At 32.9% G+C, this 72,089-nt stretch overlaps 2 protein-coding genes, 1 long non-coding RNA gene and 1 other non-coding gene across 7 annotated transcripts in view; 3 read left to right on the top strand and 1 right to left on the bottom strand.

Moving 5' to 3' along the window:
- Nucleotides 1-2,097: 2,097 nt before the first annotated feature.
- LOC121216030 (uncharacterized) lies at nt 2,098-7,921 on the bottom strand. The gene is made up of 3 exons (XR_005912013.1): nt 7,705-7,921; nt 4,671-6,704; nt 2,098-4,478 (listed from the first exon to the last, which is right to left on the bottom strand). It is a non-coding gene; the product is annotated as an uncharacterized lncRNA (long non-coding RNA).
- On the top strand, nt 6,055-6,161 carry LOC121216503 (small nucleolar RNA R71). Its single transcript, XR_005912684.1, has one exon. It is a non-coding gene; the product is annotated as a small nucleolar RNA R71 (small nucleolar RNA).
- A 26,670-nt stretch (nt 7,922-34,591) lies between the features above and the next one.
- LOC107899474 (TSL-kinase interacting protein 1) lies at nt 34,592-41,016 on the top strand. 4 transcript variants are annotated; one of them, XM_041091180.1, is made up of 14 exons: nt 34,618-34,801; nt 35,843-35,976; nt 36,080-36,272; nt 36,393-36,475; nt 36,551-36,598; nt 36,702-36,811; nt 37,223-37,307; nt 37,408-37,687; nt 38,026-38,157; nt 38,247-38,398; nt 38,493-38,731; nt 38,816-39,188; nt 39,717-40,271; nt 40,397-41,016. In XM_041091180.1, exons 3-14 carry the CDS (start codon nt 36,146-36,148, stop codon nt 40,619-40,621), a joined length of 2,409 nt encoding a protein of 802 aa, XP_040947114.1. In that variant the 5' UTR covers nt 34,618-34,801; nt 35,843-35,976; nt 36,080-36,145; the 3' UTR covers nt 40,622-41,016. The 4 variants fall into 4 exon arrangements, with proteins under 4 accessions (XP_016680682.2, XP_016680684.1, XP_040947114.1 ...); XM_041091181.1 differs by having other exon boundaries at nt 38,026-38,133; XM_016825193.2 differs by lacking the exon at nt 35,843-35,976 and having other exon boundaries at nt 34,592-34,801.
- Nucleotides 41,017-68,673: 27,657 nt separating this feature from the next.
- The window catches only part of LOC107899473 (cell division cycle protein 48 homolog), a 4,643-nt gene continuing 1,227 nt past the window's right edge, over nt 68,674-72,089 (top strand). Inside the window, exons 1-7 of the mRNA XM_016825192.2 lie at nt 68,674-68,856; nt 68,941-69,106; nt 69,639-69,867; nt 70,535-71,301; nt 71,386-71,607; nt 71,711-71,782; nt 71,880-72,089. The exon at nt 71,880-72,089 is cut by the window's right edge and continues 72 nt beyond it. Coding sequence (XP_016680681.1) covers nt 68,828-68,856; nt 68,941-69,106; nt 69,639-69,867; nt 70,535-71,301; nt 71,386-71,607; nt 71,711-71,782; nt 71,880-72,089 — 1,695 coding nt within the window. The 5' untranslated portion in view covers nt 68,674-68,827. The remainder of the gene's footprint in view (nt 68,857-68,940; nt 69,107-69,638; nt 69,868-70,534; nt 71,302-71,385; nt 71,608-71,710; nt 71,783-71,879) is intronic.

Below are 72,089 nucleotides of genomic sequence, written 5' to 3' on the forward strand. Positions count from 1 at the left end.
ACCTTAAACTTGGATTACCTTGGCCTTTAAAAATTGTAACTGCCCACGAAATAACCAACTCTTTTCAGCGCATGTGCCCAATGGTACTTTCTTTTACTCAGAGTACCTTTCAGAGCACGTCTTTATATGTAACTCATCTTTGAGTGCTTTATAATAGACACCCAATATTTCTCTTAGACTCCTCAAAACTTAAACTTCGAACACTTCCAAAGTAAGCAAGGCTAAGATTCAGTGGTTTAAGAGGTCAAAGAAATAATTATTTGGGAAGAGCTACTTATTTATTGGTTATCCCTAAAAAAATATAGGCCAAACAACTCAAATGTGGTTTTCAAGGGATTCAATTAATAGGGTAGGCTTGAAAGGCTTAATCTATCCAAAGAAAATATGCCTATATCATTTTTAAACCCGCTATGCTACCTAGGATTTAGCCTCAAGAAAAGTACCAAACCAATTCTAGAGACTAAATCCTCATGCATGCTTAATTTCTAAGGAATATAAAATAGTTATGGTGAATCTACACATACTCAATAAACTTAACATTCGTCTCATAATTTACTTAACATAAAAGTACTTGAAATAAATAAAAGATCATACTTGAATTTGGACTAACATACAATACAAAATTAATATTGAGCATCTTTTCTGCTTATTTGCCTCCCTACACAAATTCATCTTCCACAAAAACTAAGGCAAAAAATCAAAAAGAAATTGAGGCACGATCCCCCCAAACTTAAGAGGAACAATGTCCTCATTGTTCAAAACATTCATCAGAGAAGAAATAAGAAAAACACTTGAAAAATTATTCTTAAGTGCAGCTATAATTTATTTTAAAAAATTATATTAAATTAAAATAAAAGGTAATGTCTTAAAAAGAAAAAAAACCAACTAAAAATAAATTTCTTTAAATAAAGAAAAACCCCATCATTTATTTATTAACCCATCACTGCTGGTGTCTATTAGACCTGTCCATGGGCCGGGCGGCCCGGCCCGACGGCTCGCCCGAAATATGGGAGGGTTCGGGTAAAAATATAGGCCCGAAATATGGGCTTGGGCAAAAAATCAAGTGTTTAAAAAATGGGCCAGGCCTCGGGCACCACTTTTTTGACCCGGGCCCGGCCCATGGACAGGTCTAGTGTCTACCTCCCCCTCCATGTTATTAATATCTTGCCTACGTGTGACGGAATCCTCAAGATCGGTTGCGTGAGTTGGGTTCCATGGCTTGAATATAGAATCTGAAAACTCAGGAAGAACATCAAAATATTTAAATAAGCTCTAAAAAGTAGTTAGATTCGATTATTCTTGAATTTTGGCATACTTCTAGTATACTTGTTGGTGCTTATTCATATGTTGTAGTAAATCCATAATATTTGCCCATGTTATCAAATTGCCAGAAGGCTGAGTAGACATGAAAGTAGGTGCGGGATCATCAGGTGGGTTGGTACTACTTGAATCAGCTTTTGGTTATACCATCTTATCCTCATTAATCTGAATTATCTGTCTTTTTCTAGTGATGTCAGCTACTTCCCTAGAGATGTCATAGGCAGTAATAGTACCTATGTTGTAAGAGATGTTCAATGTCTTGCATCGATATATTTGTTTGGCGACACATCAGAGTGATGAGTGATGGAAATGGCAATAACCTGTTTTTTCTAGTGCACACTCTCGAATTTCATTAAGTATTATTCTCTTCGCATTAATTGACTTTCCTATCAATATATAATATAGGAGAATCATTTGGGTTATCGAAACAGTGCAAAAGATGCTGGTATAATAATTGTTCGAATGAAATAGAACCATGTCTTTGCCTCTTATGTGAAATATTCTTTTCGGCAGTAATGAGTACCTTGTATCTAAATGTCCATTTGGCTCCTTGAGTCATGGCAATTCTCAGAATGTCTTAAATCATCTCTTTACTGGCAATCACTACCATGACAAAAATAGTCATCATTATCAATATCAGACAAACTGAATAAGGCATTGATCATTGTTGATGATAAAGATAATTATTTTCTTCACACTTGGAGTGTTGTCAAAGTTGATGAATTCAAGTGAACATAAAACTCTCTAACAATGTCTTCATCAGGAGAAGATCAGATATCACACAAAAACTTCCATCCTCGTTTCTCAATAATTTCCCGTATGACTGTTGGTATAACATACTTACTATCAAGTTGAAAACCCTTTTCTCGAAACATGGGTTTTTTCTTGAAAATTCTATGTATCTTGCTTTTATTCCAGGGGTTCGAAACCAAGGCTGAAACTCATCATCTTCAATCTCTGAATTCTTCTTTTTCCAATTCATTCTTAGTCTTTAAAAACAATCGAGAAAAAAAGAACTTTAGTAGAAAAATAAATTCCAACTGCCGAAGGACGCTACTGGTGCTATCGGCTAGTGGCGCACAAGGCTCGATAGGATCGATGATGGCCGCAAGCAACCGATGTTCACCGATTGTATTTGATAAGATTCGATGGCTACCACAAGCACTCGACAGGGGTCCATGGTGTGCGGCATTGGAGCGCATGGGGGCTTACTGCTGTGTGGTCAAAGGACGCACGCTAGGGTATAGAGTGGCTGATCGCGCAAGGCCTTGCTGCACGTGGGGGTGAATAGTGCTGCTGGGCTACGGATTACACAAGGCTGACTACCATGCGACCGCAAGGCCGGGTAATTGGAGCACAGCGTGGTGGGGTGCGATGGCCGATGAAGGAATGGACAGCCACGACAATTAGGAAGGCGGTAACTGAAAAGAAATAAACAAGAAGGAAAAATAAAATAGGAAAAATAATAGTAATAAATTAAGCCGAATTTTATTTAGGTTAAGAATTTAACCTAATTTATAATTAAGAGTTTTATTAGTATTATTATACCTAGTTACCTTTTATTTATTTACAAAACTTACTTATTTTGTTGACAACTAATTAAAAATAAAATTAAATTAAAATTAAGATTAAGATTAAATAAATGAAAATAAGATGAAAATAAAAATAAAAATAAACATAAACATAAACATAAAACTTATTTATTTACAAAGAAAATAATAATCTTCCTACATAAACAAAATTTCATGGCTCGGTTAAAATGAGTGAGGTGTTTTTCCACTCAACTTCACCGGTCAAGTAATGTTTCAGTCATTGACCATTAACCTTAAACATACCTCCTTTATTGTCTCGGAGTTCAACTACTCCGTATGGAAAAACCTGGTTAATCGTAAAGGGTCATGACCATCAGGATTTAACTTTACTTGAAAAGAACTTCAATCAAGAATGGAATATAAGGACATGTTAATCAACTTCGAACACACAGGGACGAATGTGCTTCTCATACCATCTTTTTTATTGTTCTTTGAAAATTTTGGTGTTCTCATTAGAGAACAATCTCATCTCTTCCAACTCATTGAGTTGTAACATCTATTTGTATCTGACAGATTTCGAGTCTAGATTGAGTTGCTTAAGAGCCTAATGGGCCTTATGTTGAAGTTCCAATGGTAAATGACAAGCTTTTTCATACACTAAACTGTAAGGATACATCCTTAAAGGAGTCTTAAATGTCGTTCGGTAGGCCCATAAAGCATTATCAAGTCTCGAGACCAATCTTTTCGAGTTGGACGTACTACTTTCTCAAGTATGTCGTTTATTTCTTTATTTGCAAACTCAGCTTGGCCATTCATTTGGGGATGGTAAGTTGTAGCTACTTTATGCTTTACATTGTATTTATCTAACAACCACATTAGCCATTTATTCACAAAATGGGATCCTTCATCGCTGATTATAGCTCTAAGAGTCTCGAATCTCTTAAATATATGTTTTCGAAGAAACCACATCACTACCTTGGCATCATTAGTCAGATATGCCTTGACTTTCACCCATTTGGATGCATAATCAATGGCTACCAAGATGTACCTATTACCATAAGAAGAAGGAAAATGATGTAGAAAGCCAATACCCCAAACATCAACTAACTTTACCTCGAGATTGTTGGTTACTGTCATCTCATTCCTTCTAGCCACGTTTCTGACTCTTCAGCATTGATCACAATCTTTCCCATAAGTATATGCATCTTTAAAAAGGGTCAGCCAAAAAAATTGGCTTGTAATACTTTAGCTATAGTTCGTGACCCTCTAAAATGTCCCCCACTCGGGGATGGATGGCAATGGTACAAAATATCTACTACTTCTCTCTCAGCTACACACCTTCTAATCATCTAGTATGTACGTTGCTTAAACAAATATGGTTCCTCCTAAAAATAATATCTAACATCATGAAGGAATTTCCTCCTTTGTTGATATGTCAATTTGGGCGGCATTAAACCATTAGCTAAAAAATTAGTATAATTAGCAAACCAATGAGTATTATGGAAGTGACTTGCCTCAAAGATATGTTCGTCTGGAAAGTACTCATTAATAGGAACTAAGTAGCGGGTATCGTCTTTTTGCTCTACTTTGGGTAGATGGTTTTCCACTTGATTCTCTACTTCTTCCCTATCATGTATCACCAAATCAAATTCTTGGACTAATAAAACCCAACGAATCAATCGTGGTTTTGAATCTTTCTTTGAAAATAAATATTTAATGGATGTGTGATTAGTATAAACTGTCACCTTTGTACCTACAAGATATGAACAAAAATTTATCAAAGGCAAAAACAACAGTTAGTAGTTCTTTTTTTCTTACCGTATAATTTAATTTTGCTCCCGTCAAGGTTCAACTAGAAAAGTAAATAGGATGGAAAATCTTATTCCTCCATTGTCCCAACAAAACTCCTACTGCATAGTTGTTCGTGTCGCAAATCAGTTCAAATGGTGAACTCCAATCTGGGGTAATAATGATGGGAACTAAAATTAATCGTTTCTTCAACTCCTTGGTCAAAGCTACTGTTTCAAATTCTCCCAACCATCTCTTCTTAGAGAGGATATCTTTCATGAATTTTACATAATTTTACATTTGTTCCAGAGCCTCAACCAACAAAATGTTGATATGTAACTGCTTAAGTACATCTAAGAATTTCTTAAATTGTACCTCTTGTTATTACTTCTGGAATCTCTATGGGTAAGGAGGTGGTGGATTTTTTACCTTAACTGGATAAATTTTCAGAGGTAGTGTTGGTTATGCATTCACCATGGGTATTAATTTTTCAAGACTACTCTACTGTGGTTGTGCCTTAATGGGGGTCACATGAGCAGGATTTTGCACTGTAAGAGATTCAATTTCTGGTTGAACTTCCTTTTGATTTTGGACAACAACAGGCTCACCTTTGGATTCAATAATTGTTGGTTCCAACACCTTTCCACTCCTCAAAATAATAGTTATACACTGTTCTTTGCCTATGCTTCTGAGATTCTCCGTATCACTTGTCAAAGCACCTTGAGGTTTGTTTCTTAACTCATTAGCTAACTATTCCATCTGGTTCTCCAGATTCCCTAGAGTCGCATCATTTTTAGTATATATGCTTTCAATAGGTTCTCCAAACTATTTGAATACTTGGCTGGCTAAGGTTTTTGCATCTGTTCAAAAAAACCTGGCAAATTATTTGAACGAGAAGGCATATAGGAATTACTTGGACTAGTCCATTGATCATTCTAAGAGAAATTAGGATGATTTCGCATGAAGGGTTATAGTGGTTTGATTGTGGACCTCGGCTATTCCTATTTTGATGTTGGTTTCCCATTTAGTGATAGATTCAAGGTTTGATGGGTATTCTTCAAATGTGTGACCATCACCACAATAAACACATACGATGTTCTCGACCTGACTTGGTTGATGGCCTGTCATGTTAGTGTTGCAACCATTAAAAGAAATATTTTTAACCATGGAAGTCATAGTAGATACCTGAGCTGCTAAAGACTTAAAAGCATCAACTTCGTGAACTCTCGCTACTCTTCTTCTTGTGGCTACTCGATGGGTAGGCCATTGGCAGTTATTACTTGAAATTCTTTCAAGAATCTTATACGCTTCATTGTATAAGTTTGAAAGAATAGTTCCATTAGCTGAAACGTCTACCACTATTTTCATATAGGCGTTGACACCATTATAGGTCTCTAGTTGAATGCAATGAGGAATACCATGATGAAGGCATTTTCTTAATAACTCTTTAAATTGTTCTCATGCCTCATACAAGGACTCATCATCCGACTGTTGAAATGTGGTAATTTCATTTCTGAGCTTAGCATTCTAGCTTAGTGCAAAATACTTCATTAGAAAAAGTTCTGCCAATTATTGCCATGTGAAAATAGAACTGAGTGGTAAGGAATTCAACTATGCTCATGCATGATCTGGACACAAATATGAGAAAATCTTCATTCTTAAGGCATCTTCAGATATCTAGTAACTTGAAAGAGTCACTTCCATAAATAAGCGGAGGTGCAAATGCGGATATTCAACAAGCATCCCACTAAACTATCCCATTATTTACAACATCTAGGACATCACTGGTTTTTAAATCAAAATGAGGGGCCCCAATCTCGAGTCTTACAATCCTTAGATTGAGTTCGTTGAATAAGGGCACATCATACTGACTAATCACTCGATCTTTGTCATCAGGAACAAAAATCAGATTTTGACTATTACAGGCTGCGTCTTCTCTTGGATTTTGATTCATTTTTTCGACTTCTCTTTGGGCTAATTGTTCCCTTCTTATTTTCCTAAAAGTACTTTCAATTTCTAGATCAATTGGCAATAGATCGATAATTTGGTTTATTTTCATAAACCCTGAAAAATCAAAAAAATAATAAAGTTAAAATTAATAATAGAAAAAATAAAAAATAAAAATAATCCAAACTAAAAAATAATTATCTTCACAAATAACAACATAATAAGATCTCTGGCAACTGCACCAAAAACTTGTGCCGTGTGATTATGTGCAAGTGTACACGATTGTACAAGTAATAAGTAGTAAGTGAAGAGTATCATCTCCACAGGGACTGTTCTGTGAATTATTTGCAATGTCAATTTTAATCAATTTGGAAGAAAACAAATAAAAGAGAATAGTGTTGATGAGAATCGTAATTTAAGTTAATAAGGAAGAAATAAGAATTCAACGACCCACAAAATAAACAACATACCTTGCATAAGATAATCACAACAGGAAATAAACACAAGATTTAATATAATACAACATGAATAGACTAAAATAAATATTTCACTTAACAAGAATTTATTGGTATTTATAGAAAGAATATCAGGAAGGATCGTGACAATATGAAAATTCATTAAACCCATTTTATTTAAGGAATAGGCTTCTCTTGAAGTGCTATTATGTTCCCAAGCTAATTAGCATATGCCTATGTCAAAACCAACCTGGAAATCACCCTTTCGGGCATTTACACAGTTTATGCATACAAAAATTATCTTTCGATATCGACATGATATGCACCATTTAGGTCTTTTGTCAATTAACCATTACCTCTTTTCAGATTAAACAATTCATTAATTAACCTAAAAATGTTGGTCATACATTTACAAGTATAATCATGAATTAAACCTAAATGAATGAAATATCATTTGCACAAAATATTCAGAAAACAAAAACCAATTTACTCAAATCAAGATTCATTAAGTCATGTCATATCAAACTGAAAACTTAAATCTGAGATGCAATATTATCTCTCGACAGAGAAAACAATAATTAACAGTAAAGAGAAGGGAAGGAAAGATTGGCCGAGGGGGATTATCCACAACCATTTCACAATAAGAAGAGGAAATAATTAACTGCAGGGGGTTATCTATGATTGCTCATTACGGCTTCCCATGGTGGCTCTCCTCCTCATTTTTATGCTAAATTATCTAGACATTTTCAAGTCATCCTCATAACTGCTCTTATTTCGGCAAGTTTTTTACTTATTTTGTGGAAATAAAGTGTTTAACAAGCCATGAGTATGTCAAGAACACTTTAGAAAAGAAATGATGTATCCTCAATGGTGTGTGGCGTGTATCTATCTCTAGTGTGGTGTGTTGATGAATGAAAATGAAGTCCCTTTTTATAACCTCTAGCCCTCAACTTTTCTTGCTAATAATAGCAAAGTGAATCCTTGATTCTCTCCTCTACTTGTGTCGTCCCTTGTATGGTGGAGGAGTGGTTGCTTCCATGCTAATTTTAGCAAGAAAGTTAGCTTGATTTACTCTTCCCTTGATATCATTCCTTTCATGGTGGAGGATTGGTTTTTGACTTGCTAAATTTAGCAAGGTAGTTAGCTTATTTTCCTCCAGGTGTGGCCGGTCAATGAGTGGTCAACGGTGGTAGTTTGTGATGGTTGAAGCTTATTTCAAGGGGAATATCATGCTAATTTTTATTTGGTGAATATTGGGGTCAAATTTATTATATTTAGGAATTGAATGGTCGGTTAGGGACTGCTAATTTTAGCAGTGGATGTTGCCATTTTATTTCATGGTCAAGTGGGTAAGTGGAATGGTTTTGGGCCTCTAATTTACACAATACTGGTGCTCAGTAAAATTAATTCTGGATCAACACCATTTTAAAGCCTATGTGACTGCATTGTGAATCTTTCAACCTGTACATGTTGAAGACCCAAATACGACCAAAATTTTTCCATCCTTTTTCTTAACCCAATTATTACCAAAAATTAGCAAAATAACATGTATTTAACATAAAATTCACAAAATTAACACATTCTTATGGAAATAATAAAATATCATGAAATTAAGTGAAAAACACAAAAATTGGTATTTAGTTACTCGGAATCTGCATAAATTGTACATAAAAGAGTGATGAAATATCTATATATTTTAAATTTTACACCTATATATATTGTCATCCATAATAAATCCAGTTCCCATTGAACTGAATATTTAGACATGTTATATTTTTTAGAATAACTCTATTCGGTTGTTAAGGCTCCATTCATCCAACTGGATGCTTCGTTACTATTTCCATCCAATGATTTTGGACAATCTAGTTCAAGATGGTTAGCAGCAACACATGATTCTTCATAATCCAAGTTGGGAACATCATGCACGACCTTATCTAATGGGGTTTGTTGCAGATCCATCATGAGCAATCTTTGGTTTTTCTTGATCTCTCATTCTTCGTAAAATCCTTCCTCGTACACTTTTTCGTCATACAATGTAGACATTTCGTGTTCCTCATCCTAACTGTTATTATCATCAAACTCGTAATCAACCTGATCCATGATTAAATTAATCCGTCAACAAGGTAGCTAAATATAAAATAAAATAAAAATAACTAAAAAATGAAAAATAAAAATTAGCACACTATGTAAGTTGTTCGTCTTTCGATTAATATTATTTTACAAAACAATTAACTCAATAATAATTTTCATCATCGCAATCCCCGGTAACAATGCCAACAACTTGACCGCCTCCAAACGTGTGAACATTTAGAGTTAAAATCGTTCAAATAAATATATGGAAATTAGGTGCGGTATCTGCAAGCAAACATGTCAAATTGTAATACGGATTTTCGTTAAAATGGAACACTAGTAAGTATGTCAAGGATCGTACCCAATGGATTACGGATTAGAGAAATTTATTATTAAATTAATTACCAAAAATAATTACTAATCTAACCGATTTACAAGTTAGTAGTGCAAATTCAAATTAAAATATTAATTAAACTAATTAAATTAATTATCCCAAAATATCCTAATAAAATTAATTAATCTAAAATAACTTAATGGAAGTTCCTATTCTTAGTGTTGATGATGCAAGTTCTCGGCCTATTATCGATTAAATCACTAATTATCAATTAAGTCGCTAATTACCCTCAATTGAGTTATTTACCACCCTTAACTAAGAATACCCTCTCAGTCTCATCCTCACTAAGGATTACCACCTAAGTCACCCTTTCGATCTCTTCCTAGGCATACGGATACCCTCTCGGTCTCACCTTTCTCGATATTCTACTAGGGGAGTCACTCCCGATTATACTAAGTACTCTTGAATAAATTCTCAATTTTAGGTAAATAATTTCTTAATTAATAAATCAGATCCATATTCGAAACATGCTAGAGGAGAGAGAATAAAAACAACATAGATCGATAAATATGTTTGAATTCAACCTATTTTTCCAATTTTTTTAGCATATTTACCTAAATTAATCGTAGTTAACCATGTATGTATACTAACTTTTTTATAATATAATATGTACTAAATATAATAATATTTGTATTATAAAATAAATTCATTTTAATTATAATATTCATTTTAATTATATAAACATTAATTAATTTTTTGTTTAAAGTAATTTAACTACTTGAATTAATCAAATAATAAAGAGGATAAACACAAATATAAGGATTCTAATGATCCTATTTTATTGTTTGGTTAGGTTTATGGATGCAAAAATGTAACGACCTACTTTTTAGTGGTGTCAAAAAATACGATTTCAGAACCCCATTTCTATAAACCAAGCCCGTAAATATAAAATAGGAATATTTACAGAGTTAATATAAAAACATTTTGAAGTTCTATTAAGTAATTTAGCCAAAAAAAATGGTTAATTAAGGCTCAAGGACTAAATTGTAAAAGTCTAATTACTATAGAGTTTTAATTAAAAAAGGCTTGGGAACTTAGATAGCAATTATCCAATTGACCAAAATGGTAAATAAACCAAATTTTAGCATGTCTTAGTGGATGATTTTGATGATGGCCACTTAGTTTAGTTAATTAGTAAATTAAAACACGATTGATTTAATTAATTAAGATTAATCATAGTATGAATAGTTTGATAATGGAAAGAAAGATGATTTATCATCTTCTTCCACCCTTCATCCAAAAGAAGAAAACCAAACTCCATTGTTGAAGCTTTAGATATAAAGCCATCTATTCAAGTAAGCCCCTAGGCCATTTTTCTTTAATTGGTTATGGAAATTAAATCATGGGAGCTTGATTTAGTTAGCCTATGTACCATTTGTTCAATTTTTGAAATTTTATAAAGTTTCCATAATTGTGAAATTGATGAATTAGGCTTGAAATTGATAGAAATTAAGCATAGATTATGATAAAGACTAAATTGTAAAGCTCAATAAGCTTGATTTTTAACTTTGTTACATTAGGGACCAAATTGAATAAATTTAAAACCTATCATGAAATTATGTTAGGAATAGAAATTCTAGTGTCCCTAATAAAAGAATGTGAAAGCATATTTTAATCTGATGTTAAATATCGAAAGATATGCTTATCCCGTGTTTAGGGGTTAAATTGAATAGAATGCAAAATATGTTTGCCTTTATATTTGATTTTCAATTTGATAAAAATTGATATTTTTTATTTGTTGAATTATCATTCGTAGCTAAAGACGACGCCGAGCTGTCGAGAGGGAAAGGAAAAGCGAGAGTTGTTGATGACTGACGCGAGATTTCGGTTTGTACCTTAATGATTCGAGATCAATTTAATTATTTTCATATTCCTGTTAATTTCATGATTGAATATTGAGGTGATTATATATTGGTCATATGATTTGATTTGTAGTGATAGATACTAAATATCGAGATAATGGATTGAATTGAATAAAATAGAAAATAGCATGATTATGTTGGGACTTAATCTGTGATATTAAAATGGTTAGAATTGTGACATGTGGTATTGGTTTTATATATGAATTGATAATGATGATATACAAATTGGTTAAATAATGTAATAGGAACATTGATTACCCTATTAGTTGTTCGGACAAGTTCGGATATAATTTATATGCCATAGGGTCAGGTATAATGATTGAAACCATTGTTGTCGGGCTACTTGGGGTGGTAGAATGTATATGTATAGTCATCGTTGTCGGGAAACCAGGGGTGACAGAAAAATCAAATTATGAAAACCATTGTTGTTGGGCAACCCGAGGTGGTAGTATGTACGTGTTTCAGAGTCATCGTTGCCGAGCAACCTGGGGTGATAGAGTATTAGATCCGCGTATCCATTCTAAGTTCGCCTAGTTATTAGGGTTATATAAATATGAATTGGTAAGTGGTAAATGAGATGGATGAGATTGAATTAGTATGATTGAATAAATGTTATATCTAGAAAAATGATAGCATGTGAAAGACCGTGTGAGTCGCATTAAAACAAGCCCTAAGGGGTAAATTGAAATTGAACGAGTCAGTAGACTCAAGTAAAGGAATGAAATCATAAAAAAATGATTAAAAAACATTGGATGAAAATGATATCGAATGTCATATTGATGCATACACGAATATATGAAATGGAAATGGAAATGGAAATGGTTGCATATTTGTCATTAGAAAGCATGATATAAAATGTTTAGTTTGATCATCAATTGAAATGGTGTAAAAGAATTATAACAGCCCGTTTTCCCATAGTATTGGAAACAGTGGTTTTGGGATCACAGTTTTGATGTGTGAGTATGTAAATATTAATTATTTAATACTTACGAGGTCATTACTATCATATTAAAATTTGGTCCAAAAATGCATGGCCATGCTCAAATAAGCTAATATGAGATATCACACTTATTTGTTTATTGTAGTCTACTCAGAATATCAAGAAATATGAGATTGAACTATACAATTGAGACTAAACCATGACTTGTGTCCAATCTAGATTTAAAGGATAAAAGAATATAATACATAAAATGTTTATCACAAAAAAAGGTTATGTCGAATCTCGACTTCTTGTAACTTGGGTAGCAATGATGCATTGCTAGATGTCACTCATTGCTTGTAACATTAGAAATGTTCTAGTATTATTACCAACGTTACAAGAACCTATAGGGTTTACACCTTATGGTTAAAGCAAACAGACTTCACACCAATAGAATGGGAATATACCTTCTTACATACAACTATGGCAGATTCTTATAATTGGTGGATGAGTATCATGTGGTGGACAGTTTTGCCTAGCAGACAGTTTCGCCTAGCGAATAGTATTGCCTAGTGGACAGTATCTCCCATGGGACAGCATCTCCTGGAGAATAGTATCACTTGGGGGACAGTGTTACCTGACGGATACGATTCACAGCTGGTTGATGCGATTCACAACTTCTTACCAGAGTTAATATTTATAGAATTTAGTATTCTTTTGTAAAGAATATAATTTCCATATCTTCGATGATTTTCTCTGAAAAGTAAAAGGGAATTATTTTGTATTTAATATACAAGATATTATTAAAAGGAATAAAATTCTCGTATTATGTAAGTGTGAGTAAAAAAAATAAAACTAGGTCTAGCAGTCAAAAGTTTGGATACTCTTTGAAAAGTTCAAAAGAGTTTTATGTTCGTGATTGACTGGGTGTGTAACACCCCTAACCCATATCCGTCGCTAGAATGGGGTTACGAGGCATTACCGGACAATACACAACTTTCTTACATTTAACTAATCACCTTATAAAATTTGAATATTACATTATAATCATGCATTTATTACCATCTAATATAGCATATATCAAAATAGATTGATTAATAATATAAGCGGCAAAGATTCGTGAAAACATGGTCTATTAAATAGCATTACTCCTTGTATATATTAATACCTCAAAACATAATTACCATTTTCTTTAACCTGCTTTCATAAATAATAATACTAAATAAAAACATTACATGTCATTAAATATTAAAATAAACACATCACCATAATATCATACTATTTGACCGAATATAAGCATGTACTCAAACTACTCATTATCAATAATTAACATATGTTACTATTCATTTGGTAATTTTTTCCAAAGCTTGAGCCAAATGAAAATATATTTAATATTTATGCTTTAACAATGTCTACTATCAATTTAACTAAAACATTTAACAAGTCAAAACATTTCAAAGAACCAAACCCATATATCAAACATAATTTGCCTTTCTCATTAACTCATCACAAATGTACATATATGCATAATACATAACAACCATTTTGATTAACACTTTAACTACCCAAAATCGAATCGATACATGATAATATTACCTATCATGAAATATATAATAAAGGTCATATACAAGACTAATTTAATGATGTCATATTCGACTAATACATAATTAAACATATAACCAAAATTTTTATCAATTCCTTCTATATACCAATACCAAAATCAAGCATAACCACTATTAAATTTTTAAACTCAAATACTATGTTTCAATCAACCTACATTTTTTTTACCAAGATAAAAATGAACCAACTAACAAACCATTTATCAAACTCATAGGTACATATGCCAAATCACAACTAGTTCATAACCATCACACATAAATTATTTATCCAAATCATCCAATACAACACATTTATTTATTACCTTATATTCACTTATGTCATTTAATACTCTTATCAAAATGAACATCAACTAAGTCAACAAAATAAATCCTAAGGATTTCCAAAACATATCATAAATATAGACCATGACCGAATAATTCAAAGTCATTGACAATTACATTAAACACTTCACACATACTTACCAATACTAAACTATCATAACTTAAACATTATAATCCACACATCAAAATAATAAGCCATTTTCGCATGGCATATTATATACACAACATTCAAACATAAATCCAAAAGGTAGTATAGCCTATACATGCCATAGCTTCGAAATTTAATTTTTTAAAGTACGGATAAACAAACGATAATGTGATAAACTTCACTGAAGATCCCCAAGCCCGTAAGTAACCTCCAAAATCTATAAAACAGAGAAAAACATACACACACAAAATAAGCTATTATAGCATAGTAAGTCATAAGCAAATATATAACAACGAATACACAATAACATTATTTTAGTAAGGTCAAATTAATTTAATCTCAATCAAGAACATCTAATCATGTATATAATTCGTATAACATTTCATAAACTTTCACATTTCATAGTCTTAAGACCGAATACTTATATATTCAATCACAGAATTATCATTTACTTCAAAATTACTTTCACATCACAAAATCGAATATATGCACATTTATACGACTAAACACATATATCACACTTTAATTTCATACACATATATCATTTGGCCGAATTTAAACTTGTATTTTAAACACATATAGTTTACTTTATAACATGTATAACATAAAACATCATTTCAACTACCAAAACTTACCTTATTTTCAAATAGGTAATAATTATCACATACCTGATCATTTTAGCTCGTATTACGCATTCGATCACATTTATCACTGCCCATTGAACCATTTGGAATTAAATAGTATACTCGGATAATCACACATATCGTACAATGTCAACGTCCCAAACGTGGTCTTACATGTAATCACGTAACGATGCCGCTATCCCACACAGAGTCTTACTCAAAATCACATCTCGTTGCCTCTATCCCACACAGGGTTTTACATGAGAACACTTACTAAAATTCCTATGATTCGTACGAGACTTTCGGACGTCGTATTTCGATCAAATCAAACTTGTAACATTGTTTCCATAAATATATATACATTCGGCTAACTTATATATATGCATATAAATACAATTCAACATTTTAAGTTTACATGTATTCAAAATTAACAACATTTATATGCTTATAAACTTACCTCAGACAAAGACGGACGAACCAGGACGACTATTCCACAACTTTAGATTCCCCCTAATCCAATTCCGATTTCCTCTTTTCTTGATCTAAATTAGTACAATTTAAACTTATTAAATCACATATTCAATCAAATTCATACAAAAACTCACAAATGGGAAAATTACACTTTTGCCCCTAACATTTTACATTTTTCACAAATTAGTCCCCATTTCACAAAAATACAAAATAAACAAAATTTCATTGGACAATAGCTTGATCGAATATTCACTAAGCTCATATAAATCCATGCATTTCATTTATTTCAGATTTTAGTCCCTCAATTTATTATTTTTACAATTTAGCTCTAATTACTCAAAATCATAAAAAATTCAAATACAACATATGTTTATCCATTTCATATCTTTTATTTTATAGCATCAAAAAAACAAAAATAAAAAGCTTTCAACAATGACAAAACACAAAATCATCATAAAATTCAAAAATTCAAGCATGAGTCGAGTAATATTCGAAGCAACGATCTCAGAAACATAAAAATCATCAAAAACCGAGCAAAATTTATACCTTAATTTGAGCTTCAAAGTGTCGAATCTTTAAAGCTTTCAAATGTTTCTTTTTCTCTTCTTTATTCGACCAAAAGATGAATATAATGGCCATTTTATGTTTTTGTTTTATTTTATCTTTATTAATATGCCATTTTACCTTTTTAACCTTAATGAAATAATATAAAAACTTAAAAATACTTGTCCACTACCGTCCATTCTATCATTTAATGGCCTAGTTTCATTTTAAGGCCTCCAAATTAAAAGAACTTAGTAATATAGCACTTTAACAATTAGCAAGTCACTTTTTCATTTTATGCGATTAAGTCCTTTTTATTAAATCGGACACTCAAACGATAAAATTTCAAAACGAAAATTTAGCACACACAAATTCACACAGTAAAAACACCAAAAATAATTTTAAAATATTTTTATGACTCAGATTCATGGTCCTGAAACCACCGTTCTGAATAGGGTCAAAATCGAGTTGTTACAGGGTGGACTACGTAGAGGCTGAAACACTTTGTTGCGGCTAGAATTGACATCGCGCAAAGGATTTCAACAAACAACGTTATTCACCATTTTCAATTTTAAAAGGTATATCTTCAACATCTGTGGTTGATGATTGCTGGAATAATTTCTCCACTGCGCCACGAGGCATATCGGCAATCCAATAGAGTTTGGCATTAAATTATACCCTGGTAGTTCACCAATGTCTAATACACCTTATTGTATGGCACCAAAAGAGCTTAAAGAATTGAAGATACAACTATGGGAGTTGCTTGACAGTGGTTTTATTTGACCAAGTGTATCACCTTGGGGATCCCTAGTTCTGTTTGTGAAGAAGAAAGATGGTAGCTTGAGGATGTGTATCGACTATAGACAGTTAAAAAAATCGACCATCAAACACAAGTACCCACTACCATAAATTAATGACATGTTTGACCAAATACGAGGTGCCACGGTGTTCTCAAAAATAGACTTGCGATTAGGATATTACCAACTTAAAGTGAAGGAGTCAGACGTTTTGAAGACAACATTTAGAACAAGGTATGGGCATTATGAATTTCTGGTCATGCCTTTTGGCTTAAGTAATACACTTGATGCGTTCATGGACTTGATGAATCGAGTGTTCCATGAGTATTTGGATTAGTTTATAGTAGTCTTCATAGATGACATTCTGGTGTACTCGTGAACCGAAGAAAAGCATGATGCTTACCTAAAAACTGTGCTATAGATTCTACGAGAGAAGCAACTGTTCGTGAAACACATCAAGTGTGAATTTTGGTTAAAGGAGGTGACATTCTTGGGTCATGTGGTTTCAGTGGAGGAAGTTCGCGTAGACTTGAAAAAGACCGAGGCAATTTTAGAGTAGAGATAGTCGAAGAATGTTATTAAAGTGTAAAGCTTTATGTGTTGGGAAATGTGCTCATATTGTAGTAAACATGTAATTGTTTTCTATTTATTTGAATGATGAATAGATAAATAAAGTTAATTTCACTCTTTTGTATTTATGTCTTTTATATTTTGCATATATAGCGAAATTGTCACAAGCAAATATTAGCTCATTGATTGTCTAAAGTTTAAACTGAAGATAAGTGGTATTGTAAAGAACGTTTACATTGCGAGAAAGACAACTTACTTCAGTAGATAATATGAATGAGTTCGTAATCCCGTAAAAGAATCAAAGTGAGCATTTGATTTAAATACTGAGAAGGATTACTATGTCGTCTACAAATCCAATTGGGGAGATGGCTAGTCTTGGCTATCGGAGTAATTGACTCTACAAGTAGAGACATAGATGTATTCATTGGTAGAATGATACATTGGACTGGGCCTAAGATGAATTAATTCTGAATCTGTTTGTGAATTAATTCACTTGTGACATTTATGGTGTAATTTACCTAAATCTCGAGTTAGTCATTGACTATGCGTATGCAACTTATGTGCTTTGATATAAGTGGAAGCTTATGCTCCAAACTTGATCGAGCCCATAGTCAGTATGTTGGGTACATGACTTGTGTTTGGCATGGCTTTATTAGCTCAATGATATCCTCTCATTGGCATTGTATGAATGGATAAATATGGAACGTGGCCACGAGTTGCTTGTTCTCGAATGAGCAATTTATCACAGTCATTTATTGACAGTGATCATATTAATCATTAAGAAGACACAATGGTGACAATGAGATAAAATATGATTGTATTAATTGAACGGATTTAACTCAAAAGAATAAAGGATATCATATGAGGGCAACACACACATGACGAGGTCATTGGACAAAGTAGTTGGATGAATTGCTTTCGCAAATAGTATACAATAAGGACTTTTCAATCATGGTACTTATTGTAGACTAACTCGATGATTAAGTAATTGTGAATTATCAGAACGATGCTTCTTAACATCATTGCAATCACTAAAGCCTAATTTTATTTGTTCGATTGGTCCCTCTACTAGCTCAACAAAAGCTCGATTAGACTACATTTGAATCAGAAGAAAATTCTATGAATTTGGGAATAATTTAATTGAGTTGATTTATTCGATGTGGAATTAAATTAGGTGGTCATAAGAATTGTTCAACTAGAGAATTTGATTAAAGAATTTTCTTGAAAAATTAATTTGGAAAATCCAAGTGATTTTTGGAAAAATTAATTTTTATCAAGTAAAGTTAAATTAATCAAATAAATTAAAATTAATATGATATTTTTAGAAATTAATTTTCAAGTCAGACAATTGGCCCAATTGGTACTTGAACTTGAAAATTGGACATTATATCGTAATTTAGGCCTAGGAGCCCAAAACCGAGACCGAAACCAAAAAAACTAGTTGAACCAGCCCCGGTATGTGAAATCAGATCGATGATCCAACTGGTGGCTAGACCAGACCGGTCAGATCGTCATTGACCCGGACCAAACTGGCAGCAGCCAAATCAGCCGGGGGTACCGTAAGGGTGTCACACCTGTATCACCAAACTGGCTGCAACAGCGGCATCCTGATGGCCGACAGCAATTGGTCTTCGGTAGTTGAGCAGTGGAAAAGTTACACTCCTACTGGAACTCTACCAAAGAATTTGATTTCAGATTAACTATTCCAAAAATAATATTATTTTAATAGTTTAATATTAAATTAAATTTAATATTTATCTTAACAGTATTTTATTAATTTAATATTTAATTTAATTTAATATTTAGCTTGTAGATAAACATTTTCTTATTTTAATAAGATTTAATATTAAATTTAATCTAATATTTATGATAAATATTAGATTAAATTTAATATTAAAGTGATTAAGTTTAATCATAACTGAACTCTCTAAACTTTTCCTATATAAAGAGAGCCTTGGGTCATTATTTACACACACTTGAATTCAAGAGAAAGTTGTAGAGAGAAAATTCTTTGAATAGATTATTCTAGAAAATTTCTAGAGATATTTTTCTAATTTACAAATTGACCCAAAAGTTTAGAGAAATTGCAAAATTACCCCACGGTAATTTTTATAAAAAAATTTCTGATTCGAAGTGAGCCTACATTCAGCAGACGTGAGCTTGAGGATAGCGGAAAACTACTTGGTCGAAGCGCTCATCTTAGACGATCGAAAAGGTACAATTTTGATTAAGTGTTTATCACTTTAGATATCACAACCAAGATCTTGTTTTGGAAAAAAATTTAAAACTCTGGTTTTTCCTTAAATTTATTTTTCGCTGCATTTTCCAAACTTGTTTTTCTAATATTATGGGGTTAGCAGGATATTATCATAGGTTCATTGAAGGGTTCACCACCATAACGACACCGTTAACGAAGTTGCTATAAAAGGATGTGGAGTTCCCATGGACAAATGAAAATAGGAAAGCTTCGAAAAAATTAAGGCAATACTCACTAAAGCACTTATATTAATTCAACCAATTCGAGAAAGACTTTGTAGTGTACAGTGATGCCTCGCACATGGGACTTGTATATGTGCTAATGTGGGAAGACAGGGTGGTGGCTTATGCCTTTAGACAACTGAAGCCTCATAAGCAAAACTACCCAACTCATGATCTAAAATAAGAAGTGATAGTGTTTTCATTCAAAATTTGGCGACACTACTTATTTAGCAAGAGAGGTACCATTTATATAAACCATAAGAGCCTTAAATATCTTCTCACACAAAAAAAAAGCTAAACTTACAAAAAAGAAGGTGGATAGAACTGTTCAAGGACTATGATTGTGTGATAGAATATCACATTGGAAAGGTAAATGTGGTTGTGGATGCCTTAAGTAGAAATTCAATGGGTGAACTATAAGCTCTATTCGCACGACTAAGTGTGATAGGTGATGGGGGACTTCTTGCCAAATTGCGAATAAAATAACCCTCTAAAAAAATAAAGGAGAAGCAAGTCACAGATGAAAACTTGGAAAAGTGGGTTCGCCAAGTAGAGTAGAGGGTTCAGGGAGACTTTGCACTGAATAAGGAAGGGATACTTTGTTTTCATGGGAGACTCTGCGTACCCTATGACTGTAACACCCATAACCCGATTCCGTTATCGGATTTAAGGTTATGGCATATTACCAACTTTACAAAACAACCGAAAAAAGATAGCATCAAGTTGTCAATTTAATTAACATAATTTCATTATAATTGAAATTGGAGTAATACATACATTTACGAACATTAAATCGAACCTACGAGGCCTTAAAATTAATTTAGAAATAATTAGGACCAATTTGAAACAAATCAAAAAGTTTGGGGAAAACTTAAAACTTTTCAAAACAGAGCCGTGTGACACAGCCCAGGCTGTGTGGTGCAAGAACATGGTCATGTGGCTAACTGTGTGACAGACCATGTACCTTTCAAAATAAATCCACATAGTCGTGTCGCAGGTCGTGTGCTAGCCCGTGTAGCATTCGAAATACCCTCACATGGTCGTGTCATGGGTCGTGAGCTAGACTGTGTTTAATTCGATGTTGGGTCACATAGCCGTGTCACAGGTCGTGTGCCAGCTCGTGTGAAAACTGAATCTAACACGTTCAGGGCACACGCCCGTGTGGATTGCCTATGTGTGACACACGGTCGAGTGACAGCCCATGTCCCAAGCCATGTGTACCCAAAAATGACCCAAACATACTTAACTCACATCCAAATACTTAGGTACCTAAACCAATTCTCAACATAATATTATAAGACTTCAAAATGCATTTCAATTGACACTCAAAACATTCCAAAACAAACATCCTAAGGTCTAACCAATGTGTTATCCATGACACCACATTTCAAGTACTTTCATAATTCATTTCCTTAACTAAGGATACAAGCTACAAGCACATTCAAATAACTTATTTTTTATCTCAAAATGTTATACCATAAAATCAAGTATGCACCTCATTTAGCTACTTATACCACATCATCATATGCACATTAACAACAACACCAATTAGTACTTATGAACCATTACAAACATAATCAATTTCTCCTATTACATGTCATATAAGCCAAGATGTATTCAAAAGCTACCAAATGATCCCCGGATAGTGTGATCCTGTGAGCTGAACTGATCTCTCGATCCACAAAACGTATCTACGAGAAATAAGATAAATAAGACAAGTAAGCTTTTATAAAGCTTAGTAAGTTCATTGATTGAACAATAAATCTTACCGAATTTAATCACAACAAATCAAATAACAAGATTAAAGAACAAAGTTCTTGTCACAACATTATTATCAGAATTCCTGTCAATCACAGCTCACAATAGGTGAGTATTGCATAGTACAATAATTCAAATCATATTCCATATTATTACCATTTCAACTTTTTCTGGAAACACTTATACTTGGATAATTCATATCAATGAAAATTCCACATGATAAACGATTATAAGCCAAGTCATTGTTCTAATAATATCTCATTTCAGGTAATCTAAAAGGTATCACTTATTTGAGTTAACTTTAGAATTTTGACCGGCTCACGATGCTGCTTACACAAGCTGTAGAGAATCCACAACACATGTAAGATCTCAAGCCATCGTTACAGTTTGTATCATCGGTACATAGTACCTACTAATTAATCCCCAGCACATGATGATATTCACACAAGCTGCAGAGAATCTGCAACATATATAGGATCTCAAGTCATCGTTATGGTCTGTATCACTAGTGCATAGTACCTACTAATTAATCCCCAGCTCATAATGCTACTTACACAAGCTGCAGAGAATCTGCAACATATATAGGATCTTAAGTCATCGTTATGGTCTGTATCACCGAATCAAGACCTGATAGACAATACTAGCACAAAGCCTGCTAGGCACAAAGCCTGATAAACACACCGCACAAAGCCTGATAAATACACTGGCACAAATTCTGCTTGGCACAAAGCCTGATAAATAACACCAGCACAAAGCCTAATATTCAGGTCCATCACATACTAATAATATTCATTTATTATTCTCAATTATTCAATAGTTAAGTACAACATTGGATCTAATTATAATAAAAATGTAATACGTAAGAATCCTTATAAACATAAAATTATAGTTCGAACTTACAAGACTGATTTGCAGTAACCGTTTAAAGTATCTCAATCAGTGATCAACGTTGTATCAATTCATTATTTCCATATTCATTTACACACATCAATATAATCTAACTTTATGTAATTATGTTCATATAATATCTTTAAAAATGTACTTAAATTAAACTGAACAAATTACCAGACTAAACTACAACAACGACAAAGTACAACGACTATTTTAAAATTTTCTCTTCCTCAATTTTCCATTCGTTCTTGATCTAAAATAATAATTTCATTCAATTCACTAATTCCACAGAAAAATTAACTCATTTTATGCAATTTAGTCCTTTTAGACATTTTTACAAAATTTCCCCCAACATTTTACTTTTATTCCATTTAGTTCTTAAGCTTAAAACTTGCAATTTAACCAATTTTCATTAAAATCAAATTCAGAATGGTATTAGGTCTCATTATAGCCCACAATTTCTATTATTTCACCTCAATTCCTTACATTTTTATCACTTTAACATTTTAGTCCTTTAACATTAAAATTAACAAAAACTACTTTACAAAATAGCCCTATTTAACAACTAAACTTAATAATTCATCATAAAACTTCAAGAATAAACACAACACATCAATGGCATAATCCACAGCGTTTAACAGTTTTACAAATTAGTCATTGCATTAGCTAGATCGAGCTAATACGAGCTCAAAAACATAAAATTTACTAAAAACAAGCAAGGTTTACCTAACAAACAAAGCACCACAATCTTGGTCGAAAGCTTGCTCCTCCATATCCATGGCTATTCGGTTCCCCCAAAATAAAAGAAAGGAAGATGATAACTTATTTAGAAATCTTTTCATTTTAATTAACTTATTTACTTATTTACAAAATTAACCTTTAATTTAAACTTAAAATACCACTAACATACGTCCAAAATTGTCCATAATTTAAATTTATGGTATAATTACCTACTAAGGAAGGTTTAATTACACAAGTGGCCCTTCAAATATATTAAATTTTTAACTAATTAAATTTTATTTTAATTTAATCCTAAACTAATTAGGACTAATGAGCAAATAGCCCAAAAGTTAGTGGATTTAATCATGTCACCACCCCTTGGATTCTGTGACCATGGTTTAATCACCATTTTGGTCACTTTAGTATTTTAAATCTATAGCAATTAACTTTTACCTCTTTTACAATTTAATTAGTTTACCTTAATTAAGCAACCAATCGTCAAAATTATTGGACCAAACTTCAATTCACCTATAATGTGACTTTGTAAATATTTAATAAAAATATTTACGACCTTAAATTACAAAAACGAGGCCCCAAAACCTCATTTTTGACAACCACTTGACTTTTAGACTAAATCACTTATACTAACCACTAATTCAATTAATTTAAATTCATCAAATCAAAATTCAATATAAAATTATTATTAACTCATATAATTTGAAAAATAATTATACGAACTTACTCACCTGATTTGTGGTCTCGAAACCATTACTTTCGACACCACCAAAAAATGGGTTGCTATAGTGACGAAGAGCTTAGACATACAATCCTTATTGAAGCTCACAGCAGTCCTTACGCAATGCACCCAGGATCAATAAGATGTACCGTGACCTCGGTAAACTATATTGGTGGCCTGGGTTGAAGCAAGATGTCACAAACTTTGTGGCGAAGTGCTTAGCCTGTTAGAAGGTGAAAGCAGAGTATCAATTTCCCTCAAGATTGTTATAACCACTCAAAATTCCGGAATGGAAGTGGGAAAGGATCACCATTGACTTTGTTTCCGGCTTGCCCCTAACATCAACAAAGAAAGATGGATATGGGTGATTGTGGATGACTTACAAAGTGTTCGCACTTCTTAGCAGTTCGCACAAATTATACATTGCAAAAACTAACAGAATTGTACATCGCAAAGATAGTGCAACTCCATGGCATCCTAGTCCTTTAGATCGATATCATCGATTCACCTCAAGATTCTGAAAAAGTTTATAAGAAGCTTTGGGTACAATACTTAACTTCAGTACTGCTTATCATCTACAAACAGATGCCCAAACAGAGAGGGTGATAAGTATTGTAAAACATGCTGCAAAGTGGTGTGTTAGAGTTCACAGGTAGTTGGGAATGTTATCTACCTTTAATAGTGTTTGCATACAACAATAGTTGTCAAGCAAGCATTCAAATGACACCATTCGAAGCGTTCTATGAAAGAAAGTGTAGAACCCCCTTGTGTTGGGCGGAACGAGATAAAAGATGGATAGTTGGACTATATTTAGTTTGCAAAATAGAGGAAAAGGTAAATATGATATGCGAATGACTGAAAACTGCTTTAGATAGACAATAATCCTACGGTGATTTAAAACGACGAGGTATTGGATACAAAGTAGAAGAGCGAGTGTTCTTAAAGGTCTCACTATAGAAAAAAGTTTTAAGGTTTGGGCAGAAAGGGAAATTAAGTGTAAGATTCATCTATACATATAAATTGGTTGAAAGGATTGGTCCAATGGCCTATCAACTCAAGTTGTCTCCAAAACTTGAGCAAATCCATGATGTTTTACATGTGTCCATGCTAAGGAAATATCGTACAGGCCCATCACATTTAGTGACAGTAGATGAAATTGAGGTGCGACCTAATTTAACTTATGATAAGGAACCAATTGAAATTATAGCTCACGAGGAAAAAATCTTGCGAAACAATAGAATTCCATTAGTCAAAATGTTGTAGCGAAATAAGAAAATTAGCAAAGCCACTTGAAAGACAGAAGAAGTAATGAGATGTCAGTAACCCCATCTTTTCTAATACAGGTAATTTCGAGGATGAAATCCCTTAAAAGGAGAAGAGTCGTAACATCCCAAAATAGGGCCTAAAAGTTTGAGCCTAACAAGCTAGGGTCGCTAGTAGGTATAGCAAGCTGGGGTTCACCAGTCTAACAAGTTGGGGTCACCAGTCTGACAAGTTGGGGTCACTAGTGGGCCTAGCGACTGTGGACACAAATGGGCCTTGCGAGTTGGGCTTCGCCAACTAGTTTAGGTCAAGAGTTAAAAGTAGGAGTAGCCAAATGGTAATTATACCAAAATTAGGAAGTCAACTTATTTTCCTCTTCAAAACACCATTCATGCACGTAAATCTTTCCTACTTCTATTATGACTAGGGCCTCCTAAGAACATCAAAACACCTAGTACCTATAAATTAAGCTCTTTTAATTGAAAATTCCATATTCTTTTAAACAACAAAACTCCCTCAAATTTTTTCATCGATTATCTTGTTGTCAAGTTTTTATTAAAAAAAAAAGAACCCAGAACTTAGCTTTTAGGATTTAAGGTAAGACTTTATTTCTCTATTGTGTTGATGTTTAGAAGAAAGTTAAAAAAGTTCGCAATAAAGGAAACTAGGTTGCCAAAAGACTAGCATATGTGAACCTAGGCTCGCTTGTGTTTATGTATGATTTTAATGTGCTATTAGTGACTTGTATATGTTTGTGAAATTGCGAACCTGACAGAACTGTCAACAAACAAAGACAAGGGAAAAATGAAGCTTGTTTAAAGCTTTCAGAAAATTGGTGAGTGTTCAGGGGTCGTCATTTGTATGTGCGAACCATAGAGTTAATTAGAAGCTTAGGGATTTAACCTAAGTTCTGAGAGTAAGCCGTCTCTAAAACTCTGTTTTGTGATTATATATGTGTTTTTATGAACAGTGATATGTGAGCTAATTATGAACAGTGTTTTGCGAGCTCCTCATGACCTGCGAGCTCTATGTTTAAGTAAATGTTTTGACACTATAATCTTCTGAAACTGTTAGATATAATGGCATTACATGGGATTGTGAGTACTCACCTTTATGTTTTGTGATTTGGGAAAGAGGCTCTGGGCTATGTTTGGTGAGATAAGAGAATGTCAAGCTAAGCTTAATTCAATGGGATATGTTGGTGTGTTTGAAGAGTGTTTAGCTTTATGTTACACTTATGGGACATGTTAAGACTCTTTGAGTTAAAGTGATGAGTTATAAGGAGATCCGCTTATCCAACAAAAAAGACCAAGTGAATAAGATTGTGTTTTTCGAAATATTATGTTTTACTATTTTAAGCTAACTGACAGTGAGTAACTATGAACCAGACTTCGCGTAAGTATGGCAAACCCAATTCGTAGTTCAATGATCTTGCCAAAGCTTTTGTTTAACTTATGTTTTGTGCATGTTATATGGTTTTTCCTTTCTATGTATTCACTGAGTTCGGAAGAGCTCACACTCTCCTTTTAAACATTGCAGGTAGTTAGATCACATGATGCATAGTGGCGAGGCGAGTGATCCAGGTGAAGCATAAACACTGGAAAGGTAGTGCAAGCAAACTCTGGACATAAAGGCACTGTGGGACTCCATTTGGGCTTAGAGATATTTTCTTTCTATATGTTGACTTCGTCGATTGCTCTAGGGCTTAGGTTTTATGTTTCTCTTTATGTTTATGTTCCTCTTTATGTTTTTTTAATACCTATTGCAAACCAATAAAACTATATATATATTCCTAAATTTTAAGTATATAAATATAGTCCAAGTCAGATTTGATGTTTTCTTAATTTACAAGTTCATACTTAAGCATTTAATTTCTATCAAAGTGTCCGTCATAAGCAAAAGCATGAAATAATCAAAACTAACTTATACAGAGTTCACCAAAGTTGCTACGAAGTGACAGAGTTGTCGAATTGTGCTAAGTGTGAACCCTAACAATTGGCGAACTGCTACCCGTGAACCCTTAATAAATTTAATATACAGAATAGGAGAAACCCTACAAACTATGTCAGCAATATCTAAATATGTAGGGGTTGTTCATAAACTTACCCTGTTTAAAGAAACTTACTCTGCGAAGACTTAGAATGTGCGAGCTACACTAGGTGCAAACCTTGATGTTGATATGTGTATCATATAGCTAATGAGTAACTTAAACTTAGAATACCATCTGAATAAAAGTTAGTTTAACTGTATTGATGAAAGTACTTATATGATTTTCCATTACATATTAGTAATTTAAGCATATTTTATGTTTTAACTTGTGGTGTGTTGGAGGCTACGTTGGTTTTAAATGGAGAGTCGCTTAGGTGGTTAATGTGACATTCCATAGCTCAGGTTGGGTAATCAAACTGAATATGGGGTGTTACAGCACCTCTCCAACTATAATAAAAAAGTGTATGACTCTTCAACACTTTCATTTAAAATCGGTTGAAGCTTTGTGTCAATTGTTAGTTTATCTTTCACTTCTACCTCTACGATTACATTTGCTACTATGTCAATTGGATCAGAGACCACTTCAACTATATTCAACTTATCCCTATGATCTCTAGTTCCAAGCTCTCGTTGAATTTTACCATGAATCTCATCATGGTTGACGATAGTATAGGGGTCCTCATAATCAAATTTTGAAAATCAGGCACAACCTCTTTTCTTGGAGGTAGTGCTTTAGATATTTCTTGAACCATTTTCATCATTTGTGCCATTATGTCTGACATGTTCGATAATACCTCAGAGTTGAACACCTTAGTGGTTTCACATGAAGGCATCTTATACAAATCACAGGGAGGCTTGTCTAAATGTTTAGGCATATCATGACCTTCTTCAATGTCCTCATACAACTTACTAGTGGACTTTTGTGGATGTTCAACTATCTCAGTGCCTTGGTCATTACTCCACTGGTTTGTTAAAGCTTCGTTTCCTCGTTGGCTCAACTCTATCATAAATAATTTTTTATTCTCCATAATCTCTCATTTTTCATATAATCCTTCCAGAGAAAAAGAAAGAAGTTAGTATACTAAATTAATAAAAGAAAAAATACAAATCGTATCTATAATTCAAAAATTTCCTAACTATCCTATTAAGCACAAAAATTAAAATCAAAATTAACTTAGTGGTGTTGCCTCCCCGAAAATGATGCCAACAACTTGATCACCTCTGGACGTACTAACGTCTAGAGTGTGAATACTGCAACCAAAATATAAGTGTTCGGCAGTTTCCATAAGTATACAGGCTAGGTTGTAATATAATTTTACAACGAAGTATAGAAGTACTTTGAGGATCGTACCCAAGGGAGGCAAGATTAAATTAATCCTAATCCCTACGCTAACAGGTCTAATTAGTAATTTAGTTAAACTATATTATGATTAATCCTAAAGTGATGAAAAATAATAGTTTATAGAAAACCCTAAAGAACAGATTTTATCAGATCTAATCAACAGAAGATTAACTCAATTTGGTGTCCATAACTAACTCTTATTTCGAGTTATATCCAATCAACTAGTTATTAACTTAGCAGGGCCTCTCGACCTCCTACTAACCTAATGAGTTAGCAAGAACTACTTATCTCTCGACCTCACAGTCCAAACCAGAAGAAAAGAGTTTAGAAAAATCATGATATATTTATAGCAGTCCAAACAGTAATCTGTCAAATAGTTTGGTGAATCCACAATCTGAATTCCACGAAGAACGAAATAAACTAATTAGAATTACAACTGAAAAGAAACCTAATTTACAAATAGAAAATAAACTAAATAGGAAACGCAAAATAAAACTTAAGTAAAAATTGTCTTTAAATTGAGCATAGTAATCCTATTTATAGGCCTAGGGTTGGTCGTCGGTCCTTCACCTAATTTGGTTGACTATTTCTCATTAAATGATATTGTGTGGACGAAAAAACCTTTGGCACATTAATTGACCTTGTCACGTCGGTGTCACGACACCGAAGGCAGTCAATTCCTTTTGAGTACTCTGTTTGCTATGTTGCGACATTGAAGCTCCGTGTTGCAACATCGCAGGTGGTCTACTATCTCCAGGCCTCCAAATGGTGTCCTACACACTCACTGAATAGGTTAGTCTACCTTTATGCCTCTCTTTGCCTACATGGTCATATAAATAGTCAAAATTGCTTATTTTATTATTTACAAACTAAAAATGAAAACTAAACAAAAACATAACTAAATTAATTTCCTACGAGCTCATTCAGTACGAAAAGTAGTATAATCTGCTACAACGAATTGCGGCATATCAGTCTTTAAAGAATATTTCTTTAAAAATTGATATTCATTCTTGAAATGTCCCAACTTACCACAATGGTAGCATGAGCCCTTCTGTTTCTTTTTGAACTTAGGTGCTCTATTAGTCTATTTAAACTTTCTCTTGGATGGTTTAGTAGTCTGTACTTCCTCCGTAACATGCACTTTGGCATTTTCAGAATCTAGGTTCTTATCTTCCTAACGATATTCTTGTTTAATATGAAGATAATTTGCCAAAGCTTCAAGAGATATTTCCTCTTTCTTAATTTTTAGACTTCTTTTAAAGTCCTTCCAAATGGAGGAAGTTTGTATATAATGGAGGATACATGTAACACCCTCACCCGACCTAATCGTCGGGTCTGAACTATAGGATGCTACATTCATTGCTAGAGAAATTAGGATCAATCAAACAACACACAAGCATTAATACATATGATTAAGTGTTAATTAAGTTCAAAATATGTTAAACAATCATTTCCAGGTCTTAATCGAGCTTACGGAAGTTCAATATCATCCCGAGGTCGAATTAGGACTAAACTAAAAATTTTAAAAATATGAAAAGAGGGTACCACGATATCCAAGGCTTGGTATCGCAATGCCAAAGAAAGTTTCCAAACATCAAAATATGTCAAGTGGGTATTGCGATATCCAGGGCTTGGTATCACGATCTCGAAGATAGTAACCAAACTTCCCAACCTGAGGAACAAATTGCAAAGTTTACAAAATATGACAAGTAGGTATCGCGATACCTAGGATGTGGTATCGCGATATCAAAAATAGTCTACTAAATCCATGTTTTAGGTAAAATTCCATTTGGTACCTATTTCTAAGATTTTCTCAAACTTACACATTCAACTCAACAATTCACTAATTTAAATTGAATCAACCCTACGAAAAACATGCCAAAACAAACCATTGAATCATTTCTAATCAACCAATTCATTATAGCTTCATTTTAGCACAAATCATACCATTTTAAATTGTTCAACTATAAGCATTTATCTAACCAACTAAACATTCAACAATCAACTTCTCATCTTTGCAATTTATGTTCAACCATGCTTATTTAAGTGCCATACATAACTTATTCACATTACCAAAAATATTTCATTTCATGTAGGCTTTATCCTTACCAAAATCAAGCACTATAAAGGTTGCAAGCTAAAACTTATCATTTCAAGTTAACATATACAAACACATATGTACATGCCACAAAATCAAATTTTAAAATGATTGAAAAGCTATAATATCAATAACGGGATAGTGTAAGCTTCTCGACGATCCAATAGACACGTTTTGCAAGTTGACAGTCTACAAGGGAAGAGAAATAATGGGGTAAGCATATACAATGCTTAGTAAGTTTATAGGTATTTAAACAAGAAACTTGTCTTATCTTACAATTAAACATAACAAGCTAATTAGATTGGCAAAGTTTGCCTAACATGGCAAGTCACAACAACAAGGTGAGATAACATATAATCAACCATAATGCCATTTAAACATACACCAATTCAATTCATTTTCGAATCAATATCTCAATATCATGCTTTTATTCAATTTCACATTTATTCATTCAAACATCAATTACGTGTTAATTCATTTCAAATTTTCCTTTTCATTAGATACTTAGCCCGATGAACTCTAATAAATGGATTCGGTTGCACAGGTATCTCCGGTAAAATAATTGCTCGTCTGAGCTGAATACATACTCATGTCAAGTTACTAGTCCAAGCTAAACCTTTAAAACAACATTAGGTTACCAGTCCATACTGAACATGTGTTACATGCACCTTCAAGTCTGCAACAAATGTTGGATCTCTGTAATCATCAGTAATCAATTCGTACAATTGTGTACGAAACCTTTACTATGCTCATTCAAGCATTTTCAACACATATATACATATCATATCTTTTCAATTTAGTCAAATTCTCACGTTTTGTACCAAATCACAAACAATCCAAATTTCCACCAAACATACACATATTCATAATTCAAGTACATAACAATTTAAATACAATTATACCACATGAACTTACCTAGTCAAAATAACAAACTTACCTAGTCAAAACAACAAACTACCAAATCTTAAAGGGCTAATCAACAATTTTAACTTTTCCCCAATTATCCCTGGTTTGGTTTAATTCCCAATCTATACAATTATTGAATTTGATATATCAACATCAAACTCTTTTATATCATCCCATAATATGCATGAACCAATTTGATTTCATTTTTTGAATGTCCCTAAAGTTTTAAATTTTATTCAATTTAGTCCTTAAAATCGAAATTGTTATAACTTTCAATTTTGAGCTTCGGTTTCAAAACTGATTTCAATTACATCCTTCTATGACCCTCTATTATCTAATATCATAAAAATTTCACATCAATTTTAATATGTATATACTTTAGTGCTTATGAACAAAACTAACAATTTACACTTTACAATCTAGTCTGTTTTTCATGCCTAAACTTAAAATCTATCAATTTAACACCAATTTCTTTAAGAACTCATCAATGACAACTTTTAGAAAATTTTACAGTTTTACAAATTGGTATATGGGCTAGCTAAATCAAGCTCCCAAGACCTAAAAAACATAATAAAAAAATTACAAGAAAAGGACTTGAAAATACCTTAAAATTGAGGACCAAATAGTTTTGAGCTTTCAAACATAGCTTTAGGTTTTCTTTTATGTTCATTTGGTGGAGAAGAAATAAATAAAATATGACCACTTTATGTTTTATTATTTATACTTAGATTAAAGCTTTATTTAGTTTAAACCTTAATTAATTAAAGTCTAATTATAAATTAACCAAAGTTAATGGTTTTCATGTCATCCACCACCTTTAAAGATTTAGAATAGTATATTTACCATTTTGATCCCCTAGCTATTTAAGAGTCTATAGTAATAAGACTTTTACAATTTAGTCATTATACCTTAATTAACTATCAATTCAACAAAATTAAAGGACCAAACTTTAATACTAATATTTTAAATATTTAATATTTAATATTTATGGGCTCAGATATCGAAAATGAGATTCCGAAACTGTCATTTTTTATACCACTAAAAATCAGACTATTACAATACAACAATCATTTCATCCATTTTCATATCATATTACTTAATCTAATTCAACATTTTTTCAATATCGCGAAATTGCTCCATAACAGAACGACCACCAATCATTTGATAATTATTGAAACAACTAACAATAAATTTCTTACTTTTAGCATCTTCGGTCATATGTCTTGTCTCCAATTTGTCCCATAGTTCCTTAGTAGTGACCTCGTTTTGGTAGGTGTCGAACAAACCATCGAATAAACCATTCAATATGTGGTCTATACACTTGTAAACAACATTGTCCCATTTTTGCCTCTCTCAAGTTGCAGCAACATATTCGTTTCTACTCTCTTCCGGTCTTGGAGTATCCAAAACATAAGCAATCTTCAAAGTTGATAAGAAGAAGTGCATCTTTTTCTGTCATCGTCGAAAATTGTCACCGTCAAACTGATCAAGCTTGATAAAGTTGGAAGCCAACTCCTTTGGTGTTCCACTTTCATGTATTGTAAATAGCCATCATGAAAATGATTAGAACCTTAAAATTATTAATGCGGAACTTCGGTGAGGAAAATTTCGAGTTAAAGTGTTCCATCATTAGAAACCCTGAGTTAAAAACATGTTTTGGGTTAAATAGTACATTGACATATTCATTATAATGATTTATTTGGTCTTCCATTTAAAAAAAATTAGTTCTCTATTTAATTTTTAATTTTTTTTATTTTTTAAACTTGAGTTATTTATCAAATCACCCCAAAATAGATGAAAAAGTTAATGTCTACTAATTTTTTTATCTGGCATACATGTGAATTGTCATTTGGATATCATGTCAATAATTAATTAATTTTAAAATTTTAAAAATAATTTAAAAAATTATTAAAATTATTAAAAGATATTAAAATTATAATAATTTTAATATTTTTTAATTCTAAAAAATTAATTAATTACTTCTGTGGTATGTACATGAATGTCACATTAGTAAAATTAATAGATTTTGACTTTTCGATTTATTTTAAGTTGATTTGATAAATAATATAACTTCAAAATTAAAAAGAATGAAAAATTAAATAAAAATAAAAATAAAATTATTTTATAAAACTGAAAGGATAAATAAATAATGATGCGTATATAAAAAAACAAAGGAATAATTAAAAGAGAAGTAAAGGACAAATCCAAATAAAAAGGTGTTAAAATTAAGAAAAGTGTTGACTTATTATAAAGATAAAAAAAATTTAACAACGTAAATATCAATCACATATTATATAAGTCGGTCCAATTTTGTGTTGCCACCCCTTAATATCTTTTCATCAATTTTTGACAACTAATTCCAATAACCTTTTCTTAAAAAAATTTAAAAATAAATAAATATTTAATTATTGTTAATCAAGTTTTTATATTCCACTAACAGAGTTGAGAATCGAAAAAATATTTAAAAAAAAACGCATTGTGTACCAAAATATTAAAAAAATTTCATTAAATTCGCTTTAATTGAACAAATGATTATTAGTTTCATATTTAACTAAATAATCCAATTTACTTCTAAGCACGTCATGTGCCCTATTTCTGCAACATCATGAGTACACATGTTAGTTTGACCATTCATATAATATCATTATTTTTATTATATTTAGTAATAATTTATTCTATATAAATTTTTATATATAATCATATATATTTGTATTACCATGTATTATTATTTTTTAATGTTATTAGAACCGTTACTTATTTTTCAATCACGTGTACATGTATTTTCATGTTTAAAATTATTGATTGAAATCTTCAGTAAATACATAAACAAATAAACAAATAAATATATATATATAATAAAAATGAAATATTCCACTTTTACCTTTTTACGTGAACATAATAATAGAAAAAAATTTGGTGAGTCGGTCCAGTTATTTATTTCTTTTTTTGCTGACGTTCAATTTTAATTATAACTCTAAGGTACCAAGTTAAAATCAATTTATTTATTTATTTTTATCATCTTTCAAATTACCAAATAAACTTTTTTTTTTGGGGGGGGGGAGGGGGATCTTTCTTTTTCTTCAAAGTAAAAAGAATAATAAAAAAAATTAAAGGAAAATTCGTTTCCAATTTTTTTCTACCGTAGACGTCTGTCGGAAGTTTCTTCCGGTATCAATGATTTTCTTCTTTGTACAAAATCTTAGCCTCTTCGGTTCCTCCGGATCTCTTTTTTCTGTTTCAGGTATGTTCAAATTAAATTTAGTTTCTTCTTCATTTTCTTATTTTCTTTCTTTTTTTTTGTTATGTTATTAAGCTTTCTCCGATCAATATTTACTGTAGTTCGAAACCCTAGATTTTGTTTGGCTGTCGGGAAATTTAAATTATTCTATGTTCTTATGTTCCCCCGTCCTATTTAGTTTATTTTGATGTGGAAAAATGGAATTAAATCTGGTCCATCAGTTGTACGGTTGACTTTAAATTTTTTGTTCTCTATGGGATCTCATGCGCTTGAAACAAATTAAGCTCGAAGTTTTCGTTTTTTTAGATTTATCGCATTTCATAGCAAGTAGACAGAGGGTTCTTTTCCCCCCTTTTTTAAGGCTGCGTATTTTAAAGCTGTAAAGTTTTCTCGTATTTGTTGAATTCTATTGTCAGCTGACATATCCGGAGGTAGAATTTGTTGGTTTTAGGGTTTATTATTATAAGGAATTTCAAATTTTCTCAAGATAAATAATGAATGGTTAAGAAAGATTGTTTTTTTTTTGGTATGAAATTCTTAGTTTCTTCTAACATTGAGATCCATTGTGTGATGAATTGAAATGGATTATTTAGTTTCATTATTGTTGAATATATACTAATACTGTTCTGCATATTTTGTTTATTGATAATATAAATTTGAAAGAAGAGTTTAATAAACCGGAGAAAAGGATTAATCAATTGCTTATATATTAAACCATTAACACATTGGCTATGGTAGTCACATTGGTGGATAGCAGGGTGCTTAGTGTTCACTTAGTTGCATGTTTGATGTTGGAGTTCATGTTTCTAATTATGACAACAAGCTTCTGATCCAAATTAGAGAAAAGTTTTAAGTCTTCAAAGGGTATTATCGGGTTAAGCCTTTGTGCCACTAGCATATAAAATTTATTTTCTACCATTTACCGAAGAGAAGATGTTTTTAAATGCCTTGATTGATGTGAAGACTTGCAACATAATGGGAGATGACAGGAAGCTGATCTTGTGAAAACCATAAGCTATATTGCTGTTGATATGCTCTGTGCAGTTTGGCCATGAAATTCATGATCCTATCTTTCAATAATAATCTCTGGTATTTGTTGGGGTTCAAAGAGGGTCAACTTCTTTTTTCACTATTTTCCTGAGGAAGGGGACATTTATCCTTAACTGCATTTTCTTGAGGTGCTTCAGCCTGCTTATTATGACCACATAAAGATTTGTGTTCCTTTATTCTTTGTCTTTCTGGGTTTTCTGTATGATCTTAAACTTAATTTCCCTGTGACAGAGCTTCTTGATTTCTATACAAATCTGAAGAGGGAGAAGGTATTAGTTTTCATGTGATGCCGTCAACATGCAGACAGAGTCACTGGTCTCCTTACCCTCTGAGGCACAACATAATCAAGAAAATGTTCCTATTCAAGTTGGAGATCTCGATGTAGCCTCATCCACCTCGAATAATACGGTGCCAGAACAACCTGGTATGTGAATGCAGCTTGATGCTCCTTATTAAGATTTTGATTGTTCTTTCTATGCATCATCTCCTTCTATGGAAAATAGTGATTGTATCTTTAATTTTTGTGTGAATTGATCTAATGCAGCTAAAAAACCAACTCGGCAATGGGCTGCTTGGACACGTCAAGAGGAAGAGAGTTTCTTCACTGCATTACGACAAGTTGGGAAGGTATGTCAAGGTTACTTTTCTTTTGGCTTTTAACTTTTTCCGCAAAATATTTCTTGACACATGCATTACTTGCAGAATTTTGAGAAGATCACATGCCGTGTGCAAAGTAAAAACAAAGATCAGGTGATTTGCCACTAGATGTTGTTCTGGTTGCCTCATTATTGATTTAAGTCTGACGTTCCCTTGTAAATGTTTTGGTTTTTCTTTTTCTTTTTGAAATTTGCAGGTCAGACATTATTACTATCGTCTTGTGAGGCGCATGAACAAGCTTCTGGGTCCACGGTTATGTTTGGATGCCAAAAACTCTAAAGATACTAATGCAGCAATGCTTCGCTGGTAATGCTGGGAACTTTGCCTTCATCTTAAAATTCAGTTAGATAAATTCAATTATATTATGTGGAGGATTCATTATTACATCACTGCTAACTATATTATGCTGGTAATGCATCAGTAATTTCTATTGAGAGCAGATTTGTTGAGCTGGGATGACCCACTCCTATGCAAAAGGTTGCTTATCTGCAAGTGTTAGATACCCTTTGAATATGTTAGGTGTATAACTATGTTGAACCTTCAATTAATATCCATCTTGAGGGCAAATGACAAGCATTTTCTTTGTGGCCCCTTGTTAAGCATGAGGTTTAGAATCTTAATTAAGGATTTTTTATGGTATCATACTATGCCAATGCTACATTAACAGGGGCTCAATGTATTATTATTTTTATTCAAAATGCAAGTCTTCTTTTGCAGGTGGTCTCTGCTGGAAAAGTATAGCTGCAGAGCCTCAAAACTTCATCTTAAACCCCGAAGATTTAAAATTTTTGTTGAAGCTTTGGTTAGTCAAAAGAATCTTTTGTAGTGCTTTTTAACCTCTCTACATGTAACGTGACTTTTTATGCTTGCCCTGGACTGACTGCTCTGTTGTCCCAATGAAGGAGCATCAACTTTTGAAGGACCGGAAGAAGACCGTAAGAAAACGACCCTCCCAAGGGGAGAATAGCTCACCTACATCTCCAAACAGTGTCACAAATCAGAGTAGGGCTTCAGGACAGGATGCTCGTACAGTCAAACTATTTCTTGTAGACAGTCAAAACATTCAGAAATTAGGACCTGGAAAAGGGTCATTTAAGCGTAATAACAATGTAGGTGTCAACCGTAGCAATAGTAAAGGAGAGTCAAATACCATGAAACCTGCAAGGCAACGGCAGAAACCAGGTAATTCAATTCCTCTTCCCCAAAAATAAGTAGATAAGTAAACATCTATTTCTTGTAGCACAATAGCGCAATTGGGTTTACAAATTTGCTTTTAATTTTATATAGTTATATCACGATGTTATAGATGTTCTGAATTATAATAAGAATTGTTGTTGATGTCAAGTTTCAAGACCGGTGTTTATTAGTAATAGTGACCTTCATTTTACATTTTTCCCATTGTTCTTGTTTGGTATTAATATTTAGAGCTTTCAAGGTGTAGTACGGGCATTCTCTCTGTTCAATGTTCTTTTTCCCATTCAAATTTAGGTAAACTTGTATTGCTATACAATGCTTGGCAGGTGCCTCATCATCTGCATATAAAAAATGGGAAAAGGCTGCAATTGCTGGGGTTTCTTTGGTTGCTGATGCTGCTGAGCATTTGGAGAAAACGATTAATGATAATGGAGGTGAGCATGAGCAAGATACCAGAGGTGCATTGAACTTTATCAATTTACCAATTATTTCCTTAAAAGGAATTGAAATTACCATTCCTCAACTCCTATTTTTTTCTCTACTGCAGGTCCTGGCCAACATGACCCAGTTGAAAATAATCAACTTCCTTTGCCATCTTTCTCACATAATCCTTTCACGGAAAACTACATACATGCTACTGGGAAACTTAAGCTTCAACTGTTTCCAATTGATGACAGTACTAGAAGAGCCTTGGAAATGGTGAGCACCAAAAAGAAATTATATTTGATGATTTTATAAAACATTAAGCTTATCAGTTGGGAGTGTTAAATAATTGGTCTTCCGCTCTTGTCAGGATAAACACAATCCACATTTGGAACTCACTCTTAGTACTCGAAAGAAGATATCATCGGTATTGGAGCATCTGAATCGAAAATGGGGACATTCAAGTATAGCATCAGGAGAACTTATGCTTTTCCCTTATGGTGTTCAAAGAGAAAACCTTAGGGGTCATCAGAGATGGAATCAAGCAACCACTGTCAGTGCAGCAGATGTATTTGCAATGGCTGGAAGCCCCCAAGTATTTCGCCTAAGGTACTTTCCTGTCTATTTTTGGTCTCATCTTGTTGCTATGCTTGGTTTGTAAGGACAAGTGGTGATTTATAAGCTTTTTTGAAGGTATGGTTGGTTTTCTGATACTGAAGTTGCATCTTTGTCCTGGCAAGCACCTGTTTCCTTGCCCTACATTCCAAGTGTGCATAATATGAATGTAGAAAATAGGAATGGCCAGATTGTCGAAGAAGTACAAGCTGTCTCATGTACCAGTGATCAACGTAAGGAACTTAATGATCGTTACAAGAATCAGCCAATGATACAGAAAGAAAATCTAGTCCTTGAACCTTCTTTAACTGATCCTCATGATGAGATTAATACATACCTTAACACTAGTTCTAAAGATGATCTTGGGGATTCTCTTGTTCCTGCAAGAAATGCCTCATCAGATAGAAGTGAGACTTGCAATGTTGCTATCATGAGGAGGTTGGAGGATACGGTAAGTGTCCATCCTTTCTTAAAGAGTTCAAATCTGTTTGAGATTTTCAGTTGTCAGTTATGATTTAAAACTTTCCAATCTGTTCTAGCCCAAAGCTCTGCATCTTGTGCTTGTTATTCTAATTGGTTGTCTGGTAGCCTTCGTGTAGACTTATCAATCAAATTTATTCATTGTCATGAGTATCACAAAAGTCTGCTCCAAATGACCGACAACTTATTGGCTAGTGCAAGGGATCATCTCTTATGAATTTCACTGTTAGCACTGATATGGGATCTTGTTGCATATGACTTGTTAGACGCTTGCACATTATCCTTTCTGTGCTTGCTGGCTTCCCTTTTTGACCAACATGCCTGATGTCAAGCAACTTTACTCTTTCTCTTCTGCCCACTTGGTCTAATTTGGTTTTATAGATTTGTTTCAAAGAAGTGCTGTGCGTACCTTTGACATCCAAATTCTATTAGTCACGAAGAGTCTTCATATTCAGCTCCCATGTGTTTCTGACATTTTAACTTTCTTTTGTTTGCTTAGGATGATCAGAGATTGAACAATAGCAGTGCTGCATTATGTGCTGGGGAGTGGGCTGACAGTCTTACAAACATAAGTGTTGGAGATCTTCTTGCAGAAGTGCCTCAGGACTTCAATGATAACTGTGTTGACCACCCTGTTCCAGAAAGCTCACTATGTTTTCAGCAGATTCCATTCAGCTGTGATTCTTTTGACGCAGCTATTGCTGCTCATATATCTAGGCATCAAAACAAGATGGGGGTTCCATCATTGGCATCCCGTGCGTCGTCTATTTGGGATGCCGAAGAAACATGCGATGCCTTCTTATTTCCTAAGAATCCTATTCCTTGTGTGGACAGTGCTAGATTATCTGGCGATGCTTCCCCAGCTGCCTGCAAACAGATTGCAACATCAGACTCTGCAGGATCAGAATATATGCAGCTTTTCGTGCAATCACCTGATCCAGAGGAGCCAAAGGAAAATTCTGCTTGTGAAGAACTCGTAGATGAGCGTGCATCTGATCCCCACATCATGGGTACTACAGAAAAGGATTTCAATGGGCTGACTGACATTTATTGGGTGTGTTACCTCTTCTAAGCCTTTGATTACATTAGCAAAGCTGGTTTGTTTTGTTCTTAGGGCATATGTCAATAGTGGTAAATTCTTTAGAGAACTGACCGATTTTCTTGTTTTCCACATTGCAGCCTGACTCATTAGGACCATTAGCTCTTGATGCACCATCTCGCAAGTATCATAGTGAAGATTTGATTTTAGGGGACAGCCTTGGAGGTTTGAACCGTCTAATAGCCAGCAGTCTGGATGCATTTCAAAATTGCTCATTTTTCGTTTTGGACAAGAAAGAATCTACATCCACAGTTGAAGGTCGGGACACTGCATCCCCGGCTTTCAAAATCGGCAGCGAGGGCTGAAAACCTTCATCACGTTGTGTAGACAAATTGAGAGTAACTGATTTTGAGGTTGGAAACGTTTGAATCTGTGAGGAATAACAAGTTCGCCTGACCTGAAAGATGGAGGTTGGTGCGCGGCAGGGCAGGGCAATTCTGAGTTTATTAGTGGAATTCTTCCCTGATGGAGCCTGCCTCGTCAACTTGTACAAAAACTAAAGCACTTGTTTATGATGATCAACCATACAACTCAAAAAATAGACGAGGGTGAACCGTTCTGTTTGTGACGCTATCACTATCTTCAATGTATCCATAACTAACATCGGCTGTTTGTTGTTTTTAGTCTGTCAACAATGACATATCGAACATTTCTTTTATTACCCCCACAAGTTTATTTAATCATTTTTAATGTTTTTCCATTGCCCTTGATCCTTTTTCCATATTTAAAGAAAAAAGAAAATTATGTATAATTTTTTTATATAACGTTCACTCGCAAGAAACTTGGGTTGTTTTAATGGATATTAGTTATAATACAAAAAATATTTAATTATTTAGTATTTAATCAATATATTATAGGTATACAATCGAAATATTTTATTGGATAAAATAATTGTAAAGTAAATATAGAAATTTTATTATCATCTTTTTTAACTGAATTATTGTTCCCGTAGAGAGTAGAAAAAGAATAGTTGACTCATCTGATTCCACCCCTCAACCAAGAGAAATTTGATAATTTTAGGCTGCTACCTAACACCCTATCTGTAGTTGAAGTTGAGCTCCTTTGGAATACAGAAAATCCCTAATCAAACAAGTAGCAGATTATAAAAAACGAGAGATGATTTATTACAAATTTCTCACGATGGAGGACAGAATTCCTTTCCTTGCATAAATCATGAAGTTAAACATAATCAGTTAATAGGTAACTTGATATGCTCTACATCTTTTCACAAAACAACCACCTCAACTCTTATCTGCTCACAAAATGCTAAACGGCATAACATCTTTTGACAAGTGAGAAGGTCCATCAATGTAGCATCATCACCACTTTTCTTGAAACCGGAATAGATCAATCGGTTCCATTAATAGTAGACTGATTTAGTGGTTCAACTATCATTTTTTTTAATTGAAATTTTTAAACAACTGCTTTAAATCGTATAAAACCAATTTTTTTTAAATCACTCCAACTAAATTTCTCTAAAAACTATATTCAAGATCATTAATTTCTTAGTAAGTTTATGTTTTGGTCACTGGAGCTTTCAAAAGTTATAAAAATAGTCACTAAACTATTTGAAATTTTTTATTTGAGTTACTTAACTGTTAAGTTCTTTTTTTTTTTGAAGTTCGACTAGCGAGCTCCAAGCAATGATTGGTACGATGGATCAGTACCTATCGACGAGTAGAAAAATATATCTTGGATCTAACTCAATCTGATGGTCAATATCAGAAATTGGAGAAGAGAGTTGTTTAAAAATATACTTATCTCCTCCATCTCCATCTATGGTTCACTCCTCCTTTTTTACCCTTGGATAACAATTTTTATTTAAAGGAAAGAAAAGTAAGTTGATTATCCTTTACTTTTACTTGTGTTACTCAATTTTTAATTACCCCAATTTAGGGGAAAAGTTGAGAAAAGGAAAGTGATGTTTAATACCATTTTTATTCTATTAACTTTTTACATAAGTTATTTTATAAAATGATATAGTTAAAAAATATTATAAATAATCATTTCTTTAACTTTTCACTTTCCTTTATTAATTTTAATTATTCAAATAAAGTAAACATATATCATTTCCTTTCTTTAACCTTCCTTTTTTTTCTTTTACTTTTCTCTCTTTTCCTTTACAATTATTTACCCAAACATGATATTAAGTTGAAGAGGGAATTTCAAAAAAAAGATTTAGGGTTTGAAACTCAAGTGATTCACTCTCGATCTTTCATTTAAATCTTATAATTTATTTTGATTTTGATTCCAAAAGCAACAAAATGTTTACTGGAAGCTTAAAATCACAAAATGATTCAAGAGTGATATATTGCTACTATCGAAATAAGGTGTTGGTATGTAGTTCTAATACAACTTCGAGCAAAGAGAAGAAGTTCTTAGGATGTTCAAACTAAAAAAATAAAATTAATTATTTTGAAACAAAATTTCCAATGTTTAGGATTGTATGATTTCTAGTATCAAGAAGATTATGTATAGAGTTGTTTGGGGATAGTCGAATGAGAAGGTTGAAAATTATTTTAATTCTTTGAGTTAAATAATTAGTTAAATCTAACTGTCAAAATAAACATATAAATATAGATTTCGGCTTAGTGAAGTAGAAAGTATAAAATACCCAATGAAATTATTGACTAAGTATTATATTTATTGTAGGATGATTGTTGTAACAACCCGATTTTCAATAATACTAGAAAATGCGATTTCAGAACCCTATTTCCATAAATCAAGTTTGTAAATATAAAATCATAATATTTACAAAGTTAATATAAAAATATATTAAAGATTGGTCAAGTAATTTTGTCGAATTAATAGTTTCTTAAGGCTTAGGGACTAAATTGTAAAAGTTTAATTGCTATAGAGTTTTAATTGATAAAAAGGCTTGGGTGTCACACCCGGTTATCTTGAATACCCAAAGTCGAGGAAGAGTTGGGGATATAATTGAATAGGAGTAGAAATTCACAAGCACTAACAAGACACTTAGAAACTTAAGTGGCAGGTTAGGGAAAGTTAGATCTCAAATCTAGTTTGGTTAGATTAGAATCGATTGGTTCCATAGTGGAAGACAGAATAATTAGGACTGAGTGGTAGCAACGGCCTATGGAGATCATGCCAAATAAGTATAAATAGGACGAGTTGGAAACAAATTCTTCATAATTCTGTTTACCCTTCTTCTCCTTCTCTAAACCAAGTATCATCTTCTTCAGACAATTTGAAGAAGAAGAGGATGTAGCTATAGAAGGCTTTGCATGTTGTTACCATTGTGAGAAGCAAAGTCTGGCAGTAGAGAAATAAGGAATTGCTACCAAGATGATGGAGGCTCTGACAATTTTGACAAGCTAAGATACCAAGAATAAGGAAGAAAGGTGAGATTTTATGCTCCAACACGGTTGGTATGATCTCTGTTGTTTTAGTATGACATGTATGCATGGTAACATAAGTATTTGCCAATGCATGTCAGTATGCATGAAATGATCATTGTATTATTTTGGGGTTTAATGTACTTCATGCTATTATGTTATATGAAAATACTTGCATGTACTACATGATAACTGCAGGGAAAACCACTGAGGGGATAGATGAAGTTAGGAAGGGAAAATAGGGTAACCCTGTTAAATACCGCCATAGGTGAAGCTCTGAGCCTTGTGGAGGGAACATTGTGATGTTCAAGCATCAATGTTAGGTGTTGTTAATGAGGTAATGGAGGAGGATTTGGGAAATGAGAATCATGGAAAGGTATTTATTGCGATTGCGATATCAACTAGTTCTTCAGGTTGACACTGTGACGATGATATATGGCGTAAGACCATAGATGAAGTATGTTATGACAGTCTAGTATAAGGTATACGGTGTAAGAACATAGATGAAAGATGCTATGGCAGCCAGGTATAATGAGTAAGACCATGGATGAAAGACTACATGGCATCCACAGAGATAGTTCGTTGAGACAGTAAACACAGAACAGATAGTCCACCGAGATAATAAACACGGGATGGTCCGCTAGGACTAAGGGAATACGTGGTGAGAAGGGTGTAAGACTTTAGCTTGGCTTAGGCAACCAAAAGAGTCCATCGAGGCATAAGCATAGATAGTCTGATAGGACAATAAACATGGGGTTAGGTAGAGTATGACCATGGTTGTATGACACTAGGATATCATGGGTAGTCCGCATAGACAGTAAAAGCAGAGAAGTCCGCCAAGATGTAAGTCATGGGAATCCCAATGGGGAAGTTTTCCATTCAGGAGGTACGCTAGGAACTGAATCCGTAAGAACAGCGTGATTGGCGCAATAAGTCAGAAGTATATGAGCGAGTGATCGAAAGGCATAGACCGCCAAGACAATAAGGGAACTCGCCGAAGGTAATATGGAATGGGGCCATGAGCACGTCAAATAAGTTTGCCAAGGAAAACTTGAGGAAAAGTTAGCCGTTAGGTATTGTCTGACACCTCGAGAATGTAATGAAAGGATAACTAGAAGTGGGAAAAGTCCTATAGGGTCATTATGCGAGTACGAAATCGCAAGGAATTGGGAGTTTGCATATTCGTTAAATCTCATAAGCAGGATGGCCGATGAGAATGATTGAAAATGGGGTTTTACTCCAAAAGAAGGTTCAAGCACGTGCCGAATCGCAAGAAGGACATAGTAAGGGTAACGCAGTAAGAATCTGCCAATTGGGATGGATCATTCGATAGACCACCACTACAGTACTGAATGGAATCTCACTAAGTTCGTCTAAACTGTAACAAAGTCATAAGTCTCATTAAGCTATAATAATTGTTCGATTCTCTTAATATGGAATGGCGGCACGAGCTTAGTACATTATGAAATAGTAACTATTTCAATGTTTAAAATGAGAAGTTATTATTATTACTTATGAAATTGAGTAGCGGAGGTATAACGGATAAGGGTATATAATTTGGCTAAGTTTGCAAATAATCAATTAGGAACTTATTAAGAAATTCGGGTAATTATGGCACTCAGTATCCGGATTTGGTGGCCGGATCGGTTATAAGGTGTTACATTGGGGATTTGAATAACAATTAAATAAATGTTCAAAATGGTAATTAAAGCATTTTCTATAGGGAGCTAGTGGAGGATGATGACATCCTCCATTATATATGTTTAAAAAATAATTATGTTAATTAAATCATAGTTAAATTAATTAAACTAAGTTAATTAGTAACTAATTAAGGTATGAAAGCATAACTTAGTGGCATTTTTTCATCATCCTTATTAAGTTATTGTCCTCCATAACCAAAAATTGAAGAAAACTCTGAAGCTGCTCTTTTACACTCGGCCAATTGTTAGGTTTGAAAATTAAGTCCTTTTCTTGTATTTTTTATGGATTTGTAATCATGGGAGCTTGATTTAGCTAGTCCATATATCAATTTGATAAATTTTTGAAATTTTAAGAAGTTACCGTTGATGATTAATAGATGAATCATACTTGAAATTGATATATTTTGATCTTAGATTATGAAAAGGACTAAATTGTAAATATAATTTAGCTTATTTGCTAATTTTGTTACATTAGGGGCCAAATTGAATAAATGTAAAACATGTCATGAAATTATGTTAGAAATAGAAAAAAAATGTCCCTAATGAGAATATTTGAAATTGGATTTTAATGTGAAGCTAGGAATTTAATGCTTGCTCGTAATCAAGTTATGAATTACAAAAACGCTAAGTTTGCCTGATCATTCTAAACAGGTAAGAATATAGAAATAGAAATTATTAAACAAAGATAAATAAAAAATAGGTACAATTCGGACTTTCGAATCGTTAGCCAAACCCAGAAAAAAATTGAAGTTATTAAGAACCCGACTCATTTTCTATAAAATTTGTTAAGGAATCAGAAGTATCAACAAAGCAGAAGAACCAAGACTCGCTATCTATAGAGATAGAAACTTACGGTATGGTTGATCGCCTCACTCCATAAAGGGATAAGAATGAAAGTGATAAGATCGATTGGTTGAACGCCGCAAGACTCGTGTCTTGATAAGTTCAGATATGTTCTCAAAGTACGAAAGGGAATAAACTCTCAAATGTATATATTTCATCAAAAGTTCTGAAAGGCTTACAATTGAAGTCTTATTTATAGAACTAGCTAGGTAGTCTAATAGCCACAACCGACCATTAATGTGATACATGTATCAAACCGTACATGAACCAAAATAAGTACATGCATCTCCATGTTTAATGAATGACCGAAAGGTCATATTCATCTCTCTTAGACGTTCATGTATCTTATCATGCATGAAGAGTCACATTACTTTCTCCTTGACAAGTGCATCCCTTTTTACCATTATGTATCTTAAAGTGCACTCTCCTTAAATGTATGTGCATGTATCCTTCGGTGCATGAAATCATGAATGGTCAAATACATGGCCCTTGAACATGCATCCATTTGTGTGTTCAATGTCCTTATTTTATTCCATACAACCCCTTTGTATGTACATGAAATTTGTCAGGTTCATGAATAAGCCAATAAGTTACATTAGCCCTATTTATTGCACTGTCCACTCATGGTAAGTTCATACATTAAAACCAGCCATGCATGCATGTATAAAATCCTTGAATTGGTGATGGAATATGAAGAAGCACATGGCCTTGGTTGAGTACATGAATCCAAAGGTGAATTGGATATTCAAATGCATGAATTTTGGTTGTAATATGAAAGGTCATAGAGGCTTTGTTGCTCATATGGCCAACCAAATGTACCTGACAATATTATAAATAAACATAACCATAATTGTCTGAATTCAAAATAAATCAAAGACGTAACGTATCACTTGAGGAAAAGATGAACACATAGAATTTACTAGACATCAACAATATGAAACACAAATGACACATGAACATAAATAGTGAAACATACTAGGAAAACATATATGACTCATTATATGAAACAAAAACAAACAGCATGATAAACAAAACAAATGAAACAAACATGTATAAACCTAATGTGCATGAACAACATTGATGTGTGACACAACACATGAGCATTACGACCACACAACAATATCATCACAAAATTATTATAATAACACACTATAACAAAATAACGCATGGAAATAATGAACTAAGGATAAACGATATGAAGACATAAAAACTGCAGAAGCAAAATAAATATATGACAAACATGACTCAACGCATAAAATGTAACACATAAGAAATAGAGCATAGGATCATTAGTGAGTCCATAAAATTCAAATTGAAATTTGAATGTTTCATTTTACATTTGGGCTTCACACGTTGGAGCCCAATATCTGGATTTGGCCCATGGTTGATTTCTTTAAATCCAACGCTTCCAATTTTGAACAAAGGTCCAATTGATATGATAGCAAAGATGTTCCTCTTCTTGCACTTGGTCTCCCCACACTTGAGCCAATTTTCATGGTTGGATTCTTTAAGCCCATCATTTTTTACTTTCATTAAAGACCCACTAAGATCCAATGAGACAAAAACCCAATTAAAACCAATAAAACTTTGCCCATTGTAATGTACGATTAGATCTTGGCCCAACAAGAGGCCCACTTAGCTGTTTAATAACATGATGCTACTATGCATGCATTAAAATTGAAAGTTATGCCTATCCCGACTTTAGGGGCTAAATTTAATAAAATGTAAAATATGTAGGAAAAATCAAAAAATAGATTTACTACGATCACACATCTCATGATAATGTGTGCAAGTGTTTGGTATTGATTTGGTATATGCAATAATTGTATAGATAAAGAGTTGGATCAAAGGTGGAGCTGATAAGGGAAAAACTAAAATTAGTCCCTAAAAGATCCACTCATTTTGTACTTTGAAAAGGTAAGTTCATATGGAACATACAATTTCATATTGTATGATATGTATACTTGTGTTTAATTTGATATATTTTTTTTGAGTATAATTTGAAATATTAATGAATTTGGTATATATGGCTAGTAATGGAGTGAACTGAAATATTATGTGACAATTGTAACACACCTAACACGTGTCCATCACCGAATTAGAGTTAAGAAGTATTATCAATCAAACACAACATTTAATTAACATACACAATGTCCCTTAAATAGGTCTACAAGACCTTGAACATGCTTTAAAAGTGGTTTCGGACTAAACTGATCACATATAAAAATTTCTGAAAAACTTAAAAAAAAAATTCACATAATAATAGGCAACTGAAACCACTCATTCTATGCACATTTCATACTATTTTATAACTATTCATTTATCACTCATTTCATGTCCACAAACTAACTCAAAAGTATATCAATTTAACTTACTATAATCATCAATTCATCCTAAGTTCAAACATGCATTTTCTCAATACTTAAACAACCAACTCATATCTCAACTACATACCAATCTATCATCTCAATATCATACCAATTACATCATTTAATCATCAAGACATCCAAACCAAATTGAACAAATTCAAAGGCATCACCTATCATAGAAAGCATGCTAAACACTTAGCCATTATACATACACATCAATTACCAAGCCAACTTACATGGCTAGAATTTACAATTCAAAATGTACCAAAAGTGCACTAGCTTATACATGCCATATACCATATTTACAAAGCTTCAAAAGTACCAACAAGATGTTCGATAGTGTGATGACGTTTTCCGACGATCACCGAGTCTGAGCTAGCTTCGATAATCTATAAAACAATGAAAGAATGCATAAAGTAAGCTTTGGAAGCTTAGTAAGCCATAAGCAAATAAATCATCTCAACGATATTTATAATTCAATTCAACTAAATTAAATTTAAATAAATCTCAAACACATATACATTCAACTAACTCATGTAAATTCATACTACCACATTAAGCATTAAACTTACCTTAATATTTCATGAACATATAAACTTCACACATACCTGAACCATTTAGCTCAAATTCACCTTCGGTCTCGACTTGACATTGCTCGTTGAACCATTCGAAATTATTAAGGATACTCGTAAATCATGTAAAGCTCGTACAATGCCATATCTCGGATATGGTCTTACATGTTAACACATATTAATGCCACTGTCCCAGAAAGGGTCTTATACGAATCATATACGATGCCAATGTCCCAGACATGGTCTTACATGTTTTCTCACTTCGATGCCAATGTCCTAGACATGGTCTTACATGAAATTACAACTCGGAAGTCATAATGTCATGACATCAGTATCCTATACTTTTCCTAAGGTTCATTCGGGGCTTTCAACTTAATAATTAAATCAATTCATGCACGAAACTAGTCATCCAATGCTCAAATCAAATAAAAAATATATAAATACATATACAAATCAATTCGACAACATAAGTATACATATACAATTCAATTTGGCAATATAAGTATACATATACAATTCAATTCGACAATAGGTGTATACCTATACAATTCAATTCGGCAATATAAGTATACATATACAACTCAATTCGACAATATAAGTATACATATACAATTCAATTCGGCAATAGGTTTATACCTATACAATTCAATTCGACAATATAAGTACACATATACAATTCAATTCGGCAATATAAATATACATATACAATTCAATTCGACAATAGGTGTATACCTATACAATTCAATTCAGCAATATAAGTATACATATACAATTTAATTCGACAATATAAGTATACATATACAATTCAATTCAGAAATAGGTGCATACCTATACAATTCAATTAGACAATATAAGTATAAATATAAAATTCAATTCGGCAATATAAGTATGCATATACAATTCAATTCGACAATAGGTGTATATCTATACAATTCAATTCGGATATATAAGTATACATATACAATTCAATTCAGCAATACATAAAATATATATATTTTAATTCAAATACATTTATTTACTTATGAGCTTACCTCGTACGGAAACGAACAGATTGGAACGACTATTCAACAACTTTCGACTTTCCCCGATCCAAATCCGATTTCTTCCTTCCTTGATCTAAATAAATTCAAATTTAGCTTATTTAATCACCTATTTATTCAATTTCTTTGAAAAATACCTATTTGGATATTTTTGAACTTTAGCCCCTAAAGTTTCACATTTATTCAATTTAGTCCCTATTTCACAAAATCACAAATTACACAAAATTTCAATACACCCATGCTTAGCCGAATTTATTAGAGGTCCCTAGCAGCCCAAAACTTAAATTTAATTCACATTTCAACCACTCAATTTACGCATTTCTAAATTTAATCCCTATTTGACATTTTTTTGTCAAAAATCACTTTACAAAACATGATAATCTAACATCAAATATTTATTTTTCATCATCAAATAACAAAAAGCTTGAATATTCATCAATGGCATTTCACACAATCATCAAAAATTTCAAAAATGAAGACACGGGCTGGCTAGTATACGAAGCAACGACCTCAAAAACGTAAAAATCATCAAAAACCGAGCAAAAACAAACTTACTAATGAATCATGCAATGGCCAAATGCTTCAAGGTATTTTAATGGCATATCCTTCTTCAATTTTGGCCAACTAAGATGAACAAATGAATATCATTTGTTTTGTTTTAATTTTATTAACTTTAATACCAAATTACATAATTACCCTTAATGATATAACATGAAAATCATATAATATAAGGTCATTTATGTCCATTTTCGTCCACTAACCTTAATAGTGGCCTAATTCCATTTTAAGGACTTTAAAATTAATAAACTATAGAAAATAAGTACTTTAACAAATAGAAATTCACTTTTGCATTTTACGCGATTAAGTCTTTTTTATCAAATTAAGCACTCAAACTGTAGAATTAAATCACGAAATTTTCACATATATCAAATAACATGCTGTAAACACTAAAAATAATATTAAAATAATTTTATGACATCAGATTTGTGGTCCCAAAACCACTGTTTTGATTTATCTAAAATCGGGTTGTTATAACTCTCCCCCTTAGGGATTTTCATCCCCGCAAGTCTTACCTGTGAATAGGTTTGGATATTGCTCACTCATATCATCCTCGGGCTCCCACGTAGCTTCTTCAACCCCATGTCGATGCCATAAGACTTTCACTAATGAAATTTTCTTATTTTTCGATTCTTTAACCTCGCGATCTATAACTCGGATCGGTTCTTCTTCGTATGTCATATCAGACTGAATCTCAATCTCAGACGAGGAAATTACATGTGAGGGATCGAATCGATACATGAAATACATTATGAATCTTTTCTAATTCAGGTGGCAACAACAATCTATAAGCAACTGGCCCGATACGCTCGATAATTTCATACGGCTTGATGAATCTCGGACTTAACCTGCCTTTTCTGCCAAATCTGTATTTTCTTCCACGAAGATACTTTTAAAAATACTTAATCCCCAATCTAAAACTCAATATCTTTTCATTTCAAGTCTGCGTACGATTTCTTACGATCTAACGCTGCTTTCAGACTATCACGAATCACTTTCACTTTCTATTCAGTTTCTTTAATCAAATCGACCCCGTGAATCTAATTCTCACTAATTTCGGTCTAGTACAAAGGTGTTCGGCATTTGCGACCATATAAAGCTTTGTAAGGTGCCATTTTATACTCGATTGATAGCTATTATTATACGCAAATTCAAGCAACGGCAAATACTTTTCCCACATACCTTCAAACTCAAGAATGCAACATTGTAACATATCCTCGAGTATCTGTATAACTCGTTCGGATTGTACATTCGTCTGTGGGTGAAAAGCGGTACTGAAGTGTAACTTTGTACCTAGTGCATCTTGCAGTTTCTTCCAAAATCGCAATGTGAACCTCAGATCTCTATCCAAAATAATAGAAATAGGTACTCCATGCAATCTCACAACCTCGGAAATATAAAACTCAACTAACTTATCAAGCGACTGGTCCGTTTATACTGGAATGAAATGAGTTGATTTCGTCAATCTGTCAACTATAACCCAGATCGCATCTTTCTTTCTTGGGGATAGGGGCAATCCCGACACAAAATCCATAGTCACTGTATCTCATTTCCACTCAGGTATCATAGTCGGCTACAATAAACCAAACGATACCAGATGCTCAGCTTTAACTTGCTGATAGATCAAACATTTAGAAACGAATTATGGGAAGCCACGTTTCATACCAGACCACTAGTAAAGTTATTTCAGATCGTTATACATTTTCGTACTTCCTGGATGAACAGACAAACGACTACTATGAGCTTTATTCAAAATCATCTGAATCAACTCTGAATTTCTAGGCAAACATATTTGACCTCTGAATCTCAAACAATTATCAGCATCAACTTGAAATTCTAAATCAGAATTCAAATCACATTGAGCCCATTTTGCTAACAATTAATTATCAACTTTCTGAGCTTCGCAAATCTGCTATATAAATAACCGTCTTGCTTTCAACTCAGCTATAATCGAGCCGTCATCAGATAGAGCCAACTGAGTATTCATTGTACGTAAAGTAAACAAAGATTTCTGACTTAAAGCATCAGCAACAACATTGGTCTTTCCTGGATGGTAGTCAATCACTAGCTCGTAACCTTTTGAAAATTCATACCATCTTCGCTGTCGCAGATTTAGATCTTTCTGAGTCATCGAATATTTTAACCTCTTGTGATCAGAATAAACATGACATTTCTCACCGAACACAATAGCTGCTAATTCCAAATCGTGCGTCGGGTAATTCTTTTCATGCGGCTTTAATTGTCTCAAGGCATAAGCTATGACTTTGCCTTCTTACATCAAAACACAGCCTAAACCATTCAACAATGCATCACTATAAATTATGAATTCTTTACCCGTTTCTGGCTGTAATGACATTGGAGCTTCAGTCAAAAGAGCTTTCAGCTAATCAAAACTTTTCCAACACTTGTCCGACCACTCGAACTTAACATCCTTCTGAAGTAGTCTCGTCAACGGAGTTGCAATCAGTGAGTAACCTTTTACGAATTGTCTGTAATAACCGATGAGTCCTAGAAAACTTCAGACTTCGGATACATTTTTCGAAGGCTCTCAATCCAATATTGTCGAAATTTTACTCGGATCGACTCGAATACCCGATGTTGACATAATATGCCCCAGAAAACCAACTTCTCGTAACTAGAACTCACATTTACTGAACTTTGCAAATAGTTGTTTATCTCACAAAGTCTGTAACACTATTTTCAAATGTTTAGCATGCTCAGATTCATCTCGGGAATAGATCAAGATGTCATCTATAAACACAACAACAAATCTATCCAAATACGGTCTGAAGATCAGATTTATTAGGTCCATAAAAATAGCAGGAGCATTCGTTAGTCCGAAAGGCATAACTATAAACTCATAATGCCCATACCTCATTCGGAAAGCAGTTTTCGACACATCTGAGTCTTTAACTCGCAGCTGATAATAACCCGATCTCAAATCTATTTTAGAAAACACTGTAGCCCCTTTCAGCTAATAGAAAAAATCGTCTATTCGTGGCAGAGGGTATTTATTCTTGATGGTCGCTTTATTGAGCTATCGATAATCAATGCACATTCTCATATTTTCGTCTTTCTTTTTCACAAACAAAACCAGTGCACCCCAGGGAGAATAACTCGGTCGTGTGAAACCTCTATTTGTCAATTCCTGGAACTGAGCTTTCAACTTTTTTAATTTGGCCAGTGCCATTCTGTATGGAGCTATCGATATCAGAGTTGTTCCCCGCACTAACTCGATACCAAATTCAACTTCTCTGATCGGTGGCAAACCAGGTAACTCTTCAGAAAACACATGCAGGTATTCACACACAACTGGTACTGATTCAATCTTTTTTTCAGTCACTTTAGAGTTGAGTACATAGGCAAAGTAAGCTTCACAACCCTTTTTCATATATTTTCGAAGCTAACATCGAAGAAATCACAGCCGATAAACCATTCAAATCATCTGATTCAATCCAAATAATCTCATTATTCTGACATTTCAAATCAATTATCTTCTGTTTGCAGTTTACAATAGCATCGTGTAGTGTTAACCAATCCATACCCAAAATTATGTCGAATTCGTCGAATGACAACAACATCAGATCAGCCGAAAAACAGAAATCTCGAGTCATCAACGGACAGTTCTTGCATAATTTATCAACCAAAACACACCTGCCTAAGGGGTTCGATACTCTAATAAAAAATTCAGTAGACTCTGCAGGCAAAGTCTTACTGGATACTAAAGTCTCACATACATAAGAATGAGTTGACCTTGGATCAATCAATGCAACAACACTAGTATCATAGAGAGTGAAAGTACCAGTAATAACATCTGGAGATGAAGCTTCTTCGCGAGCATGAATAACATAAGCTTTGGCAGATGCACAGGCTTCAGATCTAACAACAGTGTCTTTAGTTCCCCTCTGACTACCACTCACATTACCCGTGTTTCTGGGTGGTCTACCTCTAGCTGCAGTGTTACTCGGCCTCATATTCTGCACTATATCTTGCTCGGCCAACTCAGGACATTCACGGATGAAATGATCTAATGATCCACATTTGAAACAAGCCCGCTCATTCAATCTACAATTTTCTAGATGTCGTTTACTGCAATGTTTACACTCAGGTTGATTTGATCTGACATTTCCAACACTAGCCATTGAAGTAGCTTTCGAACTCACAGGTGGTCTGTCTCTATCTCGTCTAGAATAACCCACAGTAGCCTTTGAAGGGCTAAAATCATCTCAGAACTTCTTTGATGCTGACTAAAATGACTTACTCGATGATCTTTTTCGCGAATCTCTAGCTTCAAAGTTAGCTTTTCTTTTCTCTTTCCCAAGTTCCTCAGCTTTGCATGCTCGTTCAATGAGTATCACAAACTCTTTTATTTTTAGAATCCCGACTAATAGCTTAATATCTTTATTCAAACCGTCTTCAAATCTTTTACACATTATAGCTTCAGTTGAAACACATTCCCGGGCATATTTGCTGAGTCTCACAAATTTCCGCTCATATTTTGTCACTGTCATTCGACCCTATTTTAACTCAAGAAATTCTTTGCGTTTTGATCTATGAATCTCTGACTGATATATTTCTTTCGAAACTCAGTCTGAAAGAACTCCTAGGTAACCCGTTCTTTTGGAACCACTAAAACTAGTGTATTCCACCAGTGATATGCAGTGTCCCTTAACAAAGATATAGCACATTTGATACATTCATCAGGAGTACAAGATAATTCATCGAATACCTGAATCATATTATTAAGCCAGAATTTAGCTCGCTCGGCATCATCATCAATAGTAGCTCTGAATTCTTCAACCTCATATTTTCTAATTTTATCAGCCGAAGGCTTATTCAATCGTATTGGATCAGTAACTTGAGGTATCATTGGTATTTGAGGAGGATTAGGTGAGGGTGGAGGTTGTTGAGTAGTTGGATTCATCTAGATATACTGTGTGAAGCATTCGTTCATCATCTGGAAGAAGACTTGCTTAGCCTCTCCCTCGTGGCTACTAGCAACAACTCTAAAATCAGATTGCACATCCCCTTGAGTGGGAGCGGGTGCATTACATTCCATATCATCAGCTACAGCTCAATCGGGATCCATTTGCTATATGAAAACACATTGTAATTGTCGAGAATCATCATACTATCACATATTATATATATATGATATGTATAGCTAGACTTACACGCGTTATGTTAGTCCTAGAACTGACTAAACGATAACTCTGATACCAATAAAATGTAACACCCCTAACCCGTGTCCGTCATCGAATTATGGTTAAAAAGTATTACCAATCAAACATAACATTTAATTAACATACACAATGTCCTTAAATATGTCTACGAGACCTTAAACATGCTTTAAAAGTGGTTTGGGACTAAACCGATCACATATAAAAATTTCTGAAAAACTTAAAAGTTTTTTTCTTCACATAATAATAGGCAGCCGAAACCACTCATTCTATGCACATTTCATACTATTTTATAACCATTCATTTACCACTCATTTCATGTCCACAAACTATACTATTTTATAACCATTCATTTACCACTCATTTCATGTCCACAAACTAACTCAAAAGTATATCAATTTAACTTACTATAATCATCAATTCATCCTAAGTTCAAACATGCATTTTCTTAATACTTAAACAACCAACTCATATCTCAACTACATACCAATCTATCATCTCAATATCATACCAATTGCATCATTTAATCATCAAGACATCCAAACCAAATTGAACAAATTAAAGGGCATCAGCTATCATAAAAAGCAAGCTAAACACTTAGCCATTATACGTACACATCAATTACCAAGCCAACTCACATAGCTAGAATTTACAATTCAAAATGTAGCAAAAGTGCACTAGCCTATACATGCCATATACCATATTTACAAAGCTTCAAAAGTACCAACAAGATGTTCGATAGTGTGATGACGTTTCCCAACGATCACCGAGTCTAAGCTAGCTTCGATAATCTATAAAACAATGAAAGAATGCACAAAGTAAGCTTTGGAAGCTTAGTAAGCCATAAGCAAATAAATCATCTCAATGATATTTATAATTCAATTCAACTAGATTGAATTTAAATAAATCTCAAACACATATACATTCAACTAACTCATGTAAATTTATACTACCACATTAAGCATTAAACTTACCTTAATATTTCATGAACATATAAACTTCACACATACCTGAACCATTTAGCTCAAATTCACCTTCGATCTCGATTTGACATTGCCCGTTGAACCATTCAAAATTGTTAAGGATACTCGTAAATCATGTAAAGCTTGTACAATGCCATATCTCAGATATGGTCTTACATGTTAACACATATCAGTGCCACTGTCCTAGACAGGGTCTTATACGAATCATATACGATGCTAATGTCCCAGACATGGTCTTACACATTTTCTCACTTCGATGCCAATGTCCCAAACATGGTCTTACATGAAATTACAACTCGGAAGTCATAATGTCATGATATCAGTATCTTATACTTTTCCTAAGGTTCATTCGGGGCTTTTGACTTAATAATTAAATCAATTCATGCACGAAATCAGTCATCCAATGCTCAAATCAAATCAGCAATATATAAATACATATACAAATCAATTCGACAACATAAGTATACATATACAATTCAATTTGGCAATATAAGTATACATATACAATTCAATTCGACAATAGGTGTATACCTATACAATTCAATTCGGGAATATAAGTATACGTATACAATTCAATTCAGCAATATAAGTATACATATACAATTCAATTCGGCAATAGGTTTATACCTATACAATTCAATTCGACAATACAAGTATACATATACAATTCAATTCGAAAATAGTTGTATACCTATACAATTCAATTCGGCAATAGGTTTATACCTATACAATTCAATTTGGCAATATAAGTATACATATACAATTCAATTCAAAAATATAAGTATACATATACAATTCAATTTGACAATAGGTGTATACCTATACAATTCAATTCGGCAATATAAGTATACATATACAACTCAATTTGGTAATATAAGTATACATATACAATTCAATTCGACAATATAAGTATACATATACAATTCAATTCGGCATAGGTGTATACCTATACAATTCAATTCGGAAATATAACTATACATATACAATTCAATTCGACAATATAAGTATACATATACAATTCAATTCGACAATAGGTGTATACCTATACAATTCAATTCGACAATAGGTGTATACCTATACAATTCAATTCGGGAATATAAGTATACGTATACAATTCAATTCGGCAATATAAGTATACATATACAATTCAATTCGGCAATAGGTTTATACCTATGCAATTCAATTCGACAATACAAGTATACATATACAATTCAATTCAAAAATAGTTGTATACCTATACAATTCAATTCGGCAATATAAGTATACATATACAATTCAATTCGACAATAGGTGTATACCTATACAATTCAATTCGGCAATATAAGTATACATATACAATTCAATTCAGCAATACATGAAATATATATATTTGAATTCAAATACATTTAGTTACTTATGAACTTACCTCCACGGAAACGAACGGATCGGAACGACTATTCAACAATTTTCGACTTTCTCCGATCCAAATTCGATTTCTTCCTTCCTTGATCTAAATAAATTCAAATTTAGCTAATTTAATCACCTATTTATTCAATTTCATCCAAAAAAACCTATTTGGAATTTTTTCACTTTATCCCCTAAAGTTTCACATTTATTCAATTTAGTCCTTATTTCACAAAATCACAAATTACACAAAATTTCAATACACCCATGCTTAGCCGAATTTATTAGAGGTCCCTAGCAGCCCAAAAATTTAATTTAATTCACATGTCAACTACTTAATTTACACATTTCTCAATTTAATCCCTATTTAATATTTTTTTTTGTCAAAAATCACTTTACAAAACATGATAATCTAACATCAAATATTTATTTTTCATCATCAAACAAAAAAAATCTTGAATATTCATCATTTTAATTTCACACAATCATCAAAAATTTCAAAAATTAAGACTAACTTAAATACCAAATTACTTAATTGCCCTTAATGATATAACATGCAAATCATATAATATAAGGTCATTTTTGTCCATTACCATCCACTAACCTTAATAGTGGCCTAATTCTATTTTAAGGACTTTACAATTAATAAACCATAGCAAATAAGTACTTTAACAAATAGAAAGTCACTTTTATATTTTACGCGATTAAGTCCTTTTTATCAAATTAAGCATACAAACGGTAAAATTAAATCACTAAATTTTCACACATATCAAATAATATCCTGTAAACACCAAAAAGAATATTAAAATAATTTTATGACCTTAGATTTGTGGTCCCAAAACCACTATTTCGATTTATCTAAAACTGGGTTGTTATAATAATTGACTATTATGAGATAATACTCAATATAAATGTGAAAATTTGTATAAGTACATGGTATGGAAATGAAAAATGTGATCATTTACAGGGGTGTGATTGTAAATATTGATAATTATAGGGTATACTCATGTGAAAAGGATTGTTTACAGGGAATGGTAATGTATATATGTATAATTGATGCCTATGTGAACTTACTAAAATGTTAGGATACGATTAGCATGCTAATAGGGTCTTATGCATGCTTATACAAGATATGTGATTGTACAAAAATTATTAAAGGTTATATCGAGATCCAACATCTGTTGCGGATCATCGAACATTATATGCCTCTACAGAGATCCTGGTGTGGTCGAGGGATGTATTTGCATATGATGCCTACGGAATTTACACTTCAGTGCCCTGGTGCGGTGTAGTTTAAGTTCTTACAAGCTACCTGGTGTGGTGTAGTTAACCTATGTATCCAATTCCATTTTACTAATGCTCCATCAGGCAAAACATTATAATTGAAATTGGAAACTTGAAATGTATTGAAATGAATAATGTGTAAATGGTGTAATTATATAGATTAATAATAAAATGTGACATTGAAATGAATAATTTGTAATTGGATGTTAGATTTGAAAAAGGGAAAGGAACTGATTTGATATGTTGTTATGATTTGTGATTCAAATTGAAATGGTATGATTTCGGTAACTTGATAAGTTGTACGTAAGTAATTTGGTATGAATTGATGATATTCTTGATATGTAATATGTCTAACGTATTTGAATTTCAATGTTGGCATGTGTTTAGCTCTAACATTATATGCCAAGGTTAGCCAAATGTATGCCAAAACTTTTGTAGTTAATATGCTTAAATGTGAACAAGGTAAGCATAATATTTTCCATTTTCACTTACTAAGAATTTGTATGCTTACTCTAGTTGTTTTCCCTACTTATAGATCATCACTTTATGGAATTTGATAAGTCGAATCAACGCGAAGCACACATTATCAAAAAGATGGTAGAAATATATTCGTTTTGAGTCTAAATATTGTGGCATGTATAAGGGCACCTTGGTCTGAAAATGGTCATTTTCGGGTGGATAGTTATGTGGCAATTGTGGCTATGGTTGATCTTGTGTGATAAGCTTGCCATATGACTTATTTGATACATGACGCTCGTCATGTTTAATGCTAGCATGAGTAATGGTCTTAAACTTGCATGACTTTAGCATGTTAAAGGTCACAAAGTGTAGTTAAGGTAGCTAAGTTGATGAATGGTTTGGAAATGGTATGTTTGAATGTTAAGCATGAAATATAACTTTGTGTGTGCTTTGTTTGATTCATGTTAAGTTCATTTAAGTGCTTGGCTCCCAAATTGCATAAGTATGATATGTTTGAATTTGGAAATGAAATAATTTTGTATAGCTAGTTCGATAAAAGGTTGAATATGTCTAGATGACGAATATTTATTTTGGACTAAATTGAATGTTTGATTTTGAATGTTTATAGGCTTGATTTGGTATTGATTGGTATGGAATGGTGGTGTCTTGATTGTGAAAAAATGTATGAAAGTATATAGGTGTTTGATTAAAAGCATGAAAAATGTTCCAATATGTTCATTGCCAAAATAGGGGAAATATCGTGACCACGAGTCCTCGACGTTGCGACATAGATCAACAGTTAGTAGGGTTACAACGTTGAGATGTTTGAGGTTGTGACGTAACTCACTGATTGATGATGTCATGACGTCGACCCAAAATTTTGAAAACTTTACAATTTGGTTCTAATTCAACCTCAGGTTAGCAAAAAAGCTTTCGTAAGTTCATATGAGACTTGGAAATGATTATGTAGCATAGTATGATGGCATAATATACTTATTTGTATGTGTAAATAGTTGTATAATGTATACTTGATTGTAGTTGCTCAGATGATTATGTAGCATAGTATGATGGCATAATTTATGTTGGCTAATTTAGTTAATCCTAACCCCAAAAATCTTTATCAGCAACTCAATTGACTCAGATTTTGGGTTTGCAATTTAACCAACCTAAATATTGTGATTTTTAGTTTCTCAAGTTCTTTTGGGTTTTAGGGGTTTAAAAGAATGATTCAAAATTTTTAATCTAGGTAATAAACACTTTGTCACATCCCAAAAATTGAGTTAGTAGAATCGGGTTAGTGGATCGGATATCTGATCTGGATACTAGAATTAGGTTAGAAGTGTTTAATAAATAAAATAAAATATTATAATGATTATCAAGCCTAAAAATTAGGTTGAGAAATTCGGATCAAGTGTTTGGTTATTAAATAACTTAAAACGAATAAAATGAAACTGAATTTGAAATTAATTAGGAAAATGTGTTTTAATTTACAAAAAATGAATTGATTTGAAAAAGGGAGAAAACTGAGTTTTAAAAAGGCAATTTCCCCTAAATTTAAAATTTGTTTTCCCCTTTTGCCTATTTAAACAACCCATGTCTCTTCCCTCTTTTATCATCTTTCATTCAAAAAAAAATTCTCAAATACAAATCAGAGCTTTTTCTCTCAAATTACCCAAACAAATCTAACTTTCTAGCCTTCCAAACACCAAATCATCCTTCCATTTTAAAGAAAATCCTCGTTTTCATCATCAATTTCTTCATTTCTTTTCAAACATTCTTCATCGAATTAGATCTACAATTCATCATTCTTCCCAAATTGAGGTAATATTCTAATTTCTAATGATCAAAACTAAGCTTTTTGTTTTTACAATTCAAGATTTAATCAACAATATTGAGAATTACATATATTGAAAGTTTTGAAATGAAATTTAGCTAAAAAATGTTGAAATCTAAATCTTTAAGTTAAATCAAATGTTTTTAAATGGTTTTCAACTTGTTTTGATCTAAATAAAAGGTTTGTAGACTCAATTTAATAAACCATTAAAGAATTTTGAAGAATTGAGAGTTTTTCCTCTTTTAATGTTCATACATGATCAATTTTTCGAAAAAGTTAGATTCGAGAAATTAGCTGATTATGATGGCTTAGATCTGTTATGATATGTTATTTAGGATGTTTAAAATCATGATTAGGGATTAGAAATAAGAATTTTGTCACATTCTATTTTTAGTAAAGTCCCTAAGTTAAAGGAAAATTGGGAGTTAATTGAATAAAATAGTAAACCGGTGGGCTCAACTAGGAAACTTGGAAATTTTGGTAATTGATTGGTAATCAGTTGAGTTTCAATTATGGTTTGGTTAAGTTGGACTCGACTGGTTCCATAGTGGAAAACAAAATGATTGTTGATGGATGGCTTAATTGAGGCTTGGAGACCATGCAAAATAGGGGTGTATATATATGCGAGTGTGAGAAGGGATATTTCTGCAAAGAAATTCTTCTCAATTCTGTTTATATTTTTCTTCTCATCTACACTAATTTCTTCAGCTGCTGCAAAGAAGAGAAAGCTAAGGAAAGCTCTACATGGGGTAGTGGATGTGAAACTCGAGACTAGAAAGTAAAGAATCCAATAAGTTGGTAAGATCCTAAGTCTTTTTATACTCGTGAATTAGAAGAAGAGAGAAGTAAAGACTCCTAAAAAGTTTCTATATAATAATGGATTTTGGGTTTTTAAGGTTTGAATACCTTCGATTTAATCAATATAGATGATTGTCATGCTTAGCTCCCAAGACAAAGGAGGCTCTAGCATTTTGGATAAGCTAGGCTGACGAGGATGATAGATTTAAGGTGAGTTTCTGCACTCTATTTAGGTGTTTATTGTTGATGAGTTGGAATGTTCTGTTCGTGAGTCTGATATGAGCTCAATCTGAATTCCATGGTTGTGTATGATCATGGTGAATGAATATGTCATGCATGCATAAAGTTGTGAAAATATATGGACGTTTGCAAGTATGTTTCTGGATGCCAAATGTGGTTATGTATTGACATATTGATAAATGGTGTATTGTATGTTATAGTAATAAGTACAATGCTTTACATGAAACATATGTTAATAAAATGCAGTGCACAGAAGGAGTTACTTTGACATGGTAGATAAAGAAAGAAAATTTGGTGTAATGGAGGAATAAGCAGATTGTTATGGGATTTAAGGGAGTTTGGTGGCAACGTGTAAATAGTTATCTACTGCTCCTTCGGGGCGACACCGTGATGACGGTATATAAGTTCTTCGGGGTGACACCGTGTAAACAGTATATAGGTCCTACTGGCTGATAGCTTGAAAGGGGTTTACTAATTCTTTGGAATCAAAATTCCATGGTTAGTTATGGCATGATCCAGTAGCAAATAGGTACAGAGTATGGCAAAGATAGAGTCTACTAGGATAGTGAACAAAGAAGACTGCCAGGGCATAAAAAGGGAGGTTATTGTATGACTCGCGCGACGAGTAGTTTGACAAGATGATCATGGTGCGTCTAAAAAATGAGTAAGCATGCTAATTACAGGATCCGCCAAAATGCAAATATAAGAAGAACGGTAGAAATGTTTAAAACGCGAAATATGTGAAAGGAAAGGGTATTTTTTTTCAAGGAATTTTTAATATGCATCTGCTGTTAAGAGTCCGCAATATTTGATGTAGAACCATCACAGGATAAATGCTTACATAATGGTTTATTAGATTTGAAATCCTAAGTGATGTTGATAAAGAGGTCGCTAGAAAAGTTGAAGTTAGCTGAAGACTCTTTAAAAAGGGAAGTCCGCCAAGGACTATCTTGGTTAGGAAGTCTGCCAAGAAATAACGAAAGAAACAATAGTTTGTTAAGATTATATAGTGTGAGGAAGTCCACTTGGGACTATCAAATGTGGAAGTCACTAAGGGAAACCTAAGAAAGAGGTAGTCCGCCGGGAACTATTTGGTACTAGAGGTATCTTAGTAAAATGGTATAGAGTGGAAAAGTCCTACGAGACTATTTTATGAGTACAAGACTACAAAGAACAAGGTGATTAAGTATCAGCCAAATCTCAAATTCAATACAGCAAATGAGTCTTATAATCACAGGCTAATTCATAAGAAAATTTCTAGGGTATTATAATAAGTCTATATTAAGTTTGATATGGAATGAATGGATTAATTTTGTGCTATTATTCTTATTTACCCAAAAATTGAGTCTTTGATTTATAGGATATAGAATCTCACTAAATTCATCTGAACTTACAATTGTACAGCCTTGTATGAAGGGACAAGAATTGATTCAATGGTCGTATGAATGGACCAAGCCACACATTGATAGGTTCATACGAAGGGCATGGTAGTTGTTTCATGCATATAGATGGGCTCCCTTAAAGGCCACGCCTCGAGGATTAACTAAGTGTATCTGCAGTAAAGTCTTGAGTCACAATATGTAAATAATTGTTCATGGTTAATAAGGAAGAATGAATTTAAGAACTTAGTATTGTATGGTATAGAATATAATCTAAATTTAAAGTTTAAAAATTTGTTGTTACCCATGGTGTTGAGTAAGGGTTGAATAGTAGTAATAGATGTATAATTTAGTATTGTCCAAGTTTGTATGTAAATAAGGCTAAAAATTTTGTTTAGTTATTCGAGTTAATTGTGACACATGGTACCTAGCCCCATGATCAGGTTGGGTACAAGGTGTTGCTAATTTGAGCTTTGGACGTTCAAGCAAAAGTGAATCGATAAGTGATCGAGATTATTGCTTCTAAGCACAATTCACTGAGTTAATTAGCAGCTTAGATTAGCCTAAGTACCTATCCTAAGTTCCGAGTGTAAGCTTTCTTACTCGATCTATTATTATTGCTTAAATAATGCCTATGCGATATGATATGTGGTGCATGTTGAGATAACATTGCAATTGCTATGTGTATATGACAGTATATGATATGAGCCTTGTTGGTTTTATGCACACGATATGAGATCTATATGAACATGGCTCTTTGAGCATTATGAGAGCACTTGAAAAGTGCATTATAAGTGAATATGAAAGTGTTATGAATATATGTTAGATGATAAGTGGATATGTGCATAAAACAGTAAGTATATATGTGTATAAATGGATATGTTGGCATTGTGGTCTTTTGGAACCATTGGATATCATTGACATGCTATAGGATTGTGAGTACTTACCTATATGTTTATGTTTGGGCATTGAAGCCCCGAGATATGTTGGAGAGATAAGAAAATGTTAAGCTTGACTCCATTCATTGAGATATATTGGTGTGTTGGAGAGTGTTAGCTCTATGCTGCACTTCATGGGCTATGTTAGACTTTATGAGTCATTGATGTGTTTGGAGATCCATTTATCTAATGTATGATGTTTTTATACATGTTTCATAGTCACAAGATGCCAATATATTAATATGAAATGCTATGAGGTATGCTTAATGTAATGCCATGAATGAATGTTATAGTATGCTTTCTATTAACCTTTGATATTGTGGCTTCTTTTTGGCTTTCATGAACACTCAGTGAGCTTGGTTAAGCTCACACTCTTATATGATTATTTTGCAGAAAAATAGTTTGATTAAAGAGGAGAAGTGAGCAAGCAAGTGATCTATCCAAGGCTAATGTTTTGAGTATGTGATGTGGCTTCTAAACTTACAAAAGTGAAAATAATGTGGGACTATTTGCTGGGATTTAGACTTTACCATTTCATTGGTTTGTAAATGGACATTATGGACTATTTTAAGGACTTTTCAACTTGGATTGTGATTGTTTGAATGCCTGAACAATGATTGAATGGCATGTTATGTGTTGTTTTGAAATATAGATATTTGAAATGCTTGAGAATGGTTGAAAATTGGTATAAGTGTTAGAATGGTATGTTATAGGTTGAGATAAGTTGAAAATGACCATTTGATATAATTTGAACCATTATTGCATTTGGAAATGCATGAAATGCAAATTTGATATGTTGAGTAATTGAATTGCGGTTTTAGGATTGCATGCTAACCTAACTAATTACTTAAGGTGACAAAATTAGTGATTGAATGATCTAGTGTAATTGAGCATGTTTTGAATGATCTATATATGCTATATGTTAGAAGTGAGAAATTGGCATAAGAACACGAAATGGTATGTTTGTTATTGAGTTGAAACGGTAAGTGCAAGTTGCTGGGTTGTTTTTACAAAAATTGCAGACAACATCACAATGAAGTTTGTATGACATCGGGACGCCCTGTTTCACATTGTCACAACGTGACTCACAATGTGTTTTGGCATGTTTTTGTTATCGTTGCTATTGAGTCCTAATTTTTAAGCAATGCAATTGGAGTCCTTATATGCTATGAAATGCTATAAAAATTTGCATGCATAAGCTTTACATGTTTAATTTCATAATTTTACTTCTAATATTGCAAAAAGGGTTTTTCTAAATATTTTTCTAAATTTACTATTTAGTCCTTAAACATTTACTTTAAAATTAAATGAGTTTTACTTATCAGCTTTGGTTAATTCTTCCAGATATTGTTTTAATAGTACTTTAAAAACTAAATGTGTGTTCAATTTGATGTTTTACGAATGTCTCGCATGATGTTTGTTAAATGATGATTTTACCTCTGGTTATTGTATTGATGATTATTGCTAGATACACATGATTTAGGGTTTGTATGTTACCTTTAATTGTTAAATTGAGTATTATGCTTATTTATATTGTGGTGTGAATGATGGTCGGCAGTGCAGCCACGTAAGTGACTAATGTGATGTTCCGGATTTGGGTTGGACCGTTTTAGCCAGGTTTGGGACACCACACACCTACAACCCAGTGGAGGAATATACTGACTCTCACATGAAGAACACAAATTTCTTTTTTAGGGTTTCAAAAGACTGTATTTTAGTGTCCACAAGAGTAAATGATCAATGCTTCAATTGAAAAAAAAAATTCAACAAGCAAAATCAAAGGAATTACAAAAACATTTCTCTAGAAATTGAACCGGTAAAGATTTTGAGAATCTATTGCAGTAAAAAACTTGAATTACTTCAATGTTTTGGTGTAAAGGGTAAATCTTAGTAAAAAAAATTCAATTAAAAGATAAAACTACTTTAGCTTATTTCTTTCTTTTTCAATAATTTTTTCAGTTTTCCCTTTTTTTTTCATTTTTGATATATTTTAAAATTAAACAATAAAATATAAAAGCTACATATGTGGCATCATGTCATTGGCTTGTTGCTTCTTTTAACGAATGCTTACTTTTGGACAAAAAATCGTAACATTTTAAAATTTTAGGTGCCTAAATAGGTAAAAAAAAATTCAGTTAAAAAATTTGTTGTTTTTCAAGGTGCGTTTATTTCATGGAAAATGACTTACGGAAAACATTTTCTACATTTTCTTGTGTTTATTTTTATGAAAAAACAGCTTGGTAAATTAAAAATGACTTACATGTCAATGGAAAATAAATCATTTTTCTTGTAAATGACTTACCATTTTTGAAAAGCATAAATAATTTTTCGAAAAAGAATTCATTTATAAGTAATTTTATTTTTATATAAAAAATAAATTGAATCAAGTATAATATTATTGTATTATTAATAAAATTTAAATTTAAAATTTAAAAAAATTTAAAATATTAAAATACGAAATATTATAATTTTCAATATTAATAATCATACATATTTAATTATTTATATTTAATAATATAATAAAATTTTATTTGAATAATAATTTTTTTAAAAATAATTTTAAAATTTAAATAATATTCTTCATATATCACTGAAATATATTTATATTAATATTTTGTACTTTTATCTTCAAGAATTTAGTCTCTTTACTTTTCAGATTTCAAAATTCAGGTCAAATTATTAATATAGTTAATTTTTTTGTTAATTTTATTTATGTGAAGTTTTTAAATAAAAATACTCACTATTGTTTTTTTATTAACTATTTTTTATTATTAAATTTATATATTATATTAATTATTACAAAATATTATTTTATTATAAAATAAATTTTGATTGCCAAAACGAAATTGTACTATAATATTTTGTAACAAATGTATTAATGTCGTGTTCGATTCACTAAGAACAATTTTTAAAAAACAATTTCAAGTAAATTTATTAAATAATAAAAAATATTTTATATAGAATTGTTCAAACACTAAAAAATATCAATTTTTCTAAAAATAAATTTATTTTTAAAAAATAATTTTTTAGATATTATTTTCAATCAAACAAATGCATAAATATTTATTTTCTTCCATTCTTTTAATTTTAGCTATAGGCAATAATAGTTAAAAAATAAACTCAAGTTAAAAAGTCAAATTTAACTTTAGGGACAAAGAAATAATCTTTCCAAATTTTATTGGAAGGGTTAATCGTTAATCATTATATTTTTTAGGGAAGCTGAACATTATATTTAATATAAGATTATTACTATGTTATAAAATAAAAATAAAAGATAGAAAAAAATATTTACTTTATTAATTAATAGAATATTTACCATTCTTCTTCGCAGTTTATTATAAATATAAAAAGTATAAATGAAATAAAATATTAATAACACATTATATTATTATTATTATTATTATTATTATTTATTTGATGTTATTGGAAAAGGAAATAAGTATTGACCAAAACAAACTTTTCTTTCTTAACAAGAAATATATGTATATAAAACCCGACGGCCTTCCTTTTTCTTTAATCACAATTTCAGATACCCAGCATTATACAACCAAACGAAGTTGTTCTTGTTTCGCGACTATTTCATCAACCATAAGCCATGTCTAACCAAGCTGAATCCTCTGACTCGTAAGTACCCAGATCTAGCTTTCCCTTTTTCTTCGATGGGTTCGTTTTTGATATCTCTGTATTGATTGCGGGTTTGTGTTTCAGGAAGGGGGCTAAGAAGGATTTTAGTACGGCGATCTTGGAAAGAAAGAAGGCAGCAAATCGACTCGTTGTTGATGAGGCAATCAACGATGATAACTCTGTTGTTTCTCTTCATCCTGATACCATGGAAAAGCTCCAGCTGTTTCGCGGTGACACTATTCTCATCAAGGTTTCTACTTTAGATTTGCCTTCTTATTAGTCCTCTTCTTATTGGGTTCTTTTACTTTTCTGATTCTTTCTTAATGGGCATTATTTTATGTTAGCTGTTTTTATGTTTGAGGTTTAATTTTCACTAGGTTGCTTGGAACATGAGGTTTTTATTTAATGGGTTTCCTGGGTCTTTATGCTATTCCCTATTGATCTTCAATTTGGGGTTTTCTTGTGCTAGGTTGGATGTATAATGCAGGTTATTTTAGGCTGTTTACATGATTTTGTTGTTGAGGGTCAACATTGTCTGTTAATCTTTTTTGGCAATGAGGCTAATTTCCTATGTCGGTTGGCAATGATTGTTCATTTACCGAGGAGTATGCAATTTTAGTTTGAGTGCATTGTGGGATTGAGGCTTGCCTTTTTATTCTAGTGGCATCTATAGTTATAGAATTCCAATTCTTCTTATCAATTTCAACTTTCAATGTCTTTTAAAGCATATATCCTGTTAATACTGTTTTTTGCTTCTTCTTTTTTTTTTTTCTTGTCCAAAGGGAAAGAAGAGGAAAGATACTATCTGCATTGCTCTGGCAGATGACACATGTGATGAACCTAAGATCAGGATGAATAAGGTTGTTAGGTCAAACTTGAGAGTTAGGCTTGGTGATGTTGTCTCTGTGCATCAGTGTCCAGATGTTAAGTATGGAAAACGTGTGCACATCTTGCCTGTGGATGACACAATTGAAGGGGTTACTGGAAATCTCTTTGATGCTTACCTGAAACGTGAGTAAATTCTTAGTCCTCTATTCACAATTTGTATATGGTTTGGTCTTCTATAATTTATTTTTGGTAGCTTTGGTTAACTAGGCAGGTAACGTTCCTTGTTTGTTAATGAGTCATAAGATAATAATTTGTCATTCTTAATCGATCATTAGCTTATTAATTGATTGAATACATTATTTTTAAGCTTATGGAGTTCACTTCCTGCTTCTTAAAGGCATTTATTGGTAGGCCTAAGCTTTCAAGGGTTTGTCTTTCCTTCTTTCTTTGCTTGTGCATGTCAGATGTTAAAAATACTTTATAGCCTGACTATCTTTTTTGTTTGTCTCGTTATCTGTACATTTGGGTGGACTGATACCCTCATACATGCATCCTAGGTGGCTGAATTAATATGGACATGCATGCATTGCAACCACTCCTTTATCACTTATCATGTACTCATACTAAATATTTGTTAATATATTTGGGGACTTGATTTCATGTTGAATTATTGACAATGCTGTCCTTAAATACTTTTTTTTGGTACATTACAAATTGGGGGAGTGGGATGTCTTTGCTAGGACCTGAACCTTGGACCTTAAATGCCAACATAGAGCTCTTAACCACTTGCTCCTTTGGGTGGTTGGCTGTTTGTCCTTAAATATTGACTTTGATAATTTTAAATTTACAGCTTACTTTCTGGAAGCATACCGCCCAGTGAGGAAGGGTGATCTCTTCCTTGTGAGAGGGGGAATGAGAAGTGTAGAATTCAAGGTTATTGAGACTGACCCTCCAGAGTATTGTGTGGTCGCACCAGACACTGAGATATTCTGTGAAGGAGAGCCTGTTAAGAGGGAGGATGAGAATAGATTAGATGAGGTGGGTTATGATGATGTTGGCGGAGTGAGAAAACAGATGGCTCAGATTCGGGAACTAGTGGAGCTTCCATTGAGGCATCCACAGTTATTTAAATCAATTGGCGTGAAGCCACCTAAAGGAATCTTGCTTTATGGACCTCCTGGATCTGGAAAGACTTTGATTGCCCGTGCAGTTGCAAATGAAACTGGTGCTTTCTTTTTTTGCATCAACGGTCCTGAGATCATGTCAAAATTGGCCGGGGAGAGTGAAAGCAATCTTAGAAAAGCTTTTGAGGAAGCAGAGAAGAATGCACCATCTATTATATTCATTGATGAAATTGATTCAATTGCTCCAAAGAGAGAGAAGACACATGGTGAAGTTGAGAGGAGAATTGTCTCTCAGCTGTTGACATTGATGGATGGTCTTAAATCCCGTGCACATGTTATTGTTATTGGGGCCACAAATCGTCCCAATAGCATTGATCCTGCTCTTAGAAGGTTTGGAAGATTTGATAGGGAGATTGATATTGGTGTCCCTGATGAAGTTGGCCGTCTTGAGGTGCTCCGTATCCACACCAAGAACATGAAGCTGGCTGAAGATGTAATGTCAAAATTAGAAGCTATGCCTTTTTTTCCTGCATAAAAAGAATTAGTGAATCTAATTTATTTTCCTGACTTAAATCAGGTTGATTTAGAAAGAATTTCCAAGGAGACACATGGCTATGTTGGTGCTGATCTCGCAGCTCTCTGTACTGAGGCAGCATTACAGTGCATCAGGGAAAAGATGGATGTGATTGACTTGGAAGATGAGACAATAGATGCTGAGATACTCAACTCTATGGCAGTCTCAAATGAGCACTTCCAGACTGCTCTTGGAACAAGCAATCCATCAGCCCTGCGTGAAACTGTGAGTATAACCAGGATATTTCTCAGAAATATACTAATTCTACGCCAGTTATGATTTTTTGGGGTCAGTTCTGTTTCTAATCATATTTCTTGAACTTGATCAGGTTGTTGAAGTACCTAATGTCAGTTGGGAAGATATTGGAGGCCTCGAGAATGTTAAAAGGGAGCTTCAAGAGGTAATACTGTTTACTGCTTTTGATTACTTATCGATTTACTTACCTTTTTATCTTAAAATTTTCAAAAAATGCAATTAACTTATTCATTGGTATGCAGACTGTTCAATATCCTGTGGAGCATCCTGAAAAGTTTGAGAAGTTCGGGATGTCACCCTCAAAGGGAGTACTATTCTATGGCCCTCCAGGATGTGGGAAAACCCTTCTGGCCAAAGCTATTGCCAATGAGTGTCAGGCAAACTTCATCAGTGTCAAGGGTCCAGAATTACTAACAATGTGGTTCGGAGAGAGTGAGGCCAATGTGCGGGAA

This window comes from Gossypium hirsutum, chromosome D04 (genome assembly GCF_007990345.1).
Source record: "Gossypium hirsutum isolate 1008001.06 chromosome D04, Gossypium_hirsutum_v2.1, whole genome shotgun sequence".
Lineage (NCBI taxonomy): Eukaryota > Viridiplantae > Streptophyta > Magnoliopsida > Malvales > Malvaceae > Gossypium > Gossypium hirsutum.

Excerpts from the sequence above, each read along its gene's own strand:
- LOC107899474 (XM_016825193.2), top strand. The coding sequence starts at position 36,146 with ATGCAGACAGAGTCACTGGTCTCCTTACCCTCTGAGGCACAACATAAT. Across the intron at positions 38,399-38,492 it reads CTAGAAGAGCCTTGGAAATG|GATAAACACAATCCACATTT; the intron begins GTGAGCACCAAA and ends CGCTCTTGTCAG. Across the intron at positions 39,189-39,716 it reads TGAGGAGGTTGGAGGATACG|GATGATCAGAGATTGAACAA; the intron begins GTAAGTGTCCAT and ends TTGTTTGCTTAG.